We start from the raw sequence: 71,826 nt of genomic DNA, 5'->3' as shown, positions 1-71,826 counted from the left end.
TGTTAGCAGCGTAGCTGACTTCATAAAATCATAGAATGGTTTGGAAGGGACCTCAAAGATCATCCAGTTCCATCCCCTCTGCCATGGGCAGAGATAGCAGCCTTCCACTAGACCAGGTTGCTCAGGGCCTCACCCAACCTGGCTTTGAACACTTCCATGGATGGGGCACCCACAGCTTCTCTGGGCAAGCTGTTCCAGTGCCTCACCACCCTCACAGTAAAGATTTTCTCTCAAATATCTAATTTAAACCTCTTTTTACCTCTTTCAGGCTAAAAAGCCATCACCCCTTGTTCTATCACGACATGTCCTTGTAAAAAGTCTGTCTTCATCTCTCTTGTAGGCTCCCTTTAGGTATTTCTGGGTAATGTGTAGAGAAGTTAAATCCAAATACACCCCAAAATTCTTCCTGGAGTGTATTCTGAAGTCCTTATAAGGTGAAAAAAGTTCAGCTTAGGTAATCCAGGAGTCTGTGCTGCCAGTTTTTTATTATTGTTGTCCCTGGTGACTCTTCCAATTACAGGATTGCTGTTGCTACTCTAGCATTGTATTTATCACCATCATAGGGTGCTCTGTAGACATTGCACTAAATAATATAATGGTAGCCAGCAAACAGCTTTCCCCAGAGGGTTAGTGGCTTTGAACAAACAAACAAATTAACTAAAGTGGGAAAAAAATCAGCATATATAAAGATTTATCCAAGGCAAAAGTCCCAAACATAGACCTTTCTCTCCCTTTCTATAGTGCAAACAAGCTATTCACGTCTTCTGAGAAGATGCAGGGTACAGGTAATCATATATTTTGTGTATGAGATAACAATTACTATTAATGAACCATTCAAAGGAAGTGGCTGTGAGAACTTTCTCTGTGCTGGTGTGCCTGATTTAGGAAGCTGTGGGTGGCAGAATGAGAGGCTTCTTTTAGGTTTCATTTAATTTGAGAAAAGTTTTGGATGCTTGTTGTTCCTGGTACCCTTAAGTAGTAGTCAAAGTATGAATATAGACCATTATTTTCTTTAGTTTTCCTATGAAGGAAGCGTGGGATTTTTTGCTTGAACCTGGAGCTGCACAGGAAGGGTCCTCAGAAGTTAAAAATGTTAGAAGCGGAGAAACAATAAAAGTTGGGGGCTGCCACACCTCACTTTTCCCCTGTGCAGATCACTCACTGCAGAGAGCACAGTTCAGTGTGGCTGTATGGAGCTGTGACTATGCCAGACGTCACTGCCAGCCCTACCCTGTGGGGCTCACTTTGGACTGAGTCACTGCTGAAATTACAGTGGCCTCTGGACTGCCGGAGGAAGCACCTGCCTCCCACAGCCCAGACTGGCTCTGCAAAACAGAGCAAACCATGAGGCTGGAGCGCAGGAGTCAAGGGTGAGAAGAGTTCCATGAAATAAGAAAGAGTTTTGAAATCACACAAATTAGGAGAGAAAGCAGAGAATAACACAAGGGAAGAAAAAGTGAAATTGAGATTTTCCCAGAGTTTAGTTCTCAAGTATCTATTTCTTGATTTTTTTTTTTAATGTCATGTGAACTTCTTTATACAAGTTTGTGTTACCTGAATGTTAACTGTATTGATTTGAATGTGCTTATATAAATCATGAAGATACCACCAGGCTGGTTGGTCTGGCTCTCATGGAGGAGTCCACAAGAGAAGAACCACCTCAGCAGGCTGTCATGGTCCGCTAGTACAAGGGGCAGTTGTGATGGTTCCTTAACTGGTCTCAGAGTGCAAAAAAACAGCACAGAGGGGATTTCAGTATTAATCAAAACAAATGCACCTTTATTGAGTGCCCACAGCAAATGCAAGAGGATTTATAAAGGAGATAAAGGATAGAGAGAGAGAGAGAAAGAGGGGAGGGGTATAGCTACCAACAAAGATGAAATCCTCCTGGTCTGGCCAATAGATCCATCTTGTCACGCTGGGGAGAATCTCAAAGTCTTTGTTAACTCAGGGGTCTTTTATAGACTTCTGCTGAGGGGTGAACAGGTAAAAGACAATGGATTGAAACCACCGAGGGGAAACAGGTAAAGGACAGTGAATAGTAAATGTATTTAAAATGGGTACAGTTTCTCAGCAGTGAGTGACACCCATTGTTTTCTTGGTCCAGTGCACACATCTGCAGGCAACACTTGGCAGACATCTCGCTTCAATCCAGCCAGTGCTCCTGTATCAGAATTATTAGGGTCTCAGTCTCAGTTCTTGGAACGGAGCTTCAATCTCCATCCATCATGGTGGTCATGAGGCAGATGAAGGATTTTCTGTGGGGGATCACCAAAGTTGCCCCAGAAAGTTCATGTGGCCAAGAGGTAGGGAAATTCATAGGCTATTGTGATGAGAGGGCATCAAGCCGCCCTTGCCAGGCCCTGCTGGAAGCAGTGTACCACGGCAGCACTGCAAACACAGCTGCAAACAATCGCTTGGCAAGCACCCACCTCAGCCAGGCCAGAACTCCAGTCAGGGTCTTCAGGGTCTTGGTCTCTGTCTTTGCAACAATTGTGAGGCAAATGAGGCAAACTTCAGATCGTCTCTTACACAGGCCCAGAGCAAACAACTTGAGAAGGGTGTAAGCTTGCCTGCCTGATCAGAGGCTCAAGACAGAGGGTGTATACCAAAGGCTGTTGGTTGCAAGACCGTGTGATGAATGTATCTCTTGGCTTTCTCTGTGGAACTTGATGAAGAGACATGTTGTAGCTCTTGATCCAAGAGTTGATAATAGTGAAATTATCCACATCAACTGGCTGCAAACCAGAGGAGGAAGGGAAAGGAAAAGATCTTGTGATGATGTAAAAACCCTGTCTTGGTTTTGACTGGGATAGAGTTAATTTTCTTCCTACTAGACAGTACAGTGCTGTGGCTTGGATTTAGGATGAGAATAATGATAATAACACACTGATTTTTAGTTGTTGGTGAGTAGAATTTTCTCTGAGTCAAGGACTCTTCAGCTTCTCAGCTGACTCACACTGGTCAAAGAGATATTCCACAACATATAGAGTTGGGCTTGCTATATAAGAACAGAGAAAAACTGATACAACATAGACAACAAATGCTGTTTCAGTGGCTTCAAACTAAGATTTCAAATGAATGTGGAGATTTGTTTTTCTTTTTCTGGCTCTCTACAGGAAAGCTCCAGGGGAGCTGTGCAAGAAATGTTTTTCTGATGGAGGTTTATTCAAGAGATTACATTGCCTGGGGTGGGATGAAAGACTCATAAAATCAAGACATTTTAGACCATGGAGAACCAAAGTGAAATTGACTCCATAGACAGAGGGAAGGCTTCTTATGGACTTTGCAGGTTGTCTTGAAACACAGCCCTATTTGGTTGGAGATATGAAGACATATGAAAGAAATGGGGTCCCTGCTGTGGATGAGAAGGCACAGTAGCAAAGAGAGTTTCAGAAGGGCAGTGGGACTATATCAGTGGATGCTGCTTCCTTTTTTGTAAGATTCCTTCCTGCAGTATGATGAATTAGACATAAGAGATGTTTAGAAATCAAACTTTAGTAGAGACCTGAGATTTCCAGGTAACAGATTGCAGCAGAAACAATCTCTGTAAGGGACTGCCAGCACAAGCAAGACATCCACTGAGGTTATCAAGCCAAAGTTTACCCTGGTGTGCACACTGTTCCAGCAGATGCAGGGGAAGTTACACAAAGGCTGTCATTTACCCTGGCACATGCAAAGTCCTCAGTGTGCCTTATTTACTTATTTTAAGTAAACTTAAAATGTCTAAGGGGAGAGGAAAGAAAGGAAATTCCATGCTTTACTTTGCAGGTCAAAGAAATTACCATAGCTTGCCTTAAAGAAACTTGCAGCAAAGGCTTGGCTGCACTGAAAATAGTGGCAAACTCACATGATTTTGTGCTGCTTCACATCTCATGTTTTTTTCTTGGTAATTAACCTCTCTGACTCCTGTCACACCTTGAATCTTGCTCATGATTGCGTGTCTGTTGCCTCCAAACTGGAAAAGTGCTTTTAGTGGGCCAATACATTCATTGCAACCACCTCCTTCCTCTTTCTTACTTATTCTTCTTGCCTCCTGTTATTTCCCTTTTCCCAGAGAGAAATTATAGTTGCACATTGTGCTTTTCCCCTTTTGCAAATATGCATGTATTTTCCAGATGTCAATCCTCAGGCACACATGGTAGCTCTAGGTGGGATCTGAAACTCTAAGAATGTGATCCACCCCTTCTTGGAGTTGGGGTCTGACCTAAAAAAAGCCTTGAGACAGCTCTGGGACCCATTGTACAGTGGCTGTTGCTGTCATGGAAGAATTTTCTGGAAGTTTTTGTAAAAGACGATCTAGAGCCATTTTCAGATTTACTTCTTGGTTTCCAGCTCTGCAGCTCTGTGGCCTTTGTGAGATGGGATGGGGAGCAAAGGCTCACCCTAAAAGCCTGTTAATCTAAACCTCATCTGAAACAAATGCATTCTTTTGAAAAGGCTTGTCATTTTATATCCAGTCACTGGTGCTGGCTCTTCCTTTGCACACAACTGTCTCATCTTGTTATGCATGCCTATGTACATTTAAGAGGTCACCTACTAAGAAGTGGCATAATTTGGTTTTGCATTTGACCTGCAAGGTTACACTCTTTGTTGCTCCCATAGGCATGTATTTCCTGGGATTTGGGAGGAATTTTGCAACAAAGTACTTACTGCAACTACAAACTTTCTGTGTGTCTTGCCATCCTCCTTTCCCAAGTGTCTGTCCCACAGCTGCCTGGCAGATGCTGCCCTTTGCCCTGCAGCAGTTTTCTCTCTGCCCTCACTCAAGGGCAGTGTGTGTCTCACTGCTCCTTTTCTCCCTCCCCTCTTCCATGTTGCCAGGGGTGTCTGATGTGTCCCAAACTGTCCAGTTCTCCCCTGATCCAGTTGGCTTTTTGGGGTGCTTTTAAGGCTTGCCAGGAGACAAGCAGAACTCGGGTAGGTAGGGGAGATGTGGCACACTGGAGCACTAAGGCTCACAGTGTGATCTGCACAACTGCAGAAGTGGCCCAGGCTGCCAAAAAGGTACTGGCCATTCTTTATCTCACTGTCTTGTCGGGAGAGGACATCAAACCCACTCCAACTCACATCAATAGGTGCCTCTGGCTTTTCTTACTGTGTTTGAACTCATCACACTCAGCAGTGATGGGAGTTACAGAGTGCCCAAAAACATCAGCTTGATCATTGGAGAATTGCTTCTGTGAGGCCTTCTGCCTCAATAGCTCTCAGTCAGTCTCCATTACTTAAGGTATCTAGGGCCTTCCCAGACACCCTTTTGGTTTTAAAGGAGCAGTAAAAAACTTAAAGTGTATGGATGATGAGTCTCAAAAGGACATGCTGGATGTATTAGAATAAATGCTGTTAGCAAAGTTTTCACAGAAGGCATTTGCTATTGTCTTCCTCTCGTATCCTACAACTAGACTGTCCTATACACATTTGCAACAGAAGTATAGGATGTACAGGCACTCAATGCCTTTTCCTTGGCTGTGTTAACCTCCCATGTCTTGTTTCTAGGAGTCATCTTTGTCCTACATTGTAAGCCCTGATGCTTGTTGCCATTACTAAATTCACCAAGGCCAGGTTTGCAGCTGATGGGTTTGCATCTCTGCAGCTTGCAGAACTTCCCAAAAGCAGTAGGCCCATATACAGCAGTACAAAGGGATCTTTCTTAATTCTCTTCTTTGTTCCAATTCCCAAAACTATACACCAGCAAGCCCAGTGCACATTGCCTGGTATTTCCTAATAAAAAACAGCTTAGGCTTATAACTGCAAATGGTCTTTACATGATGGTATAGTCATGGTGTCCCCTTACATGATGGTACAGTGATAATGTCTCCTACTATGAGCCTTAGACTTTCAGAAGAGCTGACCTGTAAATAAGCTCTTTTTGGATGAAGTGCTCAGTGCTGAAAGCTAAGTCTGCCACTGTTGTAAGCCACAGAGCACCAAGTGTCTTTGGTGGCAGGAAGCTCAAGTTGAAATACTAAAAGGTTGTTCTTAAAATCTCCAAACTTTCTGCATTATTTTATTATTATGTTGGTTTAAATTGTATGTTATGTGATGGCTGGCTAGGAATTATCTGAGTTGTGAGTATGAGCTTGTCAAAATGCATCAATTCATCTTTTGCTAGACAAGAAGGAAGTGACATAGCAGCCATCAAAAAAACTCCCAAACCTGTCCTTGCAGAGTGTCCTTAAAAGAACCCTTTTCAAAATACAAAAATGTAGTTTCTATACATGCAAAGAATTTCCTTTTCCCTCCCTCCTCACAAAGGTGATCATTATGTTTCAGTGTGCCCAGGTTGATTCTGTGCTGGGCTCCTGTTGTTGCCAGATAAATACCTCTCTTGTCCTCTGTAACAAAGATTCAATTTGAGAATATTTTTATTGATGTACGTGTTCCAAATCCCTTCACCCTACATGGGATGTTAATGCAATTACAGGGATAGATGGCTTTTCTCTGGATTTGCATTCATGAAGGAAAGGCTGAGCCTGACTTTGAAGATATTCCAGATTCATTTCTGATGGCAACCATCACGCTTGGCAAGAGTTAAATTACCACCTTGTTGATGAAGGCAGATATCACCCACTAATCTTGACTGAACACACACCAACCTGTGAAATATGGGTCCTTCAGTTAATTTTCTTGAAGAAAGAAGCAATGGAAAAAATTGAATTTTTCTTTTCTTATGGATCTGCTTCAGAAGAAGGCTACCCCATGACTGAGAATGCCAGGTCTAACTCTTGTGAACAGGAGCTACTTCTCTTAAGGCATTCTGCCAAATAAACTCTTCTAATTCTTTTGCTCTTATAGAATGCTGTCTGAAAATAGAATTAATTTTCTGCAAACATGAATAAAATCATGAAAGGAGTGTATATGTGGGTTAAAGAGACCATTATTTCCTTTTTTATTCTTTTTTTTAATATCTACTACAGTTCATGCTCTTTTCTCTGGAAAATATTTTGGATATGAAATTGAGGAGAAAAACTTTTGTCTAGTTTCAGAACAGCCAACCAAACAGACAAACTTGTTTCTCTGCTTCCTTTTGTAACACATCTTGAAATAAAAATGTAAGCAAATGAAAGCGAGACGAGTTTAAACAAAAATTAATTTTTAAACATTTTCCTTTGGATCTACAAAGAGAGGGGAGGCTGCTTCTTTGTAAGGAAAATGTTGCTTTTATCCTCCTTACAGTTTTTGAAGGGGAAGGTCTTTGTAGCATTTACCACACAGGAGGGATTTATTGCCCAGAGCCGAGCACAACTGAGAAAATAATTTTGACCTGATACATAGAAGTAATGTCTAGACAGAGAGCATTGAAGTGCTCAAGGGGAAACTCAGAGTAGGAGCCAGTTATGACAAATTGAGCTTTTGAAGTGACAAATAGAAGCAAACATGTAAAAACCTGAAGATTTCATAAAGTAAATGTGAGATTTGCTGCTGACCTAAATGAAACTGGAAGACAGGACAAGATAAATGAGAATGTATTTGTTTCTGCTGCCTCCTCTTCCAAACAGGAGCCAGAGCAATTGCTGGTGGGGCCATGCTATGCAACCAGAAAGGTGAAACCACCTTTTTCATTTGGGTTGGGTTTCTAAACTAAGGCAAGATGTCCTTTTACCTGGTCCAGGTGGAAATCTGGATTGATCTCACAAGAATTTTCATTAGGATGACCTAGAGGTTAATGAGCTGCTTTGTGTGGGCAAGTATTGTAATTAACTGGGCTGAGCTCTGTAGGCAGCTGAAGGGAGCTGTATTTGTGAGGTCCTGAATGAGTCATATTTGGGGCCATTTTGCCTTGGCAAAGCTTAATGCTTATTTGATGGTATTATGGGTTGTAAAGACACCAAAGTAAGTGTCACCTGCTTCTTCAGGAATTGAACTGAAGAGTGATTTCAGATTATCAATGCTTCTGAAATGTTAGAAGTGGGAATCTGATATTGGGATGAGAATTTTGATTACAGAATAGAATTATCAAAAAGAAAGACCAATTGTCATTTGCACCCCCAGAAAATATTCTGGGTTCTTGATCTGTATCAAATCATTCCTCCTTTCTCTCTGCTAATCCACTAAAGAGCCTGTGGCATTGAAATTGACCCGAGTCACAAACTAAAGAAAGTTACTTAAATCCTGGAGTTTTCTTGACTAAAGAACATTAAAAAAATGAAGAAAGAGCAGGGGGTTGTTTATATTTAAATAAGCACAGCAAATAGGAACTTGCTTTTCTTTCTTTCTCTAGCCTCTGATGGTTTTGTTGTTTGGTTTTGGGTTTTTTTTTTAACTAGGAAATCTTAATGTTTATCAAGGCAAATAATAAATCCTCACAATCTTAATTAAAATGGCAACAAGAAGCATGCAATAGATGCTGTTCTCAAATTTCTTTGAGACCACATTTTTCCTGCTGCTGTGTGGTACAAAAATGATTTAATTTTGAACAGCAATACATTATTGAAGTTCTTGAGTTTGGATGCATTCTCAGATATCAGCTTTAAGGCTACGTGGATGTATTCTACATGTTGGAATATCTTGCACCAAAGGTTTTTGGCCCCTTTACCTTGGAGGGAACTGGAGCAGCAAAGGAAGAGCATGCGTCTGGAAGTGTTAGGTGATCCAGTGCAACATCCTGTGATAACATCCTATTATGCTTGTCTGAAATTATTTGATCTCTCTTATTTTGTGGGGCTGGGGAGGTGGGGGGAGTGAAATAGATGTCAAGAAATGATCCTCCTTCATTTATTAGGTCAAATGACTCTGGAAGAGTTAGCTTAGTCCAAACCCTGGATTGACTGACACTTAAATGACTGCTATGATGCTCACAGTCAATGACCTCGAGTTACACATCACTTAAAGCATGGCAATAGTTTTAACAGAACCTGTTTCCTGCTCACACTCTCCCATGCTGACTTTCAAGAGAGTGACTCCATCATGTATCACAGGACAGAAGATGACCATAAACATGGCAAAAGAGAAGATGGTATTATTGCAGGCATTTGCATTTCTGGTATGTTTAATTTTCTTTGGCTGTAAAAAGGACACTTTAGGTTTAATCTATGAAAGTAGGTTTGTAGAAAGTAGAAAACGGGGGTATGGGACATGAGAACTACACAAGGGGAATGTCTGAGAATAAATATAAAATGGAAATGTTTGCAATGTTTTGCTTAGGGCACAATCAACATAACCAGAACATGATATTGCCTATTGCAAAAGTATGTAAATTACTTGGCAAGTGCAATGCACTGTATTGATCTATTTGTGTTCTTGGGTTGTAGCTAGAGTCCTGTATCAGAAGTGATGAGAGATAAGAAGGAATGACCTGAGAGACTTTTAAAAAAGCTTTTCTAAAAGTGTGCTACTTTTGGACAGGTCTAGGTAACAATCCATGGCAGCTGATCTGATCCAACCAGAATTACAGGGTTACAAACATGATAAAAACACAATTTGCAAGCAAGATATGAATGCCTAACAAAATATATGTGATAAGAATTGATAGCAATAGCCTTAAAGTATTCCTTGCTTCCTTTTGAACCGAGTGGTAAATGTTTATCATGTCTGAGCTGCCTCACTGATCTTTAGTGTATGACAGAGCATGCCCACACAGCCACATGATGCTGCGTAGGCACAGCAATCCGTTGTCAGGAGGCATTGCTTGGGAAAGTGTTCACTTCAAGCATAATGAAAGTGAAATTGCTCCTAAATGCAGTTGTGAGCTGCTATTACTCTTTGGACTGTATGCCAGGAGTTGCCAGCAAATACACTGTAGGTTTTCTGCTTTCCACCAGGACAAGAAAATAATCTCCCTTTTTTTTTATTTCCTTTGTCTTCCTTTATATGTAATATGTTATTTTTTTTTTTCAGTGAAAGACATTTTCACTTTTAAAATGTTTTTTGGTTTTTTTGAGTTTTTTTCTGTTGTTGATTGTTAGTAGGACCACCATAAATTCACACTGGAAATATTACAAGAAAGGCAAAAAATTAAATCCTTCAAGTGCTAATAGTTCCTTCTTACATATGTGAGGATTTATACAATGTGAAAATACTGGTTTTAACTTTTGTCTTAGACAGTTGTTTGATAATTTGCCTTCTTTCCCATTATAACACTAGATTTGTTTCTGGCACATCTTTATTTCTGGCACATCTTTCGCTGTCTAGAAGGATATGTTGGAGACACACAGCACTCTCCTGAGAAGTATGCAGTCTGTATATGTAATAAATTCTTCATCAGCCCCATTTATAACTTTGGTTATAGTGAATAATATCACATTTTCTCTGAAGTAAAATGTTTAATTATCCTTCTGTTTTACAAGGAAAGCTTTGTAAACCTCTTGTAATTACAGGCTGCTAAATATTTTCTAGCATTGAAATTTATTCTACTTGAACATACAAAAATTATTTTCGTCTTTATTAAAAATTCCTGAATGATTTACTTAACTAAAGACTTGAATGCTTAAGTAGTAAAGCAAAGGAAAAGAAGACTTTTTCACTCAAACATTTTCCTTTTAAATATGGGAATTGTGTATAATTTCACACTAACATTAAAACAAGGCCTACCTAGTATAAAGCCAGGTTCAAGCCCATGGAGTAGAATTCTAAGTGTGAAACCTTATAGTAGAGCCTTTGACAAATTCAGCAAAACTGGAATTTTATCCTGAGGCTTTACCATCTCTTTCATGGTCATGACCATTTCAACTTTAAAACTCATAGAAGCTTGAGCTTTTTATTCCCTTTTATTTTGAATGATGGAGCATAATTACAGTCCCTGTGCTCCACATTCAATTTTTTCTATTTTGCAGAAGTGCTAAGACTTCAAAGCAGAGAAGACTCATGGGCAGGACTTTTTACCACAGAACTGCTCAAGAAAATGCCAATTTTTGAAAAGCTGGTTTCTGAAAAGGCATTATAATACTTCAATATTTTATTCTGCAGTTTGTAGTTAAAGCTCTAATCCTCCTACAAATTCCCCAAAGCATTTTTCTTGCAGAGTGGAGGGGAATCATTCTGGAATGCTTTTTAAAATACAGATGTGTATGAAGGAGTATTTAAACTTGCATGACCCAAGCAGGAATGGGAGTTAATTTGAAAACAGAGTGTAGCATTTCAAAGCATGGAATGAGGTAAGTTTTCAGCACTGAACTTACTCACCAACCCTGTAAGTTGCCATATAGATGATCTTTCCAGATCCAAAACCTTTCAATGAGCCCAGGGTCCAGTTAAAAACTCTTCTTAATGTGGAAGCTGATCCTGCACATCTTTCACGTGTTGGTCATCAGCAATCTACGCCGTTATGAAGAATAAAGCCAGGCCCATGGGTGTGGATGTTAAAGGAGCTCATGGAGCAGGATAAGCAGGATAAGCATGTGGTTTCCGAGTCCATTTGTTTAGGTGGGAAGGTGGCACCGTGTTTGGCTCTTTGAAGGGACTCACAGTAAGCACTCTAGACATCTAATGCACAACCCCATGCAGCTGAGAGGACTTCACAAGTCCTGGTGCAGGTGGTGGAAAGCAGCCTTTCCTGCTCAGGTTTCACAGCCCCTTTGGCCACCTTATGGGACATATAAATCTAGGAGCTGAGAGTGTTATGGAGCTTCCTATATATGGCAACAAAGGGTGATATGCACTACCTGTTTTCTTTTGCTGCCTTTTCATTCTTCTTAAGCATACATAAATTGATTGCTTGTTTTCCTTGTACAGTTGTTTATGCTGAGATCCAGCTATTCAACCTATAGTGTAGATTCAGAAAAATTTCTTTCTTGGGGAGTTGTTCAAACTTGGGCCAGTGTAAACAGGGTAAGAATCTCCTTGGACAACACTAGTGGATTTAGTCTGGTTTTATATTTGTAGAGCAGATGTTTTCTTGGAAGAAACGGGCAGAAGTTCTATTTCAAAAGCTTCAACAGCAGTTAAGCTTTGATAATACACTCCCTTCTTTGGTTTGTTATGAATACCTGCGGGAAGAAAGGAAAAGGTTTCTTTTTTCTGAATCCCAAGTACATTAATCTCTGAAGTGACTGGTCAGGACAAAGTTGAAGTGTCAGATCATGATATCTGAAGTAGATTTTAGCATAATTGCTCAATATTACACATGGTTGAGGAAGATGGGGGAGGGTTGATTTTGTTTTTGCACATTGCATCTGAAAATCCTGCTTCCTAAAGCTTTTCAGCTCTTTTGTGGCAAGGGGTGAGTTGTTTTATTTTAAACTTTTCTGGGTACATACCTTGCAAATGTTCTTGATTGTTAATTTGTGGCAAAAATCATTTAGGTTACAAGGGACCTCAGAATGTCTGTAGTTCAACCCCCTGCCCAAAGCAGGATTAGCAATGAGATCAGCCCACATTGCTCAGGGCCTTATGCAGCCAGGTCCTGAAATCCCCCAAGGACTGAGATTGCATAACCTTTTGGAAATTGAGCCGCTGCCTGACTGCCCCAATGGGGAGTTTCCCCCTTCTATCCCTGTTTCAATTTGTGGTCACCATCTCTCTGCTATGTACCTCCCTTCTTATCTCTTCTCAAAAGTGCAGGATGTCCACTCTCAGGTACCCAAAGTTACCCCTTCTGGAGCCTAAACAAGTCATGGTCCACCAGTGTCTCCTCACAGACCTGTGTGACAACTTCTGGCCCTCCTGGACTTGTTCTGTCTGACTCTACATGTTTTCACCCCTGGGGCCAGAACTGGATGCCATATTCTAGGTGTAGTCTCATGAATGCCAAGTAAAAGGAAATAATTGGTGATCTGTTGCCCATCATGCTGCTGGCCACCTTGGCTATCAGGCAGGCTGTGGCTGGTGCCCAGGTCACTATTCATCACCACCCTGAGCTCCTTCTCAGCAGCACTGCTCCCCAGCCAACACCGAAATCAGGGATTTTTAATCAGACTATTCCTCCCTGGAGCAGAAACAAGCCCTTGACCTTTCTGAAGACCATCTCTTAGTGAGTCAAAAGCTTAGGGACCCTTTCTGAGCGCAAGAAACCTGCAACCTAATAACTGTGACGAATTCCTTTCAGGGGCCCTTCCTTTCCTTGGGAACAGAAAGTTGGTAATGATGTGTCTGTTAAAAACAAGCACCCAGGTAATGATCTCTGTGTGAGACAGATATGCACAACAGGGCTTTCTACACCACACTGTTACTTGAATCCTACTAGGGAAAGCAAAGCAAAGCATTGCTTCTCTATTTCTAAAATTATCATTAGTTGTTAAAGCCACTGCTACTTTTCAGAAATACCATGGTGCTATTAAAAAGGCAAAAAGTATGGAAAAAATGCCCTTTAATTAATTATTCAGAGATGAACTCTTAATTCTGTAACTGCTGTCTGTGCTTTATTTTGAAGGAGAAGGAAGGCTGCCTGAAAAGGAATAAAGAAGAATGAAAGTCTGAATTCTGAGCTCTGTTATGCCAGCTAGTATGCAGTGCAGCTTGGATCCAAATCTGTTTTAGGAAGGACTTTAAGATTTAGCTTGTTAAATCTGTACAAAATGAATTACTGCAACAAAGGAAGAAAGCAAGCCTTGTGGTAGTAGGACAAAAAGGGTTTTATTCCTGTTTCTTCACAGAATTTCCTTGGTGATCTTGACATTTTTAGGCTGTGCAATTTGGTCAAGCTTGAGCACCCGTGGGTGGGCACCAGATGTGCATATGCAGGGATGCTTCCAGTAAGCAACCTGATTTTGAGAGAGTTTGATCATCAAACCTTCTAGTTTGATGTGCTCTGCTTGGCCTCCCAATTTATCTGATGTGCTTACTGGATGTCCCCAAGTAAGCAGCTGATGCTTGCACAACCACATCTGTGCTTCATGCTTTCTTGCAGGAAAGAGGGACTGATTCAGTGCATGGTTCTGCCTTAAAGCCAGGCAAATAGGATTTGGCCCTCCAGTCCTGTTTGCTGTTTTCCAAATTGATTTTTTCAGTTTCTGAATCAGTGGACAAGGCTGATATTTTGGATTATCTGAGTCCTGAGTGGGAGACTCAACTGAGTGTCAGCAATCTGAGAGAAAAATAAAAGATGGCACTTTATATTCTCAATGAGTTCAGCCTCAGATCTACTAATTTTTTTTTATATCCCTTGGCATCTAAGGAAATTGAGCATGATTTGAAGAGGAAAACCTTTTCAGGAAAGTCTCATCACATGAAAAGGACCAATCCGGGAAGCATTATATATTTTTAATAGTTTTGTACTGAAAATGGTGGGAAGGGAGCAGGATGCAATGGCAACTTTGTATGTTTTATATATTGTTATGTTTATTTCCCTCAGTCACGTGCTGGGGTCTCTTGTCTGGTAGTGGCAACCATGTGCAGGGGTAGCTACTCGGGCTCAGTCTTTCTTGCTGGACAACTTTGTCATTGCTCCTGTAGGCAAAGAGTGGTTGCTTTTTCTGGGAAAATTAAGCCAAGCCATTTGAGTACCAAATATTTGGCTTTGGAAAACTACTACGGGATAGATAACTTTTGGCCTTACACTGGAAGAAACTGCTTATCAGTTTTGAAGGTTGTAATATAGCATTGAGAGTGATGTTAAGAAGAATTACTCTAAGGCCAGCCAGTTTTGCCCTCTTGGGTGTTATGGCATCACCAACCCTTGGAACTAAATGGAGAATAAAAAATGCACTGTTGGAGAAAAATGAGCTCTTCTGTTTTAAAACACACTGTACTTGAGTTGTACTGTGGTAAATTTCTCTGCAGACCTTCTATCCATCTGGTTTGCTTTTTAGAGGAAGATAAGTCCTGCTAGCAATTGCTAGAGAAGATAGAAGATAAATGAGTGTGTGATTTTCAGCACTTAGCACTACTAATACTTCTCTGCTGCAACAGTTATGTGTGCTGTGACATACTGGCACTTCTCAGTAGAAGACAGCAATGCAAACACACATTTTAACAAGTCTCTGCTGCAGCACCACTGATTGTAGCCAGCTATTGTTCTCCTGAATCCTGCCTAAGACAAGGAGTGAGAAGCTTCCTGGGATTTTAGGCCCAGACCTTTTTGACAGGAAGTCAGGGAACAATTAAGAGGCATTGAATCTCTTCCCCAACAAACATACACTTTTTAAAATTGCAAACTGTGGAGAAGAGGAAAAAGTCAGAAGAATTTCCCTTGCTTTACTCAGGTGCTGTGCAAGGGGCTGGCTGTATGTAACATAGTTATGTTCTGAGCTGCTTTGTAGACAGGGCTTTTTCTGGCATGGGGTGATATCAAGCCATCTAAAGGGAGAAGTTGCTCAGCTTCTCACTCAAAAGAAGGTGACATTTGTGAGCTGTGGCAAGGCAGGAACAAAAGCTTGCTGCTGCCCCACCTGCCAGGACAGGCTTGCATCCGTCCATCACCTATTGGAAAGCACAGGAGCGGCAGCTCCCCACAAGCAGATGGCTGATGCTTATGCTGTTTCTCCTTTGTGCTCTTTTCTTCCTTTCAGGACTGGAGGATACAAGGCCCCAGTATTGATTTTCCTGTGCAGCTAAAAAGACATGAAAGCTGCTGTGCTTTTCAGGGCTTAGTCTGTCAGTTTTCTTATTCCCTGTAGGTCTTCCCAAGGTCTCTCATCTCTTTTTCATCTCTGCAGATGCCTCTGTCTTCACTAGATCCTTCCTGGTGACTGCTTTTAGAGAGGAATAAAAAACCTGAAATTCTGGTCCCATTGAAACATTTTGCTGTAAAGCTCCAATTCTGTGCCTAATTCTGCATGGGCTTCATTGGCTTCTGTGTTTAATTGTGCTGACACATGCCTGTACATGGGAGTGATTAGAGCGCTCTGCTGCTTTGCACCAGTGAATCTGTGCTGGTGGAGCTACATCAATACAAAATTTTCAGAAAAACTTCCAAGTTTATGGGGAATAATTTTGGGGATGAGTGAAAAGGTGTCCCTCACTGTGTTTAGTCGTAACAAAGACTGTTACCCCTCTATTCCCATCCAGCCCCCCAAGCTGAATTATTAGAAATTTCTTGGAACATCCAAGAAATGTTGCTTTGCATTTGGGACCCTGTCAACAAACAGTATCCTTAAATTACTTATAGTGCCTTTAATTACAGGTCTCTTTGTTCATTGCACAAGCAGCATTATGAGGTTTTGATCACAAACATTAAAAGAAAACAATTTAAAAGCAAAAAAAATCCCCAACAGTTCCTCACAGAACCATTACCTGTCCTAGTTGAGACAGAGATGGTACAAAGCTGCACACTCCATTTTTAGAAGGCTTCAAACTTGCTATATTATTTCATGCATGCTTTTTATATATCCTTACAAAACTCATAAGTTTACACTTTACTCATTGGTCACAAAGACAAACAAAGTGCTTATTGGAATAGGCAGTTGCAGGTTTCACTTATTTAGCCTTCTTTCTTTCTTGGTTACTATGTCAACGATCTTGGTAGGAAATTCTTTCAGGGGTAAACAGGCATCCTCTCAACAAACTTCTCTCTGGCTCACAGATGTCACTGTAAAACCTCTTCCACAATCACCTGTTTTATTTTTTTAATAAACAGAAGATGCACTGGCAATATACATTAGCAAATGAGTTTCCAAAAGCAAATAAAAGTTAGAGAAAATGGCACATAATAGTGGCACTTAGCTAACTGTGCATACCTCTCATTTAATCCTATTTTTAGTAGCTCTAACTGCAGCAGTCACCACAAGATGACATAGGACTGGGATTTAGGTCAGACCTTTCTGACGGGAAGAATAGGATCCTCATTACAGAGGAAGTTCACCAAAGATTAGGAGGAAAAAAATAGTACTAGTTTTGCAGCTACAAGTAACCATTCTAGGCAGTGTTTGTCACCTCATCTTGAGTTAGAGTAATAGGAAATAACGAAACTGAGACATCTAAGTGGTAGGAGTGGAAAAACAAGCCTTAATATTTGTTAGGCAACAACTGAAGAGAAGCAACTTGATCAACAGGCTAGCTCACAGATGCATATTTTACCATATGTTTAAGATAAGATTGTATTATCCTATCTCTTTGCCTTATATAATAAAATACTGGATGGTAGTGATGGCACTGTTAGGTCTGGCATAAAAGAAGAGTTTGGAACGAAGATAGTGTTCCCACCCAAAGAAACCCTTCTTCATGCAGAGGTTCCCATCTGCAGAGTTTGTGAAAATGTATTTCATAATTAGACACTGAATTGAGTAAAGTAAGGTTTTGAACCGTCATGAGTAAATTCCCTATTAAACTTCTTCAGAAACCTTTTTCTTTTGTGTTTAGATTAAGATTTCTTCTTTTGTTAACTTTTTATTCCAGTCAGACAATATGCATTTTCCATCAGAAATCTGCATTTCATCATTTGTTGCTTTCTCATTGTATTTAATCTTTAATTTATTTAGGTCAAATTGTATTTAACTACTCCCATTAAAACCTAGTTCTCCTCCAGGAGGGCTCCTTGAACTCCTTTCATGCCCACTTAATTTCTGAGATCACTGATTGTGCGTACCACTGTCAACTTCTAATACAATTAATTTCTATTTGCAGAAGTTTCACTGAAGCAGCAGAAGAGATGGTCTTGGACTAAGGGCTGTGTTGGGATCATATAGTGATGACCAGGGGTAAATTTGGCTGGGAAGGCCTAAAGAAAACATGCATTGCATTTACAGTAATCCTGTAGTAGGACATTGCAGCAATTCCTGCTGCACAGCCCTCACTTTCAGCAGAAATTGAGAATTTGTACTTTTGACACTGACAGTGAAGACCCTCCCTCTCACACAAGATGAGTTGGGTTGGTGCCCATGTTGCATTGTCTGTTGGCTCTGACCCATGGGTTATGACAGTGTTGTGTGCTGAAAACTGGATGCTTATGTAGAAGCATCCAGTTTTTAGCTGGTCTAATTTGGAGCTCACTGCACTTGAAAATTAAGTTGGTGTCCAGGGGGATTAGCGCTGGAATACAACAAGCCTTTACCTGCATGGTATGGAAATAAGAACAGGCACTGGCTTTGCATCCCATCTTCTCCCAGATAAAACAAGCAACATGTCATTAATGCTGAACCTGATAGGTTTTTGTACTTGAAACATCTATGCAGTCAAGTCCAGAGTCTTTTTAACATGGGTAGAAGTTGTTTTTCCAGCAATTTACATTACAACCACTGTATGTCTTTTGCTTCATTCTTCATGTTTATCTAAGGCTTCACAGTGGGTTCAGTTGAGAGTCCTTAGTTGATGTTACAGAAGAATTAACACTGTCCTATGCAAACACACAAATTTTCTAGGTTTTTTTATTAATTTCATTATATTGAAAGTGACAAGAGTTGTCCATCAGATCTTGGCTTTATAAGGAGAGGGTGCTCTGCTACCTTTTGTGACCTTTTTCAGTGTGTTTTAAGTGTACATGATCCCAAACCATATGGATATTTAAGATCTCTGGCCTCTATAAGGTGACAAATAATAATAAGGAATTTAGGGAAAATATTTCTCATATCTCTGCTTGGAAGGGGAAAAGACCCAGAAGGCCAACACAGTATTTGATTTAGAATGCTATAAAGGGAAATATTTTTTCTCATAGAGATAAAAAGCCTCGATTCACACATGAACTGCACCAAGTAGAACTGATGAATATAGCACAATAGTCCTAACAGATTCACTACAAGCCCTGTCCTGAATAACAAAAAAAGAAACAAAGAGGAAGGGGGCAGGGAAATGGTTACCTTCTTGCTCTTGGGAAGAGTTAAAAAATAGAGTGCTAGCAATATAAGGAAAAAGGGAAAAATAGTCACATATTATTCATGCTTCACTTGTGTTTGGTACATTCACACAGGCATATTACGCATGAAAAGAACTCTGAAATGTAAATAGAGACATTCATTGTGTGGTTTTACTTTATTTTTAAGAAGGAAGGGAATAGAACAAATGGACTCCCCACTCTGCTCTTTCTCAGAAGAAATCTCTTCTGCAGCCATTCTGATGAAAGCATAATTAACCTTGTTTTCATTAATGGGTCTTTCCTTTGTAGCTCAGATGACAAAAAATGGGAGAGAGCATGGGCCACCCTTGGCGATCAGGGAAACTTCATAAAAAGTGAGGCTGAGGTTGTTGTGCACAAACTGAACTACCAAAGGTATGATGGGCTTGAATTCAATTCCCGTAATTATACTAATGATGCAGAACATAGCCAGGCCAAAATAACTCAGGTAATTACTTAGCATATTGCTCCAGTTTCTGCAGTGGCAGTTATTGTTTACATCTCTAATTATGCTGTGTAGACACATCAAATCACTCACGCTTGTTTTGACTTCACTTATTTGAAGCAGCAAACACCGATGAGCTGTGTCTTACGGATGCTGCTGTGTGAATGAATGCAGTTCAGCAATACTTGTTCCTCAGGGTCCAATCCTGCATGTCTGTCATACTCAGAATTCCTGTTGCTGTGACTCCCTTATGTATTTCTTTCATTGAGAACTTTCCCTTGCCTTAAGCAGAATTTGGAGGGCTCCTTATTCACATAGCTGAGCACTTTGTGTGCCCTTAATTTTAAGAGCATGAATAGCCTATTGCAGGTCAGCAGGATGGCTCAAATGTTTACAAGAGAGTTATTGCTGGTTAAGACACAGAGTTTTCATCTAAAACAAGGACAATTTCTTCTCCTGGGGTAGTGTAGCAAGAGCAAAGAAAGGACTCATTTCAATTGCTAACAACAGCAGCAAAAAAATACCTCGTTTGAAGTTGTTATTCACAGCCTACCATTTTTAAACTGAGTGATTTTTCTTCACAGGAATGAGGGAAAAAAAAAAACAAAACAAAAAAAGGAAGAACATTAGAACAGTTCATCCTTAAAAAAAAAAACCAAAAAAGGATTTGTTAGTATGTGCAAATGACTCTGTTGGACATGTACACCTCCAGTGGTCACACACACTGTGATTGGTTTCCTTCCCCTGCAAAACAGTATGTTCTCTAAGGGCTGTATACAAACTCACATGCCAAATGCTACAAATACTTCAGACTTTAGGGTGACCTCTTTCTGCAGTCCTAAGCAAGCTGCTTTCTCTTCTCTGTGTCTCAGTCTCCCCTTCTGCAGACACAGGATAACAATGCTCATCTATTTTAACACTTTAGGGCTTCCTATTTCAAAATGCAATACAAATTTGCAATGTTAAGCCATCTGAAGGATCGTTACAAACCATAGTGAAGGCCAGCATTGTGGACCTTTTTATTGCCCAGATGGCTGATTGCACTAGGCTAAGAGTCTGAAAACACAGATAAATTTTGTCTTGCATATTTTGATGCCAATGGTTTTCTTAGCAACCTACAGGTACATTTACTTTATTTTGCTCTGCTAGAAACATAGTGAAGACATATTTTCTGTGTTGTCTCCAGGAAAAAGGCTCATAAAGGGTAAATTGTCCCACCAGAAATATTCTCCTATTAGATGAAGTTAGTTTACCCTTTGGCAGGAATATACCTAGCTTTCAACTGCAGTTACAGCTCCTTGAGCATTTATAATACACTTTTTAATGGAAGGAATTTCAGGCTGTTCTATTAAATCTAATTCAATGTCAACTCTAAGGGAGTAGAAGGGGTCTTTCAAGCACTTTTTTACTCAGAAAGCATGTTACAGATTCTAAAAATAGGCTGTGCATACATTAATGCCTATATTATGAGGTAGCCAAAAGTGGAAAGATGTTGAGGACTTTTCAAACTCCCCTTGGCTCCAGGAGGGCTCAGTACTTCACAGAATCTGCCTGAGGGAGAGGGAAGGAGAACAAAGTGAGAATACACAGTCCCAGCAGTGCCCTGGCTATGCATGCAAACATTTTGCAGTCAAAACTCCCCACAGGAGCATGAAAGGATGTTTCAGTCTGTAGCTCATTTAATCAAGGGCTCCCCCTCAACAGAGGTGTTCAGAAGGAATGGATCTTGTCCTATGTACTAGAGGCTAAAACAGGAGAGGCTGCTTTGACTTTGGCTTGTACATCAAAAAAAACCCCTTTTAGCAGAATAGTGCATATTGGGGGAGAACAGAAAAAAACCCTATGCCCACCCACTCCATGTTGTTTGCAGGTATTACAGAGGAGAGGGCTGCTTTTTAAAGCCCATCATTTCCTTCCACTGCTTGAGTAAGTGTATAAAATTTAAATCCCTCTTGCTTTACGAATTATTTTGTTGAGCAATTGATTAAGATTTTTGTTATTCCAGCACTGCACTGGCAACAGAGGCAAATGAGCTAACCGAGTTTCTTTGCAAAGACTTCAGTCTCCTGTTTTACCAAATCTGATAGCTGAGGATGGAAATGTTACCCTTTTCTTCACCGCAGTGTTCAGGCCATCCACGTTCTCTGACAGAAAGATTTTAAAAAGGCAAGCTGACAGATGACTCCAGACCTGGGACTTGTGGTGGCCTTTTGACTTAAATGACTTCAGGTATTGAATAGTAAGTGGCAATTATTAATGGAGCCAGGCAGCTTGGATATAATTTTTGCTTCCCTGTGCAAAGGAGACCTTGCACAACCAGAGAGCCTCTTAGCCCACGGCAGGTATTATCACTCTCCTGCCCCTCCTGGACTCTTTCCAGGGTGATGCACCAGAAGTTATTTAGACTGATTTTTTAGATCAGCATTTTGCAATCTTTGAGTTTTGGTGGCAGCAGCAGCTAAAGGAAATACTCCCTTGTCTTCCCTTGTCTGGTTGTTCCCGCTCTGCACCTCAGTAATGTGGTTTTAAGCATGATCACCTGGCAGGGGTAATCACTGTGGTGCAGAAAACATAACTCTGACAAGGCCAGGCTGCCTGCAGTTCACAGCCTGCCTCCATCCTTGAGTTCCAACTCAGCTTTTCCATGAGAAGCTTCGCCTTTAGGTGTCCCTGTCCCAGAGACCCTCACCTTGGTCTCAGGTGGAAATGCACGTTGGCTGGTTAGTGGCTGCCACTGTTACAGTAATCTGTTTCCTTTAAAGAGGTTAATGATCCAAAGTGAAGTCATGAAACCTGCCAGTTTCACGGGTCAGGTCATGCTCACAAAAGATATGGCTCATTTATTCCTTATGGTGAAAATTTTCTTTATCCCTTGTTTGCAGTTCTCCTATTACTTAATATAAAGCCTGCCAAAATGCCAAAAATGAGGACTTTAATTATGAAAATAGTAGAAAAGCCTCTTCCCCCCCTGAGAAGTATATAGTTCATGGATATGGACAGAAAGAGGGTGAATCATCATGCCTCTGTGCTGAGGGTGTTGAAGCCACAATGGTAAAAAGGAGTTCTAAAATGACTTTGAAACAATGACAGAGAGAGATCTTCTTAGATATTTAGATAAAGTTCCTCCTAAATGTAGGTGCAGTCTGGGAGACAGTAATTTTTGGGGACTATAGTGAGGGCAGAAGAAAGTACTGCAGTGGACTGTAGGCTGTAGGACATGTGAAGAAAAATGTAGATAGTACAGAAATAGCCTTTAGAAGCCTTCATAGCCTACTTTTGTATGACAGAAGTTGAGTATCCCTATAATTTCCACTACACTGATGAAGAAACCTGAAAAAGTAGGGCTGACATGTCACAGCACAAGGTTAGAGCTACAAGCTCATTTGACTTCATTTGTGTTTCTAGCCCCAGTTCATAACCCAATTATAAGAGCCAAGACTTACCTGCCCTTGAGCTTCTTAAGCACCATGATTTTGCCCTGGCATGTTTTCAAATCCAGGCAATTTTGCTGCATCACTTCGATTGTGTTTGCATTGGTTTGGTCAGAGCAACCTTTACAGGGCCTGAGTCCTTTCAGCAAGGTTATTAAGAGTATGTGGAAGGTACCCTGCATGGATTTTAAAAGAATGAAATCCTTTACAAGTTTGTGAAAGTAAAAGGCAAGACCATAAAATTGATAGGTTAAAATCAATCTAATAAATGGCCAAGCAAATGCATGCATTCCCATAACATTTTATGACTCCAGTGAGACAGTAAGATCACAAAAATGCAAGTGGATAAAACATAGGTTGTTAGCTCTTTATTCTCTAAAGTGCAATTGCCAGTAATAGCTTTTGTCTCAAAATTTAAAAATGGAAAATAATAAAACTGCATGTCACACAGAAGGAATAAAATGTATTTTAATAAAGCATATCTTTCTACTTTAAATAAAATCAAATACATTTTCCCATTTTCTGCTGAGGAGCAACCATGGCACAGGGCCTCTGTCCATGCTGCATACATGTAAAAAACTTCTCAAATGTAAAGGCCCAGCCTCTCAGTATTTTTAAAAGCTCACAAGAGATACAAGTTGTACTGACAATAAAAAGAGCTAATAATAAAAGGTACTTTCATCTGGAAGATGTCTATGTCCTTTGGGACTATCAAGCCTTCCTGAACATCCATTTTACATTCCATGAAGCAGATAAGCTTGTGAATTCCACCATCCTCCTCAGCACACTGCTAGCCTAAAGCAAACTTTTCCATATGTAAGCGTGGAAGGAAAAACAAAAGGAAAACATTTCTGGAGCCACAGAGTAATAGATGTTTATTACTAACCCAACTTTCATTAATATCCTTTGTGGTCATATTTAATGTGTGGTCAACATTGCACTGCTGTAATAGGGGCTCTCCTGACCTAGGGGGAAACAAGACATATATATGTGCATGTCCTGCCACCTGAGCTGACAATGAGATTAGATTGTAGTGGGTTACCAACTTGGCCCCAGGCAACAAGCGCCAGAAATTCTCAGTGGCAGGATTAAAGCACAGTTCTATTTTTCACTCCAAAAGGGGATGTTGTACTTCTGGACTTACTGGATTAATGTTTTTCTGAAACAGGATTGTTCTCTTAGGGGAATAACAAACTGACCCTGCATGTTCAGCATTAGGCATAGGAGTACTTCTACCTTTCATACTTGTAAAATTCAGTAGGATCTGGCATCAGGATGACAGTTTCAAGCCCTTTAGGTATAGAATTTTCAGCTTAGGCTCATTTTCCGTGAGCATGCAGTGACAGGTACACAGGGGTTTGCGTGACTTGAATATTTTCAGTAAGTTGGAAGAATAGCATCAGTCAGACGAAAAGAGAAAAACAGAACCAATTAGTTAATGCTTAAACCTACAGAATGGCGCATGCTGACTTTAGCCCAAATTGAGAACCCCCAGCCATGACCTTGTGGAGTCCAGCTGAAGCCAGAGCTCCTACTCAGTGCTGAGAGCCTCAGAGGTTTATTGAGTGACACACAGGTCGTGGGAAGGCCAACAACAGCAAAAATCATTCTATTGCAAATGCAGAAAATATCAGTCAGAAAGAGCAGAAGTCAAGTGCTTTCATTGCTTAAACAGAAGCAGTGCAAGGCTGGTATCTTTAAAAAAAGGGGGGTTACTCTCGTGGTTCTCTTCCTAGGAGTTTCACTTCCTTTGGGTGTGTGGTTATTTCAGGTCAGCACAACAAGTGCCAGAAGAGAAGGCATTTTATTTGCTTGGGTTTTTTTATATTGAAGAACAGGAAAGACCACCATGTAGTTGAACAAGAGGAAGGATTACAAAAGCCTACCCTGAACAAAAGGAGTGGTGTGGAAATCTTTCTACAATACAAAGGTTCACAGTAATTCCTTTCCTGTAAAGCCACACTGAACTCTCTGAACAGCTAATATGTGGTACCTGGGACATGTCTAGCCTGACAGTGATGTGAAAACTCTTTTTGTGGTGATCCAAGGTGATTCTCTGCCACATGTTTTGCCCTGTGAAAGGCTACACACCTCTTTAGGGGAAACAAGTGCCTTCAGATTGTTTGCTTTTTCTGGTTTTGTACAACAGTTCTGGGCCTGGTACTGTGCTCTGTGAAGTCAGTTTACCAGGAATAGGATCTGCTCTGTCATCTTAAGTATCGCCCACCTGTTCTCAAAACCACAGATTTCTCTACAGAAATGTCTGCAGGTGCAATAGAGCAAGGCTGCAGCAAACAGTCACGTGCTTTTCTGTTTGGAGAGATGAGGCTCAGTTGCTTGTTTGCATTCTTTATATATGACTGTGCTTCAGAGAGAGCTAAACCCAGTTTTATTATGTACAGGCAAAACAGAAAATATACAATTGGGACATCATTACAATTGTTAGAGTTGTGTTAACGTAGAGGCATGTGGAACCTGAATGATGCAGGCAGCTTACCTGCAATGCTATCTATTGAAAAGAGTGTGGTTTAGTTATTTAATTATGCATTTTACAAAAACCTATTATCTTTCACCCTTGTGCCATCCCATCATGCTTATTTGTGCTACCCCAAGCTGTTCCAGTCGTGATGCTCTCCAAGCACTGCTTTTTGGCTGATCCTTGTAACAGTGGTCTTTCCTATGGGCTCTGCTGGCTTTTCTGAGAGGTTAAACAGCACCTGAATTTTTACCATGTAAATTCTTGGTCTCCTGAGCCACAGATGTCACTCTGGCAGAAACTGGCTTAAATTTTATAGTAGTGTGAGTGTATCGACCTCTGACCTCCCCAAATTATACAAACAGGAAGGATCTCTCCTGCCCTGGGCCATGGCATGACCCAGGGAAGTTCCTCCCGCCTCTCTTGGCCCTGCCGAGCCCCTCTGTCTCAGAAAGCCTGATGCCGGAGGCCACTGCCTTCCAGCAGAATCCCGTTTTGGATGATGCATCCTATATCACTTCGCTGTCATTTGCTTCACCTTCAGTACGCACATCTTAACCCCGCAGCTCCAAGGCATTTGCAGGCATCCCGGCATCTCCCACACACTTCCTTGCTCTGCAGTGCTGCTCCGGTTTTGCCAGATGCCTGCTGCCGACTGCTGTGAGCCCCGCCAGCTCTCCCCGTCCCCACTCTCTGGGCGCTCTGTGGTCCCGGCGGGAAGGAGGGACTGTATTTGCAGCACAGACCTCCCCATCTCCCCGCCGTACGCGATGCTGCTGGAGGCTCCTTCAGGGATGCCGTCCCGCCAGACTATTATTAAAAGGCCGAAGGAGTCCCAGGCACCAGCTATGTACTCCCTTCCTCCTGTTTTCCCTCTCTGTGCTGGCGCCCCTTCCCGCTGGAGGGGCAGGCTCGGCTGCCGGGGGCTCCACCGAGGGCACGGCGGGGGCGCTGATCCGCCCTGCCGGCTGACAGCCTGGCAGTCTCCCTCTTCCTCCCTCAGCCGGCCGGGACGGAGGCTTAAGGAAAAAAATAAAAACCGAAAAAAAAACTTCTGGGGTCACAGCGAGGAGAAAAAAAATGCCTCGTTATGTCTGCGGTGTCTACGAAAACGTCCCGAGAAGGAAGAGGAGGATCCCGCCCCGCGGGGACCGCAGGGTTCGGGGAAGGGGTGGGCGCTGCCTGCGGGGCCGGGACCGGGCGTCCCCCCCGCCTTTGGACGGGAGGGGCTGTGCCTTCCTGCGGAGCCGAGAAGAAGGGGCCGAGCCACCCTGCTCCCCGCCCCGCAGGGGGTGAGGGCCGTCCCGCTCGGCGCCGTGGGCTCGGCGGGGCAGGGTGCCCGGGCCGCCGTCTATGAGGCACTAGCGAGCCTCCCTCCAGCGCCGGGAGGCGACACAGCCCCGGCGGGCAGGGCCAGGCCGGGGGGGGCGTGTGGCGGGTGGCACCCCCCTTCTCTCTTCCTCCTCCTCCTCTTCCTCCTCCTCCTCCTCTTAACTTGGCCACGGCGGCGCGGGGCGGCGCGCTTCGCCCTGCGCCGGCGGCGGGGGATGTGCGGGCGGCGGCGGGATGGCTTCGGCCGTGTTTGAGGGCACCTCGCTGGTGAACATGTACGTGCGGGGCTGCTGGGTGAACGGCATCCGGCGGCTCATCATCAGCCGGCGGGGCGACGAGGAGGAGTTCTACGAGATCCGCACCGAGTGGTCGGACCGCAACATCCTCTACCTGCACCGCAGCTACTCCGACCTCGGCCGCCTCTTCAAGCGGCTCCTCGACTCCTTCCCCGAGGACCGGCCCGAGCTGTCCCGCTCCCCCTTGCTCCAAGGTCTGAGCGGCTTCCGCGGCCCCGGCGCTCCGTGCTGGGCGGGCGGGCGGGTTTCGGCCGCCGCTTCCCCGGGGTGGCGGCGGTGGCCGGGGAGGACGGGCGGGCGGGCGAGCGGTCCCTCTCGGCGGAAGGAAGGGGGAGAGGAGCTGGAGCCGCTGAGAACCGGACGGGGGGGCAGAAAAACTGCGGGGGCGTTTTGCGGTCGGAAACTCCTCCCGGGATGTTGATTTGTGTTTCTCCTTTTTTTTCTTTTTTTTTTTTTTTTTTTTTTTTTGACTGTACATTTGGAGCCGAGCGCTCCACGCAGGACAGTGACCCCAGTATCGCTGCTGCTGTCTCCAGCTGCGCGGCTCCGGGCTAGGCTGGGCTGGGGGGACAGAGGGATCCCGGTTGGCGCTGCCCCTCTCCGGTGCCTCCGGGCTCCCCGAGGAAGGGTTGGGGGAGGTTGGCAAGGAAAAGGGTGTAGCTGAAAAATCTCCGCATGTTGCTATGTTGTTTGCCACTAGGAGAGGGCAAAAAAAAGGGCTGCGGCGCTTGCCAGGGGACGGAGCAACTCTGGGAGCTGGCCTAATTCCTCGCATAACTTCTGTGAAACGGGAATTGCAACAGCGCTCAGTAGAGACGTCTGTTCTCTTCCAGTTTCTGAAGTGGATTGACCAAATTCGAGGGATGTTGTCCATGCTCAAGCATTGCAGAAGCAGGATGTACCCTAGATGTCTTTGCGGGTTGGGTTTAGTTTGTTTAATCGTTGGGATAATTTTTAGGTAGAGTTACGTGTTCTACTCTGACGTATTTCAAGTCTGTAGAGTGGTGAGGAGCATCCAGTCATCTGAAAATGGGTGTACACCTAGCCCTTCCAGTCCCCCCACTTGTTTGAGTTACGACGTAAATAATTTGGTTGACAGGAATGGGCAAAAGCCGATATTCTGTGCCGGATTTTCTCTGTGAGAGGGTGGGTAAGTTTTCCCAAGCTCTCACCTTGCTAGTGGGACCCCCTTGGAGAGGGTCTGCGTTTTGCTGTTCTCTGAACTGGGTCTCCACCGCTCGTAGAGGTGTGAACCCACCGGACTTCATTCCTGGGCCGTCCCTGTGTGACAGCGAGCTCTGTTCCCTGCCAGTGGCGATCTCTCCCGGGCTGCCTCCCCAAGGATGTTTTCTGACAGGTGTTTATAGTGACACAGGTCTTTTTCCATGTTCCTGCCAGATCCCTAACCTCTGGTGGTGGGCTTGGTTTGGGTTTTTTTATGTGCCGTATGTTAAAACCTTTCCCTGTCCAAGCTTCCCCGTGTGTTGGGAGCCGCAGCCCTCTCCCCGGCCGGTGTCCCCTGGCTCTGCTTTCCCGGCCCCGCTGCCGGGAGGTGGCGGCCCGGCCCCGCCGCCCCGGGCGCTCGGCAGCGCTGGCGGGCCCCGAGTGCCCTCTGCAGACGGCGGCGATGGGCGCAGGGCAGCCGCGGCCCCGCAACCCCGCTCGCTCCGGGCTGCCAGGGGAGATGTCCGCAGCGCTGGGTGCCGGAGGGGTCTGGCTCGTCCCGTTTGGGTGCAGGCTGGGAATGGGGCTGTTCCTGCGGAAGCCAGACCCCACCTCTTAGCCCGGGTGCGATTTTTGCTAGTGCTGAGAGGCAGTAAATTCTCAGTAATATGGCCTTCAAGTGCATGTGGCACCTGGGCCACGGCTTTTGAGGACGCTGGGTCGGTTTGGAGGGAGCCTGCCTGTGGCCTGCAGGGCACAGCGCCTACCGCAGTGACTATGACTAGAAATTGACGTGCCAGGGTGCCCATAGTCCTTCTTGCTGGCTTTATGGGCTCTGAAGAGTGGCTTGGCAGCTGGACTGGGGTGTGTGCTGTGTCTGGCTGTAAATGGACTCGATCCTTGGCCTGCTGCCCCTCCCAGTGCTCCTTCCCCGTTGGTTACTCACGGGAGCTGCTGCTTATCCTAAAGCCCTTCTCATTCCTCAGCGCCTCTCTCAAGCGAGCGTGGTTCCTCTCCCGTCTCAAACCCTGCCTGAGCTTTTGCAAAGTGTTCAACTCGTTTCACTTCTCTCCAAAGCATTATTTGTGCGGTTTGAGCCAGATGGGATTATGGTCCCTTGCACTGGCTTTACTTGACAGTCCCAGGTAGATACACCATTCATGCATGAGCAGCTGGGAAAGATTAACCATCCTCAGCCTTCGTTGCTCAAGCTCTACCTAAAACCTGGAGCCTTGGCTTACCTTTATCTCAGGAACAGGCACACTGCATTCAGTAGAATGGAGAATGAGCAAAGCATCAGTTCAGGATTTGAAAAATCAAGACCTAATATAAGTAGATTATGATCTGTTTAGCTTGTTGAAAGGGTGGGGGTTAACTTTGCAACAGAGGCAGAATAAAAATCAGGAGTAGTTTCTAAGCAATTACAGCGTGCGTCACAATTTCAGCAATTCTCTCTTTAAAATTATGCTGCTCCTGCTCTAAAGAAAATTACTTTGCAGAGTATGCTTCTCTGCCTAAAGAACACTTCATCAAACCAACATTTTAAATTGGCTGGTCACAGCCTCTGATAACTTGACAAAGTTGAAACATAAAAATCTCATTTAACTAAGTGACAGTGATGCAAAGCTTTGCATGTAAAAAGAGATTGCATGAGGCATGTCCAGTCTTTACAAAATTAATGGGGTAAGCATGGTTTCTTAATGCCATGTTTAAAAGCAGATGTCCTGCTGCCTACAGTGAAGCTCAATGTACTTAACCCAACAAAAACACCTGACAAAAGCCCATTCTTGTGTGTGTTAGCATTTAGTCATATACATTTGTGTGTATTTATATATATATATATACAAATGTATTTGCATATGTATGTGAGTTTATGTGTGTGTGTGTGTGTGTGTTTATCTTGGGCTTCCTGAAAGAACGTGAATATCAGCTGTGCCTTTTATCTGGAGGAAGTGATAAAGTGTTGCAAGCCAAATTTGCATTGCATTGAAGGACTCCAAAGTCCCTACAGATTTGCCTAAGGAGCATTAAAAGGACTAGCATTATCCTACAGCTCAGTCAAGCTGCAGTGTGTTACGTTTAAGGGATATGACTGAGAGGGGAAGCTTGAGCTATTTGATGTTATTAACTTTTTAAACGAAGGTTGTAGTTATTTTAAAAACGTCAGCAATTTTAGAAAGAGTTGGTTGTTACCTCTATTGCTGGCTTCAGCAGACAGTTCATGCTGTGCAGGAGTGTGCCCAGCATGAGGAAACCATTCTCTCCATTCCTTCCTTGACCCCTCATCCTCCCGGATGAGCTTCCACAATGCTCTCCCCTTCCTTATTTGCTGGAGCTGCTGAGTGCTTTGAGATTGCAGGGGAGAGGATGGGAGGTGTAGCTGTCTGCAGTGGCTGTTCATCTTACCTTTTCTTGGATATGAGAGGAGGGGAAGTCCCAGGGGGGAGTAGGGTATTCCCACAGTTTTGTCCTGTCTTTGGTAACTTGTAGGAACACATGGCAGAGTGCACTCTCTGGAATGTACACTGATGCTAAAGGCCAAGGACGTTCAGCAGCACAAGGCATCTCACTGGGAAGCTGATAAACAAGGTTAGATATGTGCATACCTGCAGGGTGACTACGTATGATTCACTGTGATGTTGCCAGTAACTTGCTAGTATTTTATTTGTCTTTGAAATCTGCCTGTCCCTTGCTCTAGGCAAATGTACAAAAGAGGATCACAGGAGAACACGGGTTCGTTCACTCCTGCTATGAACACAGCCCAATGTTACTAAACTGTCTGTTTCTCTATGCACAGTCTACTTTTGAATTTAATCAGTTTTCTTGAGAAAGGCAGAGCTATGGACTTAGAAGCTGACTTAAAATTGATGGAAATAGAAATGGTTGCAGCAGACCAAACAGACACCAAAACTGAGGTATACATCTGGAAAAGGACTCTTCCTTTCCCCGTCCCACTCCTTTCCTATTTTCTCTAAATACCATTTGTGAGGAGGTCTCATCTAAGGTTTATTCTTGAACTTGAGCCAGCTTCAATACAGTCAGCAGTCACACACCTCCCTCACCTCTGACTTCAGTGCAGGCAGAATCAACCCCTTAAGGAAGCCAAAAGAGCACATTAGCAGCCTTTCAAACCTGGGATTTGTTTTGCCTTTGGAGTGCCAGCCAGGGTGGTTTCTGGCAATCCTCCTCTGCACTTGTTTGTTGCCTTTGTTACCAGGGCAGAGGCTCAGGTGCTCTTCCAATGTAGCTGTTCATATTGTACCTACCTGTAGTGCCTGGTACTTTGATACTCTGAGCTGCCAAATCAGAAGCCCTCTGACAGATTTATTTTATTACTAGATGGGCCTCTCTTCCCAAAGTTCTTATTTTCTTCCTTTCCATGCCTCCTCTGACTCATTCTTTGTCGTGGTTTTTTTTTTTTTTTTTTTCCCTTGCTCTTCTTTCTGTTATTTTCTCTCTGTTCCTTTTCTTTTCCTCCAGGTTTCCCTCAGCAGTGTGCTGCCATCCATGGTTATTTATGGCTCTGCAGAACTTCTCTCTTCCCTTCCACCTTGCAAGTGTTCAACCTCTGTCCATCCATAGAAGTTTTCTAGTAGTGGTGGAGATTTCCTGTAGAAACCTTGCACCTTTATTTTGCTTCTTAGCGTAGAAGCAGTCACTTTACCTGCAGCAGAGCTGAGCAGTCCCTCACAGAGACTAGGCTGAGCTCTAGCTCCAAGCCCTGTGCCTGCCTCTGGGGTGCCATCCTCCTGCAGGAAGCAGGTGATCAGCTGTTTTCCATGTCCCAATGCCTGTGCAGGGAAGCTCCTGCAGGGCTGCCATGGGAGGGATGTGCCCAACACAGAGTACAGTTCCCAAGGAGCCTGCCCAGGAACATTGTTTGCTTGCAAATGCTGTACTCATAACTTAGTTTTCTATATGCTGCATTTTTGTTGTTGTTGTTTACAAGACCATCTGGGAGTGTGATTTATGAGAAGAGGGAGCTCTACAGAAGCAGCATAGTGGTTTCCACAGACAGCAGCTGTTTCTCGGTGCTGTGACAATACAGATAAATACACTGCATCTATTGTGCTCTTTTCATTGTTGACATTGTCAACAGTTCATTAGTGGAGCTTGCTCAGAGCTTCTGTCTGGCAGACAAAAGATGCAGCTCTTGGTTATCAGGCTCTAGCAGAACTGTATAACCAAAATTAAGTTTGTGGCTTCTGGGTTTGTTTTTTTATCAGCTGAATTTCATGGTTCATTTGTAATAATGGAGATAAATGGAGCTGACTGTGTTGTAATAAAGCTAGACACAAGTTGTCTTTTTGTGGTGAACCAAGGCAATGTGTCAGGGAAGGTTTTGGTGGAAAGGAATGGAAATGAGGTGTGTTTTTCATGACAGCTCTCACCTGATAAGAAATCAGCACTAAAAATGGTTGTAGGAGCTTGCATTTTTCAGCAGGTTTTGACTGCTTTGTTCACTCCTATCTCATGCTTCTTTGACATCTTTTTCTTTCTTGTGGCTCATCAGGCATCAAGACAGGGAATTCTGTGGGGAAAGCCTGTCTGCTGTGTTCTGCCACCAAAACATGCCTTCTCCATTCCAGAGATCCTGGGAGATCCCATAACTAACAATACAATGTGTGGATAACCCATCCTCTTGAGGGTCTGAGGGTTTCTCAGCTTTTAACTTGCCTCCTTTCTTTGCATGGGTATTTGAGTATGCCAGTGTCCTCAGGTCATTGTCACTTTTGCTTTGGGGGATTGCAGTCACAGTTGTTTGGAAGGACTTCTCCCCATCCTGAATCTGCTTCATATGAACTGCAAAAGAAGAAAGGTGTGGGCAGGGTTTCAAAAGCTGTCTCTCTTTCTGCATCAAACAGATTTATCTTAATATCTTCAATATGTTTGCTACTACCTTGTGGAACTTCTGAAAATGTGGAGTGACTCACATGCATTTTGTGTACTGATACCTCTTTTAAAATTTTGGTCCTTGTCATCAAGATTAAGAAGGGCAGCACGATGTGATAAATGTCAAAAGTCCACCTCCGTACACCCACCCTTCTTTTCAGCTCTGCTGTGTCCTTTTAGTTGCTCTCTCAGTAATGCCACCAAGAGGGATCTTGTCAGCGATATTGCATTGATAGCAAATCCTTTGTAAAGGCTGTAGTGACTCCTGTCACATGAGATGGATGAACTCCCCCACAAGGGGAGGGGGCAAATGTGTCTGCCCCAAAAGAGATGGGTTGAAGAATTAGGAGAGAGGCATCAAAGAGGAGTTGCTAGAGCCGCCAGACTTAAGTCAGACCAGTGCTGTAGCTAGCTCTAGGATCCTGTCCCTGGTGATGAGAACCAGATGCTGCAGAAGACAGCATAAATAAAAGGCAGAGAACAAAAAAATGACAGTCCTGGTCTCTAGTAATTGAAGATCTGACATCCCTGATTGCCTGTAATTATCTGCCCTTCTCTGGATCTTATCAAGTCTTTGGACTTAAGGGATTGCTATGGTGTTATTTCTGCAGTTATTGAAGAAAAGTTGTGTGAAACAAGCTTTCCCCTCTGCTGGGATTTTTTTTTCATTTCCTGCCTTTACATACCCCTGAGTATTCCTTTGCCCTTCTATCAATCTTTTATCCTTCTTTCCTTCATCAGAGAGGAGGCAGCCATTAATGGGAGCTGGTTTGGCCTTTTCAGAATCCAGCCAGAGGTGGCTAATGCCATAGTTCCCAGGTGGCAAGGTTGAGGGAACAGTGTTTGGGGTGAGGAGGGATCCTACCTGGCAGCTGCTAGGAGGAGTGAAGTATGGTGGCCATGAAGCAGGAGAAAATGAACGCCTGAAATGGTGTTGAGAAGACCCAGTTAAGCAGATGGAGGAGTTAGGAAGCAGGGCAAAGGAGCAAATCAGCAGAAAAAATGGGGCTGAGTTGTCTGTCATCTTTCAGCCCTGATCCATGTGCCAGCTGATTAGCTTCAGTTTCTGCATGTTTCTGTGGAATATCTGTCTGTGGGTCTGTTCAGAAGTTGTCTAGATGTGGCCCCTAACAGCCTGAGCTCACTTTGAACCTGGCCCTTCTTTGGATAAATCAAATTAGACTCTTTAATTTAACATTATTCTCTAATGACTAGGACCTTCCTTCTATTGCTCCATCTACATCCTGGATTGTGTGTGTGCACAAAGCTTAGAACATATCTGAAGGAAAGGGAATGAGGGGAAAAGGATAAAAAAGTTTTAGCACTGCAGTGGTAATGAATGCTGTAACTGGGGAAAAGGGGCACATCTCCCTTTGAAGCCTGGTCAGGAGAGACAGCAAAGTAGCAGTCTCCCATGCAGGGCAGCTTATATGTTTTCCCTAAAGATTTGAAATCCCTAACTGCTGCTTGGAGTCTTGTGCAAAGAGAGAAGAACGGACTCCTGATTTAAATCTATAAGCCTCAAATCTTTCTTGCAGTGTAGATTAGCAGAACACACTAGAATTTCTCTCTGGATTTATTTGTTATTCATTTTTTTCCCTTTGATACCTACTCTGCAGTCTCCCTATAGAGAATGGAAAGACAATTAAATGAGAGGGGTTCAATGCAACTTTAATCTTCATGAAACACACAGCATTTAGGACTATCGGCATTCTATCTTGCATGTATCTTAGAAAATACACCTTGGCTTCTTGTTCAGCTTCCTGTAGGTATAGAACTGATTTTGAGAAAATAGGGTGTCTCATGGGCATTCTTTACTCCTGTCCTGACCGAAAACATGGGGTGTAGTCCTTCAGACTGGAGAGATGGGGTTTGCCCACAGTTTGGTATCACGTATACATAGTGACTTGTACATCTCCAGAGAAACAGACTTCTGTGTGTTGTCATTGACATGACATTACAGATACATACTTGACTTGGGCATGAACTTACTCTTCCTTGGAGAGCACTAGAGGATTTTTGAGGCAATGCTTATTGTGTATGCTGACTGTCAGGACTGCTCTGTGACTTCATTATGAGCACATGCTGCAATTCCTGTCCTGCTTCCTGTGGTACAAACATGGGGTGCATTATCTGTGGTTTTCAGAATGTCATTAGTTGCAGATTTCGTGGCTCACAGCAGTAATAGGAGAGCCCTACCAAGGCTTGTGTGTTCACATCAGGAGTTGGCTCTCTGTTCATTCTCCCCTGCTGCTGAGCTCGTTTTCTGCCTGTGTGCAGCTCTGGGCCCCTCTCCCACGCTGAGAGCCAGCGTGCCAGGTACACAGCTGCTGGCCTGCTCTCCCAGCCTCCTGCAGCTGCCCCAGCACCAGGGAGCCAGGAGAGGAGGAAAGCTGCAGGCTTCTGGTGCTGCTTGTGCCATACTTTTCCAGACACACGTTGCTCTGTGCAGAGTTGTTACTTATGCTTAGTTTAAAACAGAAAGCAAATCCTTTTCAGTTTTAAGGACTCTGCCCGGGGCTCTTGGTCTGGAAAGGGGCAGAGAAAATGTCAAAATGATTGAATGAGGTCACTGATTATGTAATAAAAATAAAGCAGTCTCCCAGGCACAGGTGAGTGCCACACTGGGTTAGGCAGTGTTATCCCTCCTGTCACCCAGCCTTTGGCTCCCCTGTGTGCAGGGTGAAGGAATCTTACAAGTTTGTGGTATTTGGCAGCAGGGTTTGTGGCAAAAAAAAGAGCCAGCAGGACCCCAGTTTATGTCAAACCCTATAAACATAGGTGTTTATAGCATTTCAATCACTTGGAATAGCAGCTAATTGTCCAAGTACAGTGTAGGTAACAAGACAGCAAAGTTTTCCTGGGAGGAGTTTGTGCATGTTTTCCATTAGCAGTCCAGACAAGGGCCAGAGCTGAGAAAAAGGAATGAGAACAGCCTTTCACCATGACCTCACTAACAAATTTCCCAGCTCTGAGTTCAGCTCTGTTGCATGACTGAACAAGTGAAGAAAGCACAACTGGTTCCAAGATACTGGCTGCTTTACTGGTATCTTATTTTTATTTTATATCAAACAGAGTAAGAGTTCTTGGATAGTAAATTCTATTTCCCAGATGGAAATACAGGCTAGACATGTGTTCATGGCCCATGGGCAGAGACAATAGCCTCGGGACATGTTGTAGCTGCTGTATGGATGCTTCATATGTGGCCAGGGAGTCTCACACACTTCAGATGCATCCACATTTTGGTGCATTTGTGTCAGGGTTAATGAATGGTGGGGGTGCTGGGCTCTGTCTGCAGTGTCAGCTGGCATGTCTGTGTGTCTGTTTATTCAGGCATTTCCAGTGTCTGGAGATCCTACATCAGTCTCTGGCATTTTTTTTCCTCTTTCTTTCTGCCTTGACAAATATTCCAAACAGGAAAAAGAAGACAGGCAAAGGAGAAACCCCCACAAAGTGAAGGATAGGCCTGGAAACTTGGGTGAGGTTGTGTGACCCTTTTTTACACAAATTCTGGCTCCTGCTCAAACCTAATATAGTGCCTGGGTGAGAAAGGAGCTTGGATGAGGCATCTTTGCCTGCAGTCTCTTGCTTCTTCTGTGGAGTCTGGGGTTTCCTGAGGTGAAGCCTCTGACAGGAGTGGTTTGAGGTATTCCCTGCTGCTCACCTAATTGTGCTGGCAAAGCAGAAACAGCTCTGTGTTGTGGTGTGGGAGAGGAAATGAGGTGCAGGAGAGGGTGGGAGTGTCTTAAGCCAGTGTTGACACCAGAGACTTTACCTTGTGAAACCCCAGTGTTCCTCGTGCATGTGGGTGCTGTGGATGATGACAGCAGCCAGTTAGAGAGTGCTGAAAGGGATGGAAAGGAAGGACCAGGACCTCCACTCCTCCTGGCTGCTTGGGCAGGCAGTGCCTCTCTCTGGTCAGCGTGGCTGTGTGGTTGGGAGCAGTCTGTGAGGTTGTGGGATCATGGTCTATGACTAACTGAAAACCACAAAAGCATCTGTTAGCTTTTAAAAACTGAGACTTGTAGAATGAAGATAAATGAGGGCCTTACAAACTTCATGACAATTGCAGAAGAAATTAAAGGCTTAAATATATGTATATGAGGCCAGTCAAGTGGTTTCTGTTTGTTTGGGTTGCAGATGTATGAAAATAAAGGCTTTAGCCTGGCCAAACTGAACTCCCTGTATGGGGAATTCATTTAAGGTCAGCAGCCTTAAGTCCCAAAGCTGCACATCTGCAATCACTGAGCACATATATAGGAAGCTGTCCAGGCAGATGTATCACCCTCCTTCCTACGCTGTCTGCTTTTTGGTTTTGATATTTCTGAAAGCTTCAGTAAGAAACACTTCTATGGTGTCAGATGTTACAAGTTTTCTGTGCCAGTTTCCAGGTTGGAGTGTGGATTTGCATGGCTGGTGTCTTTCCAAGAGGTGGAAGGAGATAATATACCAGGGCTGGAAATTCCTTGTGAATGCAAGAAGCTGTAAAACCTCCCACGGGGCGATCTGTGACAGTGCAACAGGCTGACAGCCTTGTCTGACTTCTTGGTGAAGCATAAAAAGACCATGTGGAGCTGCAGATGCTTTCCCTGATTACTAATGAGAGAAGTCCTGACCGCTTGGCTGCTTTTCCTCATGGGATGAATGCTCAGGGCTGTTGCCGAGGTGGTTTTGGGATTTTTTTCTTTTTCTCCCCTCCCAGTCTGAATATCTTCATTTGTTTAAAAGTGTCCCTTTTCCTGGTAAAATACTAGTTCCAACAGTGCATGCTTATCTGGGAAATGTCTGAGATCGAGGGCAGATTTGGGAGGGAGCAGCTGAAAGCTGAATCCCTGGTGGATTGGTGGTGAGGTGGGAGCCACAGCTGGGCAGTCTCTGCTCTGACTGTATCAGTGTTTATGCAGAATGGATCAAGACCAGCAGGAGAAGGGGAGCAGCACCCCATGGCAGCTGGCACCAGGGTGGCTGGCTCTGTTTTCTCTGTGTTTTTGATATGGACTGCAGCATGGCCAGCAGTGTGTTGCTAACATCATGGATGGGTGTCTGAGGTGTGGGGCCATTGGCAGCTTCTTCTTTCTTTTAGGGAAAATGACAGCCCTTTAATTGAAAAATCTGAACTCAGTCCAAATGTGGGATGGGAACTATTTGTGGAGGGGCCAAGCAAATCCACCCAGCCTGCACCCCATAGTTAGGATGATGAAGGGTGCTGGAATGCAGTTCAGGTCTGTAATGTCAAGCACAGCCCAGCTACTATGCAGTCTGTGGACCCATGCAGATGAGTTTATTCACATTTACAGCCTTTCAGAGAATTTCCAAGGAAAGCTACCCGACTGTAGTGTACACCAGCCAAAGCAAGACACACAGCAACTCCCTTATATGTCTGCTGGTGTGCATTGCTCAGCTGTCAGGAGAGGGCGTGAGTTGTACCTGGGTGAGGGGATGGCCATGCTGAAAAACAGGCAAAATGAAGCACTCTTGAGTAAGAGAAAGGCTTGTACAAACAGGGGATTTTTGTGGGACAACTGTCAAGTAAACCTGGTTGCTTTGGAGACAATCTCTGTTTTATTTAGAGCTGTAACTGGAGGAGAGCTGATAGCTTCCAAGTCACACTTTTGTCTGGAAAGTTTTTGTGGGATTGTATCTCGTTGGTAGCAAACAACAAGGACTGGTGCAGACTGAAACTGTTTGTGGATGCTCTTCCCACACTCTGCAAGTTTGATGGCTCTGTGTTTGTCTTTTGAATAGGAAGATGCAGATACACTTACTTTAACACAATGTAGTATATTGAAGTGCTTTCTCACAGACTGCTTTGCAGATTTTTCATTTTGGTGGTTCTAATTGATTGTGTCTTTTCCTGTTCCAGCTTTTTGTTCCGTTTTTTGTTTGTTTGTTTATTGTGGCTTCTTATGTTTAATAATTTCTCTTAAAGATTTCATTTTCATGGGTACATCCTGCTGCTTGGAAAAGATGCACAAATGTAGAAGTTAAATGGTGATTTTATTAGAAAAAGTAGGTTGCAAATATCAGCAATAAAAGGCTCACTAGAGGGATGTGAGATTTTGGGATTTAATTCTCCTCATATGCCCCATACGTGCATCCAGCCTGTGCTGTGTTTCCTTCAGTCTGCAGGAGGAGGGGAAAGTTAGAGATGTCCTGCAGGTTATACATACAAAATACAGTATCAGTGTTTGAGATCACCATACCATGCAATTCCATATTGCATTGAAATGCATCATTCGGGTTATTGGGCAGTGAAATTTTGGTCGTAATCCCTTCTGCAGCACTGTGATAATTCAGTGACTGAATAGATGAAAAAAAAAAATCCTAACAGTTATCTTGCACTTGAAAAACATGATACTGACAAATTTTCCTTGGGCCACTCACTGGGGCTTACAGTCAGAGAAATGCAAAACTGCTCTCAAAGCCTTTTGTTTAGCTTGTGTTTATTTTTTTCCGTCTTATCTGTAGGAAGTGTCTTTTGGTTTTCTTGGGTTTTCTTTTACTTTTTATTTACAGAAAAAAAGGATGAATAATGGTTCTTGGAAGCAGAAAGTGGGCTGTTTAACTATCACTGCTGGGAATGCTGTGTAGTGAAACTGTGGGTGAGGGAGTAGGTGGTTCTACTTCTGCTTGTCTTGCAATTCCTACATATGGTCATAAACAGCTGAGTTTGTGTCAGGCTTGCAACTCTGCTTGTAAACTACACCCACCTCAGTTTGGGGTGCATGCTTTATCATCAGTTGGTTTAAAAGACATTTCTGGGAGGCATATTTGAGGTTGTTCCACATCTTCCTGAGGGGCCGCTTCTGGCTGCTAAAGTGTGCCAGCTTTTGTTTATGCTTATGATCTGTTTACTTTGTTTCTAGGGCTCATCACAATAAAAGAAGCCCATGATATAGAAGCCAGACTTAATGAAGTGGAAAAGCTTCTGAAGACTATTATAAACATGCCCTGGAAGGTGTGTAAGCCAAGTTCCAATTTAGCCCAGCTTGACTCCTCCTTCATGGTGACATGCACTCTCATGCAGATTAGAATGTGATGGGCTTTGCCAAACTCTGAAAGAAGCAGCAATTTATTGAGTAACTTGGAGGAATGCTGAGTGCCAGAACTGTGTAATGATGCCTCCAAGCTGTCACTTATTATAAGTCTTTTTGTCATACTATGAAGGGGTGGAAATGGAGAAGAGGGACAAAGCAAACTACTGGTTAAAAATGGATGTCTGTTTTTATTTCTCTCTTTTTAAGTATTCAAGATCTGAAGTTGTCCTCACATTCTTTGAGAGATCTCCTTTGGACCAAGTTCTAAAAAATGACAATGTCCATAAAATTCAGCCAAGCTTTCAAAGTCCAGTCAAAATATCAGGTAAGAATTGTTATCTACCCGCAGTTGACACAAGAATTGAAAAATGAAAATTACTTCCTTGCTGTTCCCATTATTATTTCTCTATCAACAATTCAAGATGTCGTTCTCAATAGTGCTTTGTGATACAGAGCATATAATTTTCCTTGTAATACTGTGCAAGGTGCATTCAGACAATAAAGTGGCAGGTGAAATGGGAGGCTGACAAATGCAAAGCAGTGAATGTGAGGAAAATGCAGTCATTACTGCACATCATCACATATGATAGTGCTGTTAGAAAGGAGATTTTGAAGCTATTGATACAGATCTGTGAAAGGGTAAGCTTGGTGCCAAGCAATGGGTGATATCAGCAGTGAGAATATTAGGTATTATTAGGAAAGGAGAGGGAAACAGAGAAGAGAAGCATAGCTCCCTCTTGAATACAATATGCACAATTTTGGTTTCTTTATCTCAGTATATAATAGAATTTAAAATTATACAAATAAACAGAGAGGATTCAAGTTGTTGAACAGCTTGTCTAAGAAAGGGGTTAATTAAAGAAGGACACCTTCACCTGTGAGATGAGATGACAGACTGGTATGATGGAGGTCTACAAAGCTGTGAATAAAGGAGGTCAATTACCCTGTACTTCTTCTGAAACAAGAGCTATAGGTTATCAAATATCATTGACAGACAGCAGGCTTTAAACAAACAAAAGAAAAGTTATAATATTGTTTTGTTTCCATACAAAGCATAGTTAAGGAGTGGAACTCACTGTCATAGGATATGGTGGAACTGAAAGCAGAAGTGACTTCAAAAGGGAATTAGACAGGGAAGGGGAGGACAAGTGCATTGAAACCTGTCACAGGTGGAGACATAGGAAGTTCTAAACCACAGATTGCTAGTGGGTGAAGTGGAGAGCCTATCCTTGCCTATTCTTTCAGCCTTTCCCCTCTTCATCTGCTACTGACCATTGTCAAAAGATCTGTGAGCTTCTGGTGTGCCTGGTTTTGTATTTCTATACTGAAACACTGTTTAAACCTAGTGCCAACTCCTGGTTTTGTGACACCAGAAGAGGTTATTTACAGTTAATTGAAGTTAAATACTACATAGTCCCCCAAGTTTATAATATTGCAAGGAGCTGGTATCAATTTTCTTTGGTACTAACAAAACTATCTCAGCTGAATAATAATAGCATGTTTTAATTCTAAATTATTGTTGGTAGTGACGAGTCATACCTCATTAACTGGAGGAAGATTCTCCTACCTATGCAGCTATCCAGAAGCATCTTGTGGTAATTAATTTCATCATTCAAGTGATTGCTGCAATTAATGCTAAGAACATAGGTGGAAATTTGATGTTAATTGATATTTGCCTCATCTGGATGTTGCACAATGGAAATGTTTCAGTGTCTGGCAGCACGGTCAGTAGATGGCAGTAAATGATAATGGGTAAAGCAGTTCATGCAGCAGTGAAATGCTGTAACTCTTAGGTCAAGTCAAGGACACTAGGAAAATACTGACATTCCTGGTACTCATAGTACAGCTCTCTACCTGGCTTGCAGTCTTGGAAAAGCAGGCAAAAATGTTTTGTATTCTCTGAAAAAACAAACTGTTCCCCAAAAGGTCCTGCTCAGAGTGGTAGGTGGTGGAGAAGAGAGAGAGAAAGGGCTGCCCTCGAAGATGAAAGCTGAATTTGAATTTATGGTAGAAATCTTATTGTACACCATAAATTCACTACCACACAATGATGGCTCAAGATGAGTCATGTGAAATGTGATTCTACTGGGGTTCAATGCTTTCACAACCCCCAAATGTATTCTGCTAAAGGGAGCTGCAGTAAAATACAGAATGAAAGTCAAAGATGAGTCTCGAAGTGAGTATTGGCTTTACCTTAGTGAGGAGCATGTAATGTTAAAAAAAAATTGCCTCCTCTCTCATGCCCCTTCTCCTGTTCATTGCTTGAACTGTATATATAGGTGAAATTTGTTGGTGTGTTTTCTGCCTGCCATATTTTGTACCACAGGCTAATTTTTTTTTATTGTGCTGAAAATGCAAGGCTGTAACACAAGGTCATAGTGTCTTGAGGCAGTTCAAGAGTTATCCTACTTAAGTTAGTGCTCATATTTTTTTTAAAAGTGCATTTATTCGAAAGAAATCCTTGTGATTTGCCTAGTTTGATTTTCCATAGAGCACAGATGTGGATTAACTTCTCATTCACATCAGATACTGTTCTTCAGTTATCAATTCTCCCCATGGTAGTAAGTCAGTGGAATTAGGTGTAAATTTTAGGTGTTCTGTATTGGAGGCTTCTAACACAGTTAGAAACAAATAAGCAGTATCAAGGGCAGTGTAAAACGTGGTGTTTCTTTATATATCTTAGGGGTTAAATTAACTTGTAAGGTCAAGTCTTGACCTTGTTATGTCTTTTTTTATTTTTGCTTAAGCCTAGGACTGTCTAAGAAAAATACAATTATGGTTTGGTAGTGGTAGTTGCTTCAGATGCTGTGTCATTAATTGGTTAGGTGAATAAAGCTACTTGAGCACTGTCAGTTTGCAGATTTAAGAAGCTGTGAAACCAACTCTTCATTCCTGCTTTCCTGTGCAGATTTTCAATGTCATGTGCACATATCAGTTCATTGCCATGTCAATTACATACGATACACAGCTCTTTTCCAGCTTTTTCTTTTAAATCTTGTTTTCTTTCTTCTTTCAACAGAAATCATGCGATCAAATGGATTCTGTTTAGCCAACACTGAAACAATAGTCATTGACCACAGTATACCTAATGGGAAAGAGAAGCACCTGGATGTAGATTCAGCAGAACATTTGTAAGTGGAGTTTGAGCAGGAGCAATGCTGTCACCTTCACTGTAGCTTTCCCACCCCCCTAGCAAAATGTTATTTTCTGCCTAAGAGCAAGACTAATACAGCTGTCATCCTGACTGGTTAAAGGTTACTGGGCCTGATTGCTAACACTTCAGAGGAGTTTCCTGTTAAAGTGGGTAAAATGGGAGAATGATTGACCCCAAAGTGATCAATCCTCTATGTATGAAAAAAGATCTGAGGTTGCCATGGGGGTGCTGTGAAGGGAGAACAGAATTATTTCTTTCTCTCATGACTGTGATGAGAGCTGGTTTGAGCCCAAACTTGGAAACTCAAATAGCCTAACAAATGTCATATCCTGCTACAAAGGACAGTAGAATGTTTGGAAAGCAAAACACTGTTCTCAGAGGAGAACGCATCCCTGAAAGGTCAAAAACTGAACAAAGGTCAACAGCTGGACAGCTGGGACTTGGTGTAGCATGTGTATATCCTTAGGGAAAAGGCAAGTTAGACTGGTTTCATTGGAAAGTTCTACTTCCTAGTGCATATAGGTATTCTGGGGTCAGAAACCTGTGACCAGGAGGGCTTCTATGGCCATAAACTAAAGCACAAGGAGTTCCATCTCAACACGAGGAAGAACTTCTTTACATTGAGGATGGCAGAGCATTGGAACAGACTGGCCAGGGAGGTCTTGAAGTCTCCCTCTCTGGAGGCATTCCAAACCCACCTAGACATCTTCCTGTGTCACCTGCTCTGGGTGACCCTGCCTTGTCAGAGGGTTGGAGTGAATGATCTCCAGAGGTCCATTCTAACCCCAGCCATTCTGTGATACATGCAGGTCTTAAGCCAGTGACTATATCCACAGATGGGTATTGATGGAAATATGCTCTTACAGATTTCTGTTATATCAGGTGATTGATATTTCAATGAGCTTCAGGTAGTGAACCATTTTAATATTTTTGATGAGAAATGTTGACCTACTTTTTCATTAGAGCAGTTGAATGAAAGAAAGAGAATAATGAAAGACTAATGGAGCCTTTATCTTTGAATGTAATGATCTGTCTTCTCATATTTGAAATGCCAATCTGTAATAAGATTTAGAGCTTGGCAACATTTTGTCAGAGGCTGGAGAGTATGTCTGGCTCGCGTGTAATTTCTTGAAGTCTTTTTATTAACTTATCACTTAGTGTTTTGAACCTTGACCTTGCTAACAGCATTTAAGCTTATAAGATTGTAATAATGAGGCTGAAATGGCACACTAGAGGTAATTCTGTAAGGCCAACACCTGGAAATTAAAATTTTTATAATTCACAGTGGATCATTCTTTGTACTGAGAATGACAAATTATAGAGGAAAATTACCAAAGAAAGCATTTTCCTGCCTTACTTTGATTCTTTAAAAAAAATCATTAAAAAATATTTATAGCTAGTTTTGATTTTAAAAATGTGCTCCAGCCCAAGAAAAACTTACCAGCCTGGGATCAGAAACTACAATCATCTAACTGTCATCCCATTGGAGTCAGAGACTGTTAAGGTCAGAAAATACTAATGTGACAAAAACTGAATGGTAGGCATAGTTTCCCATAAACTGTGGTGGAAGAAATGAATCCAGGGTAACAGACTGATTTTGTGCAGCCTGACTTAGTTTAACTTTCCAAAGGATGTGAAGTCAAGAGTCAAGAAGTTAATAAATTTCCAATGTGTGTTTGATACGGTGCCCTAAATTTTCCCATCCTGCAGCTGTATTTTATAGCAAAGACATAATAGCCAGGAGATAATGGAACCAGTGTAGCACAGCTGTTTTGTAAAAATTGAACCTTTTTCAAAAGCAGAGATTTTCTATACTGTTGGTTTAAATGTATGTTATTAGCCCAGAAAGGAAACTTTAAAACCTTTCAAATCCTATGCTGCTCCCTTTCAGTTTCAGTAAAATTGGATTTATGGTGTGTTCTACCCTGAAATTAGAGTTAATTCCTTGTGGACTTGATATCCTCAGATGGGAATTTTTTCCTTTCAGCTGCATTAAACTCTTTATGACTTCTGGGTTTTGGCTGCTGATGGACTTGAATGAGACATTTTGCAGAGCAAACCTGTATTTTTTGGGAAAAACTGCTTGAAGCTTCAGCAGGAAGTGCTCATTCCCTATACTGGTTAGCTGTGTAGCCTGCAGAGCTGCCTGACCAGTGATCCATCAGCTGAGAAGTCTCATACTTGTTGCAAAACAAACCACAGCACTTTTCCAAATTGCAGTTGCTTACTCTGTTGTTCTGAACTAAGTCTTTTCTGCTTCCTTCATTTTCTCTCTGATTTTAGCTGGCAGTACACCACACTGTTGTAAACTATAGTGAAGCCAGTGTGCTCAGCATCCATGTGGCATAACTAAAGGCATAGTCCTTTTGTGTGTGGTTCTTGGACTGTAGTCTAAAGTCCTTTTGAAAGAAAAAGGTGGTAAATAAATGCATTTGAATTCATGGTTTGGTTTTGTTATAGAGGTACCTTTCTCTGCAAAGACTGTTTCCGCTTCTGTCTTCTAGGCCGGCAGCAGAGTCTGTGGCATTGGATAAGCTGCCTTTTTGGCAAATTCACTCCAGTGCCTGAAGGAGGCCTGAAAGAGAGATGTAGAGGGAATTTTCATGGGGGCATGTGATAGGATAAGGGGGGTGGCCTTAAGCTGAAGGAGAGTAGGTTTAGATTAGCTGTTAGGAAGAAAATCTTTAGATAAGAGTTGTGAGATACTGAAACAAGTTCCCAAAGTTGTGGATTCCCCATCCCTGGAGGCATTCAGAATCAGTCTGGATGGGGTCTTAGTAAACTGACCTAGAAGAAGGTATCCCTGCCCATGGCAGGGGCGTTGGAACTAAATGATCTTCAAGGTCCCTTCCAAAATAAACCATTCTATCATTCTGTGATACGTGCATCTTTTAAATACTTCCAGTGGCGGTGACTCAACCCCTTCCCTGGCAGCTTGTTCCAATGCTTGATAACACTTTCAGTCAAGAAATTTTTCCTAATATCTAATCTAAACTTTCCCCAGTAGAACTTGAGGCCCTTCCTTCTTGCCCTGTCACTTGTTACCTGAAGAACAGTCCAACCCCACACCTCGCTACCCTCCTTTCAGGCAGCTGTGGAGAGTGATAAGGTCTCCCCTGAGCCTCCTCTTCTCCAGGCTAAACAGCCCCAGCTCCCTCTGGTATTTCTCATCAGACTTGTGCTGCAGACCCCTCAACAGCTCTGTTGCCCTTCTCTGGATGTGCTCCAGCACCTCAATGTCCTTCTGGCTGTGAGGGGCCCAGAACTGGACACAGCATTCAAAGTGCAGCCTCACCAGTACTGGGTACAGGCAGACAATCCCTGCCCTGCTCCTGATGGCCGCTATTTCTGATACAGGTTAGGATGCCATTGGCATTCTTGGCCACCTGGGCACATGTTGGCTCCTGTTCAGCCACTGCTGACCAGCACACCCAAGTCATTTTTTGCCAGGCAGTTTTACAGCCACTCTGCCCCAAACCTGTAACTCTGCATGGGGTCACTTGTTGCAACACAAGTGCAGGACCCGGCATTTAGTCTTGTTGGAGCTCATACAAGTGGCTTCAGCTGATCAATCCAGCCTGTCCAGATCCCTCTGGGAAAGCCTTTCTATCCTCCAGCACATTGGCACTCCCACTCAGCTTGGTGTCATCTGCAAACTGACAGAGGGTGCACTTGATCACCATGGTCAGACCATTAATAAAGATATTCAACAGGACTGGCCCCAAAACTGAGCCCAGGAAAACACTACTTGTGAAAGACTACCAAATAGATTAAAATGATAAAGAATTTTGTCTTACAACACAAGAAGTAGGCTCTTGCAAAAGACAGTGTGTCCATTAAGGTACTTAAAGGAAAAAAAATAAGGGCAGCAGTTCAGGCATTTAGGAATCTGAAGATCCACAGTAGAGTTGCAGAATTTATTTTGAGAGAAAGAGCTGTTGGTAACAGCACAAAAGCATTTTGACTGTTGATGTCACACACAGCTTCTGACTGTGGTAAACAGTCCTGGTTTATTGAGTTTGGTTTTGTGTGAGCACTCCAGAGCAGTGCTTTGCAGACTGCTGTGCACACACTTCATTTTTGGTGGCAATAAAAGCTTTCTGCTTAACCACAGCATCTGATGTCCACTGCTTTGCTCCTCACATTCTGCTTGTAGTAACCTATTAGTGAGGCTGGAGAACCACAAAATCTGTGGGACCTTTCAGATGTAGTAATGTGGCTTTTTGCTGATAAGAGAAACAGAGCAGAATCTGAATAGCCTTCTTGACTCCTCTTCCACTTTCTTCACTCTATCTGCCCCTCTGGTATTTCATAATCTGTTGTTTCTGGATCACTTACAGTCCATAAGACAGCACAACGTGATCTGTGAAGTATTTTCAAGATACCAAGTCAACTCCCTCGTGCGCTCGTTCCCACACACGCAGGCAAGTAAACAGCCTGGAGGGACTAGAGGAATGAGGGTAATAAACATTGAAAGTTCAGTCTCATTTCATTTAAAGTGAAGAGCAAAGCCACAGCACTGCAGGAGAAAATCCATGAGTTTCTGCTCAAAAAAATGTTCTCTATTTTGGCTCTCATTGTTGGAAAAGAAGAGATGAGAAGGACCAGGAAGGAGTATGAAAAAGACAGAACTGTGGCTATACGTTGCAGGATGTATAGACCAGGCTATCCTATAACCCATGATAGTTCTAAATAAAATTTTGGGAAGAGATGGGAGTGGGAGACTTATCTGTTTGTTTTCCCTGCCACCCTTCTTCACATCCTCTGAAATACTCAGCTCTTAAGTCCCCCTCTAGGATGAGGTTAGAAGGATGTCCACAGTTGTTTCACTTATCTAAAGAGTCTAATTAGTTCATGTATAGTTGAGATGCAGTTTTAAATATTAATTATTTTAAAGCTCATTTGTTTATCTGCCATTCAGAGAGCTTCAGTAGGCCCGCTGGGCTGATAAAGATGTTAGAGACACATGTAAAAGTGAGAGCTAGGTTAGAATTTCTTTTTCCATCTTATACAATTTTTCATTTTCTACTTCCTTTTATTTCTCACTCTGTCATAGTGAATGAAATTCCTTTCAAAATATTAAAGAGAAAGTTTGAGAAAAAGAAACTTTACAGTTCTTCAAACCCCTTTTAGAACTGAGGTAAAATTTAGTTCTTGGCCTGCAGTGACTGCCTTTAACTGTTAGGCTATCTAGGAAGAAGATAATGTTTCTTACCACAGAAATTCAAGCCTTCTTGAAATGGGAATGTGTGTAACTGTGAGAAGTGTAGGTTTTAACAGCTCGATGCCTTCTAGTTGAGAGTTGGTATGAGACAGTAGGTAATTCTTGCAAAAGTGCAGGTTATGAAACAGGTGTTGGGAAGTGGAGAGGAAAATACCAAAACAAGTGAAACTAAATTTGGGAATCTTTTTATATTTGTAGATCCTTGGATTGTCAAAATCTGAACCTTGTACCGTAGGAAGTACGGCTAGACTCTGGAAGAAGGACAATCTAGTCATTTTTTCCTACCTATGTTAGACACTTGGCCTATTAAAAAGCTAGATCCAGACAAGGTGCCTGTGAAGGGAAAGACTGAGAGTCCAAATTCAGATGTGAAACAAAGGCAGTTTCTTTTTCACTTTTATGTGAGAATTGAGGCATCATGTGTTGTTGACACATGCTGTGGGAACAAAATAGAAGGATGTGCACTTCAACTGCATGATTCACTCTTGCAAGACTCACTTGCTGCTTTCTTCCTTCCTTCCTCACTAGTAGCTTTGAAAGTCAGGGGTGACAAGATTAATTGCTTACATTCACCATGGTTCTCACTGGCCCGTGGTTTAGTCATAAACACATGAGTATAGGAGATGAAGGAGGTGTGGATGAAATCAGCTCCAAGTGCTTCTCCCACTCCCTTAGTACTTTTTTCCCCAATTCCTTTGATTTTCTAGATGACTTAATGCCTTTTGGTGGTTTTTTTTTCATCTCTCCTTAGGTTTGAAAGTGTTAGTGACTTTACCTCAGAGCTGGAAGACAGTGATGATCCAACAGCTTATGTCACCAATTTGACATACTACCACCTGGTCCCATTTGAGACTGACATTCTGGACTGAGGCTGCTCAGGGGTGCAGCCAGCCAGCATCCAGCCAACCTCCTCATCCATAGGTTCTGCTATCTCTGGCATTGCATCTCTGTGAATGAGGCTGTGCAGACAACACCAACAGCAGGGATGCTGCAGCAAGAGCACCACAAAGCTGGTTTTGTAAGTGTGGTCCTCTGTTGTGTGTTATGGAGACATCTTGTGAGGAGGTATCTGCTTTGCTGCTGACAACAAACCCACTTTCTGTGAAAGCAAGGCAGCAGAGGCTTCCTGGGGATCAAGGAAATCTCTGCTATGTCTGTGGGAATTGCCACCCTTACACAGCTGTCAGAAACTTGTGCTGAAGCAGGCACAGGTCAACCGTGCTCCTTGTGGTGCAAGTTGAGTTCCCCTTTTAGGATACCACCAGAAACTTCCTCAGATGGCGTGACCACACTTTTTATGCTTTGTAAGCAAGAAGACAAGCAAACCGCTGAACTTTGTCAGTTCCCTCTGCAGTTGCTTAATGGAGGTCTCGTGGGTCACTTTTTGCTCAGCTACCGGATGATTGGTGCCTTACACGAGATGTCAGAAATACCATTGAGTGCCTCCAGGACACAGAACACACGAGCTGACAGCTTTACTTCTTTTAATCATGGGCTTTTGTATAATCACTGGAAGGGCAACTGCTCTTTCCTGGAATAGTAAAGCAGACAGCAAGTGGCAATGCAATGAGCTGTGCATGATGTTTGGGTACCCGGATGATTTCGGAAGTCTGGAAAGCCGATGGGAAAGCTGAGCTGCTCCACTAAGAAGGGTCAAGGCTGCAGCAGGCACTTTGATAATATTTTTTCTTTTCATGTGGACCAGCATATGTGAATGGTGCTTACAGATGTTTACATCAGAGAGATAATTCCCTATGCATATTTCTTCCCAGAGGATGGGAAGGAAGACACTGAGTTTTATGTTGTGTTTGGACTGAAAAAGAATGATAAGCTGCAGTGTGCCTACACTAGTAGGAAAAACAGTCTCTCCACTGCCACCCTGTCTCAAGGAGTTTGTCCAGCTTTCTGAGATCTGCCTAGAGAGGTCACGTGCAGGCCTCTTTGTTGTGTAATGCCATGGATTTCAGCAGAGATAGGACAGTGGGAGCAGGAGTGGGATTGGACCCTGCAGCCTCTTGACTGTTGAGCAGTGCAATGTTAATGTCTCCTTGGGGTGTCCCCCTTGAGAGCACCCTGAATTCCCAGCTCTCACTGTGAGTGCTCAACACTCACCAGCATGACCTTTCATTGAGCTTTTTGCCATCTGTTTGCAAATATTATTTTGAAGAGACTGAAATGGAAAGAAATGCATTTTTGGACATGTTTCTTGGACAAGAGGCTTGCTTGGTCCTGAAGAAGCTGATACAAGTCCCTTCTGCAGACTTTTCATTTCTATCTATAGAATAACAGTCAAGCAGAATTTGTTAATGTAAATAATAAATTATTGAGAATCCTAATTCTTTTACACAGTATGTTTTTAAAATATATTTTAATGAAATAAAATAAAATATAACTCAGCTTCAGTACACTTCTGCAGCTTCAAACAGTGCCTTCTATTTTTTTGTCTTGAGTACACTTTCCCAAATTTTTCACATCCTCTTTCTTTTCCACATCGTTTCTGAAACATGCTGAGTAATAGCAATTTCTGTGCTCCACGTGTTATTTATACACTAGACATGGTGTGTATCCACATGGAACCTCTGCCTAGCTGTTGTTCTTAGGTCTAGGTGTATGTGGTTAAATGCCACTCAGCTTAGTGGAAGATTTCCGTATTTTCACTATCATCAGTGAAATGAAATTTGGACATGATTGTTTTTGAAGATGAAGCAGATTCTTACAAGGTAAATTTCTGTAGTGGAAAGGAATATGTCATTATTTACTCAAAGACTTTCTGAGCAGCCTCTTCAATTAGAATTGGGAAGATTTTTTTTTTTATTTTGTTTGTTTTACTCTCATTTGTGGAGGGATAGAATGTAAGAAAATAAAGATAGTGCAGAAGGTAATCTCACATCTGAAGAGTTACAGCTGTACTAATCACCAAAGATTAGGAACAGGCCTGCCCTTAATAGGCCACAGCTGTGTCCAATAAGAAGCGTGCTACAAAAGAGTGGGGTAGCTGGGTGAGGAGTTTGTTGGCTGTGCTGTGAAGGGGTCAGTACTGTGAGGAGCTGGCCATGAGAAATCACCAAGAAGGTATGAGAGCTTTGCAATATGATGACAATTCTCATTAGTTTTAATTCTTCTGCTAATGTTCTTAGTTAACCATGATAAAGTAGAAATAGCATCTGGTAGCCATGTGTATTGGACTGTATACTGGAATATTTTATTTCAGTTCCTGACCTTGCTGTCAGCCTACCACATTGCTCTGGGTAATTCTAGTTCATCTCCCTTTCACTGAGTTTTCCTTGACTGATATTTTGAAAAGCAGAGTTGTTGGCTTTTGAGGCAATGTTGTCCCCTAATTAATTTGAATTTTCCAATGAATTATTGACCACGTGGTAACTACTTATCTTTTAAAATGCTTTAAATTGCATGAATTAAAAAATAAATAGATAAGTATTGTTAATTTTTAAATGTAAAAAATTAGCATCATTATTCACTAGTTAACCTATTCATGATTCTAAAGGAAGCAAATGGCACAAGGATTTTGTCCCCAAACCCCTCTCCACACCATGCCAAGATACTTCCTGTGTAAGGCTTGTCCTTGAAAAGCTGGTCTATGTTTTCCCTGCAACTTTGGCTTCTGCCCTTGGTACGCTTGATGGGGATCATGTGTACCAGTGCTTGCTATGATCTGCCTGAGCAGGGCTGGAGTGTGCTGGTATCTAGGGATGAGCAGGCGGTATGTGTCTCTTGGCAGGAGCAGCAATGACAAAATCTTTTGGTTTTTATTTTTCAAGTCATGAAACATGCTGACATTATAGTGTTGCCAAATCATAGGAGAATTAGGGAAGACAAAGTGTATCACACTATGCTGTGTTTTGTCCACCAGTCTCTTTTTTTTTGGTTGTATCAACTACTATTTAAAAACTCAGTCTTGGATTCCATGTGCATTCTTCATACTTCATAGCAGCAATAATCTGTAGCTCAGTATCAAACCCTAAAATAAAAAAGTGAGGAAAAAAGAACTTTTTCTAATTGCTTCCTGTAATGTGCATTCCTGCTCTAGTCAGCTATCTCTGAACTCCCTTCCCCACACATACACAAATTATTCAGGCTATTTTACTGATCAGCTTTCATCAATGTAATTGCTTTCTTGTGGAAATATTCGCACCCTGAAGTGCAGTTCTCAAGTTTTATAGCACACAAACTATTCCTGTTTTCAGTGCTGTCAGATAACTACTTCTTGCTCTAAACTCATTCTCATTCTAATTAGCTCTGTTAGTAATACATACATTAGGGGATTTAGCTAAGGGCAAAATACCAAGGTAATAAACATACTATATCTAGACGTAAGAAATGGAGAATTCCTGTTTACCTAAAAGCAGCTGTGAAGATTGGTGGGATGTGTTTATAATTGAGCTGTATGAATCAGACTTTCCAGGGCTTTCTCAAACCCTGTTATCATGCCTCTGTTTCTTACAGTTAATGTATATAACCCCACTGTGCTCTGTTGGGAGAAACCCAAGTTCAAGCTGTTCTATCACAGAAGGGAAGATGGAGCACCAAGAGCTAGTTGAGACAGAATTTTGGAGTGCTTAGGTTTTGTCCAAGCAGGACATCTAGCATGCAGATGCCTTGCACTGCAAGATAGGAGTTGCTGCAGAGGTTTGGGTTGTCGTTCTTTGCAGACTGCTGTTAAGGGAACCTGCTCAGGTAAGGATTTAGAGAAAAGCCCCTTATTTTCTGAAGATGCCTTGTCTAACTTTTCAGAGTAGTGAAGTTAATTTTCTCTTGTCCAGTGAGGCTACCTACATGTCTGAACTGAAGAACTGGCTGGTAGGAAATAATTTCTCAGCTGCACAAATGCCCACTTCTGCCAAAAAGTATTGGATTAGAGCCCAATCCTGGCCTGGGCTGTGGAGATGCCTTTAACCATCCTTCTTTTAGTCCTCAAATTCTGCTAAACAATTTTCAGAAGCTTTTAGATAGAAATGGCATCTGATACACTGGCAAGAAGAAAACCCAAATGTGAACAGGGATTCTTGATTAAAAGTATCCCAGCACCAGCTCTGTGTATGTATTTTCCAGTGAACTTCAAAAATGAGAAGATTCTTCACTAAAATGTTTTACAGCATCTGTTGGCACTCTGTATAAGGCCTTGCATGTACCTCTGGTACAGCTGTTTCTGATGCAACCTGGTAAAAATCAATGCTTGGCCACAGTTGCTGCCAGTGTGTTTGTAAGGTCTGTGAAGTACTGAGCTTCCTTTGGATCCCCTGGCAACTCACAGGAGGCTCTCAATTCCTTGGAGGCACCTGTCAACTCTACAGATCTCTGTGCAGTCACATTAAAGTTCCTCCAGCATTCTGGGGGTTCCAAGCAGCTTTGATAATTTCCATTAGTAAGTTAGCTCCATTTAGCACTGCAGTTTGGAAACCATCTGCAAGTAATCTTGTTCAGCTGTATCACCTTGTACTGGGCAGGCTGGAAATGGAAATAATTACATGTACCAGAAGCCAACTTTGTTATGTAAAATGGGGGAAAAAAAACCCCCACCATCAGCACCACCACCAGTAAAACAACCATTTCCTATTTTCCCTTGAAGCCATTAAAATTAGGTTGAACAGGTTCCATGACTTTTGGATGAACATGGGCGCATTTCAGAAGAGAAATATCCCAAATTTTGCCAAGTTTCCCTTTGTCTTATGGGAGCTGGCTTCAGTGGTTGAGCATGGTAATAGCACATGGTACATCCAGCTATCTCGCAGTGGCCTTCAGAGAGGAAAACAAGCGGTGGGTGTAGGTCAAAGGGAGGGCAGGAGGCACAGGCATGGCTTGGAAGGAGAAGGAATGAGAAATAAATGAAGGATTGTAATGCAAACAGAGAAACAGAGGAGGTCTCCAGGAATAGTTTCAGTCTTGAAGCTGAAGTAATTCATCTTTGTCAGAGAGCTCTGCTCTGGCACTGTCTGGGTGCTGAATCATACTGTTCCTCACCCAGTATCCTGCAAGGAATGTTACAGCCCTGGCTGCTTTTGTTGAGAGGAGATGTCTGTGTCTGATCAGGTGCCTTTGTATAAAGTGAATATGCTGAACTTTCTGGAAACAGGTATTTTGCAGCAACAAAATTGATTGTGGTTGCCACTTCAAAGCACTGCACAGCTCATGTAAATGGTTTAGGAATTCAGCTTCTGTTTTAATTATTCCCACATGCACCTTACTCTGCATGCCTTGTGCCCATGTGTGTAGGATTAAAAATGCAGATAGCTGCAGGTGATGGCCATGGGGGCCCTCACAGGCTTGGATTGCCCTGACCAGCATCAGCTGGGACCTCACTCACACCCTCCAACCAGGGGCTCTTATTCAGCTCCATCCTTTAGGACCTTTAGCATTTTTTAAGTGGACTACAAGTGTGGTTTCTTCTAGTCCTGCTCCTGAGTTGTTGGAGGCATTCCTTGGGCTGCTGTCTGACATTAGGTGTGTCATGCTTGATGCTCACTTGGGTGACTGATGACCACCCTACTTTGTTCACAGTGAGTTCCCCTGTTTTGCTTATTATGAGAAGCCTCATCTTTACAAGCGTTTCCTGATATTAGAATGATTTTTCCTGTTTTAGAGAAATGCTTTCCAAAATGTCTATAGAGACTCTATGCCTGGGGATAACTCACGTGTTACACAAAGAATGTAAGAGTATAGTTAGTTTGTTCTGGAAAGTATAGCTGCTTGATGACTCAGCTGCTAGAAAGCACTGATGTAACATTGGTATTTATGATAAATTAATATTGCCCTGGGTTTTAGAATAAAACAACAACTTCTATTCACGTGTAGTTTCCAAAAATAATAAAGTTACAAGGCTTTGATGGCTGGGGGATTTTCTTGTGTTTCTTCCCTGATTCCAACCATTTTCTGAAGTCAGTGGGCAGTTTACTTGACATTATTTGGCACCTTCCCTCTATAAAGCTAGTAAATATCTAATCCAGTAAACAAGCTGATGTTATTATAACTACAAATTTGAACAGATGTTGGTCATATAACCTGTGGTTCCAGGTGGTAAATATGATCATTGCCAGAGGACTAGTGGGGGTGTTCCCTGGCAGAAGACCCATGGAAGTCAGGGGTTTGATAGGTGTGGCATCACCATGGTGCCTGCACAATCACTGGTGCTGGACATGTTGAATGTGTAAGCAATGAGTTTCCCAGAAAGGAGATAAAAGTATTTCATTCTAATTGATATCATAATATCCTTGGGTTTAGTTGTGGACAGGTTAAGAGGGCGGGCAGTCCCATTCCTCAAGTTGAGGAGACAACAGGGACATTTACCCAATATGCACTGAAATGTGCAGAACTGCAGCTTCTGAGCTGTGAGCAGACTTGTGATTCAATTTGTCTCCTTCAAATGCTTAACAACCTGAGCAATGATGAAGGTGGCAGGCCAGCTGTGGAGGATGGGTGATTGGATGCAAGGCTGGCTGCTAATGGGTGTAAGCAGACACCAGCAGAACAGGAGCAAGAATGCCAGTCAAGGGATACAGTAACAGGTACTGCAGCAATATATTGTGAACCTACAGGGCTTTGGCTTAAGACCTTGCAGGCATTTAAGTGGAAAACAGGCATTATTTTCCATAGGGCTAGAGTTCTGGACAGGATTTTTATGAAGCATGCAACAGAGCTTCAACATTCATGTCTCAGTGAGTCAGAGGAGAGGTGCAGAGCAGTTAAATGGACATAATAAATAGAAAAGATGGAATTACACTTTAGGTGGCTCTGAGATTGCAGATACAGACTTGGTGTTTTAGCCTGATGAGGGAGTATCAAGCACTGTAGTGCCTAGTAGAAGAATAGAGGTTTTTCACCAATAGAGTGGTTCAGGTTAATGAAGGAAGCAGGAGGCTATTAGAATTTAATGTGCAAGTTTATTAGGCATCTAAATGGTGATTCATTAATAGCTGCAAAGGAAGATTAATATCTTTCATTCTATATGCAGTTAGATGCTCTCACTTGGAAGCCTCCCCTAATACACTTAATTAGCCTGAAGAGGGAAATTATGATCCCTGTGTAGTCCTGTTGTCATTCCAGTCACTGAAGCAGCCTCCAACCTAACACACATCCTGTGGGGCTGCTGTGCTAAAAATAGCTGCCCACTGCTTACTACTGCAGCAGAGGGCATGACTGCAGATTAGACACACAGGCTCCTACAGCACTCCTGGATGTGGAATTCCTGGTTAAAGCAGATGTGCACAGCACACAGCTGAAGAAGTGACTCTGAGTAATTAAACCTGTGGTGAGCTGTCTAGAGCATAGGAGTGATTTCCCCAGGTGGGAAAAGCAGCTTCCCACCTGGCTGTTGCCACACTTCAAGAGGTGAAATTGAATTTCTGCTTAGATCAGGGCTTGAGATGGCTTTGCTCTGCATGGTGTTTATATACCAAGCTATTCCCAAGTAACTCACCTCTAAATTAGTGTCAGCACAAGTCCTGTAGCAGGATCTGCTACTCGCCCAATTTAAATGCATTACCTTTCATGCACCAGCCTGCAGATACAAGGTATGGATTTTGTATCTCTCTCTTTAGGTCCAGCACAACAATTTAAACCTTTTGAATGGCAAGGACCTGGGAGAAAGGATATGATGTGCAATGAAAAATACTGACTCCTTAGGCCCTCTTCCTTTGACTGTGGCCTGTATCCTAGGTTTATGTAGTCTGAGGCATTTATGTGGAAAAAGCCCTTTCTGAGAGCCTTTTAGACCAGGATTCCAAGTCCTTATTCCATTAAATATTCAGAGCTGAGGAGTGTCTTGTGATCCATTGTAACTATTATCATCAATAACCTTTCCTATCCTCTGGGTGGACACTATGAAATTCCCTGTTCAGAAGCCAAGTCAGGGCATTCAAATCAGGATTAAGGTTAAAAGCTGAAAGTGAGACAATTATCATGTTTGTTTTCATTCTACCCTGTTAATACCAGTGCTGCCTAATCTTAGAGATGGCACTGGAATCTGATTTCAGATAAATATTTTAGGCAGCTGAGCTAAACATTAGTAGGCATGACAACTTTAGGAGCCACAAGTTATACAGAGTTTAGTTGTATTAATAGGAAATTATATGGATGGGAGGGAGAAAAGGTGAAATTTTAGATACAGTCTTCCTTCATAAGAATTACTATGTTCCTAAAATTATTACCAACATAATTGTTTTAAAACAAAACAAGCCACAAATATTGTCTCAGCCTCCTGGTCTGGTTTTCCATATATTTCTATACATGCCATTATGGCAAGGCTTTTCTTAGGGCAATTTTTACTCTGAACAGTTTCATTATAAGAAGATATATTCTGATTTTTCTTTCCCTGATGTTTGTATGGCTGTTTTTCTCCCTGCTGTTCTCCTGTCACTACCACCAAGAAGGCTGCAGCAAAACGGAGGAAAGAGAGAAGGGGGGAAAAACTAAATTTAAAATGCAGAGCACCATAAAACTGTATTAATTTTCTTAAATAGAATCAGGAGAAACTAGAAGATATTTTAGTATCGGGGTGGGTTTTATACCAATAAAACCTGCTGTTTTGAAAACCTGTCTTTCTGAGGTGCTCCTCCTATTTCTGCTCCCCTTGCTGTTCACTTATACCTTGTTGAGACGTGGCTATAGAGCTTAGATTGACTTTTGGTTTTAACTTTTTGTACCTCTGTATGTATTTCAACGCAGAGTTATCAATACTGCATTAGCATTCTTTTTGAAAGCTATTTAATAGTTAGTATTGTAGAGGAGAATTTTCTAAAGCATAGTCAGTGGAAGACTATATGCCCTCTCCTTTGTAGATTGGCATAGTAAAATTGTTGCCAAAATAGAGATTTTTAAAAAGGAAGATGTGCTAGCTGAGGCTACATTGGCACAATATTATGTATTATATTCATGAGTAAATTTTAGGTTTTTCAGCATGAAAAGCTATTTTCTTCAAGTTTCTGAGTATATCTTGACAAGACTTAGGGATATCTGATGCCCAACCATGTGCTAGTTTACTTACACATGCTGAACACAGAGGAGGACCATTTTTGGTAGATTTTCTACAGAAAAGCTCATCTTTTCCCTGCTCTGTAAATGAAGCCTCTTTCTTGACTTGCTGAAGTTAATGGCAATCTTCCAAGTTTTCCTAGCTGTAGTCAGGGCTGTTGCTGTTGACATTTGTTACAGGGAGGAAGGAAGGAAAGAGCACTTTTTTGTTCTCAGTAGAAAAGTTTAATCCCCTTTAAGAGCAAGAGGAACTGACAGGGAGCAGTTAAACAACCAGTCGGAGGTCACACACAGGGGTTGTGTGTGGTGTATGCAGTGGCTGAGCCTCCTCTGGTAAACCAGAATAAACTGGAGGTCCCTTTTTCCCTTCTCTCCACATCTATTTTCAAAACCACTCCTTAGGTTTGCTCATCATGGGTTTGAAATTTATGATAATAATATAATAAAAATTAGACTCAGGAAAATGACTTGGTCGTCCTTCCATCCTGTCTGCCAAGCAGAAATGGAGCTGAGGCTACTGGACAGGGAGCCAGGAGTGAAGGTGGAGCAAAATAGGTGGGACAGTGCCCTCATGGTGGGTCCCAGGCAGAGAGAGCAGAGTGGGCTGGGTGATGGTGACCAGGGCCAGCCAGGAGTCCAGCTGGATACGCGAGTCTGTTGTGACAGGGAGGTGCAGGGTTGGGAAATTAAATTGTCGGGTCAGATTTGGGTGCTCAGGGCCATCTACAGCACAGCTTGGGCAGGGACCAAGAGCAAGGGCTTGTGCTTAATACACTGGAAAGTGCAGAGAGCCCCAGCAAAGCATCTTCCAGCTCTGCTCCCAGCAGTCAGGTCACACAGTGGGACCATCTCAGAGCCAGCCTTCAGCAGTGGCCCTCTAAGGGGGAGGAGAGGCTGCAGTTTTGTTCTTCTTAACACTGAGAACAAAACTTTCACCAGAAGGTTGGTAGGGCCATCTGTTAACCATGTGGATAAGGCTGCTGCAGAGATAATTATTTGTATCTGCTTACTGTAGGAGAAGCTGGGGAGATTCCCTATTCTGTTTTTAGCAATGATTCAGCAAATCTCCAGCCTGAAATTTGAGGTAATTCTGGAACAGGTTGAGGTACAAATAAACAACATGAAAATTAGCAGATTGCCGGGGCTGGGACTAATCACCCAGGTGTTCTGGAGGAGCTCAAGGGTAGGCTGAAGAATGATCTCCTGAATTTGAGAGATGGATAGTAAAATAGGAAATGAAATTTGGTGCATGTCAATATAACTCTTGGGTAAAATTAATCCTAACTTCACATATAGTATTCTGAGCTAACACTTTGTTATTCTTATGTAAGAGTGAAACTGGATTTGTAATAGTTCCATGAAACCATCAGATAGTACTCAGTAGCAATGGAATAAAAGATTAGATACTATTACTTTGTGGAAAGAGAACAGGCATAAAAGATTCTGACGACCCCCCCCCCATCAATGCAGTTTTGATCCTCTCCTCTCAAATATATCACAGCAGAGGAAGTCGGAAGAAAGGTAATTCATTTGAGCAAAGGTATGAGATGATATCTTACAAGGAGCAGTTAAGTAGGAAATTTACATTGTCCTTCCCCAAGGGTGGGTGGATGGTGTGATAGAGATCTACAAAATCATGAGTGACAGAGGAGACTAGAACTTGATTTCTTGTTATTTCTTCTTGCATGTGAACTGTGGCCCATCAAGTGACACTTGTAGGAGGCAGGCTCAGTGCAAACAGGAGGTGGCTGTTCCTGGGAAGTGAATGAGGCTTGTTGTACTGGCTGCCAAAGGATGGTTTGGACAGGAGCCTGGAAAAGTGTTTGGAATAGAGATTCTTTGAGTCTTACTATCTAGATAAACCACAACGGGCTAAAGTAGTCCCTTAAGGCTGGGGTGAATGTTAGAGTTAAAGTATCTGCCAAGTGGCACTTGTTTTTTACTTCATTTACAGACACTGTTGGAGACGGAAAACTGAACTAGATGGACCAAGGTATACAATGCTACCTTTACTGTGATTTAGCTCCTATCTTTACTTTTTACTTTTGAAGTAAAAAGTCTAAATTACTGTTTTAAATTCAAAGCACATCTGTCCTAGGCATGATGCAAGGTTGTCATATACTGCCCTGAAAATTCACTGTTTTGTCCTTTGATCTCCCAGATCTTCAGAAAAGGTTTGACACTGTGCAAGTCTTCAGAGTATAATAGCAGTGTTAGAGATGAAACAGAGGACTTTGTCTAATGCCAGCTGTCCGGTGAGGAAGGTCACCAATCCAATGGCAAGCCCTCCAGCATGAGAATACTGTGGTTTTATTCTGTCTTGCATCTATGAAGACAGAATGCTGTCTTCCTGTTCATGTGCAGCCTTCTTAAAATATTTGTTCCTTTCCATCCTTCTGCTTTTGCGTTTTGAGGGAATTTGCCATGAGTGGTTTCCATGGTTACGGGGATACGGCTGCTCTTGGAGTGGGAAATCTGCAGAGAGCAAATAGAAAAACCAATTGCATCTGGGACAGGGTAAATGTGCTTTGTATCCTTAATGGTCATTCCACCCCAGTTGGAAGCCGATATGAAATTGGAAAAAGAGATGTTATTCTTAACCCCCTTGTCTTACTGGGAAATGTAGCGCTCTCCTTTACCATTAAGTCTTCTTAGATTGTTGAAAGCCCTCTGATTTCTGTGGTCCCTTGAGTACTAAAGGGCAGGAAACAGGCTATGTTGCAAAATAGCTACTAAACCAAGTTGTGCAATTTTCTTGTGTAAGAAGGAAAATGGGTTTTTCTCTCTTATTAGAGTTGTACACTTCCATTTTGTTTTTCCTCCAAATAAAATGGAGGAAAATGCAGGAGCAATGGTTCTCCCCTTGTCTTTGCACTCTTTGGCAGCATTGTCAAATACTCGTGCCTCTTACCAGCTCTGTAGGGCACTTGGATGAACCCAGGAATAATGCTGGGCACATCTGCAGGGGTGCAGGGCATGCACAAAGATCTTCATATGAAGTAGCTGCATTGAGACAAAGTTTGTGGTAAACTTGAAGCCAGCCTTGTCCCATGGCTGGCACTGAAGAACACGCTGCCTCTGCTATAAAATTGAGGAAGGCTTCCCCAAAAATACAGAAGGTGAATTAGCATGTTTTTCTGAAAAGGTCAGTACAGAGCCTCTGCATATGCTTGTAGCCTGGTGGGAGGAGCTAGGAGATAACTGAGTCACCCTTTAGGAAGACTTTTTATTCTGGAGAGGTAATTGCCAGTCTGGTAACTTTGGTTAAGGCCTTCTTACAAGACCTGACTGTAGGGAAGAGAAAAAGCAATAAACAAAGCAAAATCCTACATTAGAAATTAAACTTGGTGGCTTCTCTTGCTCTCTTCCTCCACAGATTTTAACTGTAGTTCTTTGCCACTTCAATGCAGAATCACTTATCTGAACAAGCATCAACACAATTTTCAAGGTGAGTGCAGCTGCAACTCGTAGATAGAAACACTCAGGGGACAGACTAACTGATGTTCCAGACAAGACTATAAAAGGATTTATTCTAACTTGTTTTATTGTCATTAATTGATAGAAATCCTTCAGTTAACTACATTAGTAAAAAATGAGCCTTTTGGCAAAATACACACCAAAATCCACCCCATTTTTAAAAATGTATTTTTCTTATAATGCCTAAGTTGCAGATGTCTTTTTGTTAGCAACTTCTACAGTAGATTTCTGCAGTACTTAAGAAAAATAAACTGAGTTTTTGATAGAAGAAGCATCTAGCCGTTTAGGGAGGCTTACCAAACAATAGAACATTGCAAAAGGCAATAAATATTCAAATCCGAAAGCAAGATATTTCCAGGCTTCCATATTCCAATAAAATTATTAAAATGAATGCCTTGCTATTTACAGAGGGTGCCAGCTTAACACCATAAGATATTCATATTTATTAGCATGCTCTTGTACTGCTGCCAGTGCTGAAGGGTTGAGGGACGGCTTGCCCTGATGGATGGCTTTCAGCCAGGCAGAGCCTGCTGCTGATGCTCAGCCACCACAACAGCCACCTGCCAGCCACCAGGTTCTTCTGACAGGGCAGCAGCCCCTAGATGGGGAGAATTTGTGGCTGATATTTGCTGGTGTTCTTAATCCCCTGACAGATAAGCCCATGATATAACTTTTTAATGCTGCTGGCAATCATAGGGCACAGCTGTAGCCACACTGAATTTGGAGAGAGTTTTGAGATGTGCAGTAGTAATTGTGTGTGTACTTCTGTCAACTAGCATTTGCCTGGCTCTGTGGTGTTCTATCACTTTTACTTCACAAAAATAACCTCTTGCAGCTTTGCCTTCTTCTTTGATAGTCATGCAGCAGTCTCAGAAAAATGTGGGGCTCTTCTAGTTCCACAAAAATTAAGCTGGATCTTTAGGAACTGATGGTGGAGGGTACAAAAAAACCCCAAACGAGCAAGCCAGAAATGCTTCTGCAAAGCACAGTTTATTGTAGCTGGTTCTTTTTCACCATAGTACTCTGTGAGAAGTTCTGCCAGCTGTGTGTTAAATGAGATGAGTAACATCTGCCTCATGCTCATTAAACATCACATACATGATACCCTCTGCAGAATCTGGTGCTAATTAGGCTGTGTAATGAGAGTTATTCTCCTTTTAATTAATGTGAGCAGGGTAGATTTTCAGTAATATCTAAGTGAGTGAGGAGCTTACATCTGCTTTGCCAAAAGCAGCTTAGAGAAGCATTTCACTGGACTGAAATGTCATGCAAGCAGCAGTAGCTGTTCTTTAAACTGGGCCACAGGCCTGGCTGCACTGGGACTGTTGATTAGCTTAAATCTGTTAATTCTGCTGTAGGGAGTTTAGTTATCAGTGGGGTGATGTGGTGGAATTCCTTTCCCTTTCCTTCCTTTCTTGTGCCTTGCTTTCTCCCCTGAAACACAGGTGACTATTCTGGGGAAGTGTTGCGCTTGAAAACTGAGTCTTGGGCAAAAGCCAAGGTCTTGATCCAGCTCTTAGTGCAGCAAGAGGAAAGATGCCCATTTATATGAGAAAAGCTTCAGATGGCCCATGACAAAAGATTTAATGGAGCCTTTTTTAGTAGTTAGGTTTGCTCTGACTTGTTGGTCTGTGTAATAACTTTGTCTTCTAATGTGTGCAGTTCATAGTCTGACACAGATACCCTTTTTCAGGGGACAGGAAAAAGGTGTTTTTAAAATAAATTCATGTAAGAGGATAGAATATAAGAAAATAAAGACAGTGTAGAAAGTAATCTTACCCTTAAGGAGTTTCAGCTGGGCCCATTATCAAAGATTAGGAACAGGCCACAGCTGTAACCCATGAGAAGAAGAGTGCTATAAAAGAGTGGGGTGGCTGGCTGAGAAGGGAACTGGAGTAGTTGGCTGCTTTGTGAAAAAAGAAAGAGTCAGTGTTCTGAGGAGCTGCCCACCAAGAAGGTGTGAAACTTTTGCAATAAGGAGACAACAGTATGGAACCCCTGCAGTAAGATGACAACAAATCTGGATATATGGAGGTCGAGACATCTGTACAACCCATAAAAATCAGTCTTTAGGAAAAGTAGTGGAGGCAGGCCTTCTAAAGGCAGGTCAAACACAGGCTCAAGGAGCAGTTATTAAATAATGATAAAAAATTGCTCCATTAGAGCCACAAAGGGTCTGTACCATCCATGTGGCAACATTATCAAGAATGCAGCTCAACAGTGGGAGATACAAAGGTCTGTCTTTGCCAGACACAAACTTGTCCCCATTTCCCTGCCAAAACCCATAACTCCATTTCTAATGCACGGCCTCCTTGTCATGGGAGCTGGGGAAAATCCGTGCATTCTTGAAGTTGGGGATCCCCACGAGGCACAATTTAGACCATTTAACCAGGAGCCAGTGAAGTCAAGACAAGCTCTAAGTCATAGCTGAGAGGCAAGATGGCATTTCTTGGGAGAAGTTGGCTTCAGCAGGAAGTAAGATCCCAGCTCCTGCAGAACCCCTGCAAGAAAACATTGTGTTGCCCTACCCTGCTGCAAGCTTCTCCCAGGATCCTGCTGCTGCTGGTGTGAATCAGGCTGCCTCCTCTGCCCCTCACTGCCCCAGGCAGCAGCACCTTGGCCCTGTGCAGGAGGGTTGGAATCTGCTCCTGCAGCTCCCATGGGTGCTCAGCAGCTCTCCTGCAGCGAGGGGCAGCACAGCCCATGGGGCTCACCCCAAAGTGCTCTGATGGGGAGAACTCCTGGTCATCCCAGAGATCACACAGATGGATACACTTTGTGTGGGCTATGGGCTGCTGCTGGGCAATGAAGGTAAGTAATCTTTTGCAATAGGTTAAAGAGTCAAAAGGCTTTGAGCTGAAACCTGGTGCTGAAGCAGAGCTGAGCATGTCTGGTGCTGAGCTGATGGGGAAAATTGCAAAGGCATTCCCTCCCTCTGGCTTCAGCTTTATCACTTAAGTTACTACATTTGGTGAGGCTTCAGAAGCAGCAAGCAAATCCACAGAGGTAGAGCAGTGGTTCAAATGTGTCAAAAATCAGCTCTGCAGTGCTAATCTCATCTGATTTTTATTGAGCATTGTGAAACGTGTGGCTATTGTGTAAGATAGCAATTGAATTACTAGTAGAGGTAGTCCAGCCTGTTTTGAAGAAAAAAAATGAGCTTCTGATGCTGTAATAAGGATAACTAATTTCCAGTTTAAGATAGGCTTAGAAGAGCCTGGCTAAACAGATCTAGCATGTACATTTAGAAATAAATGCCAGAAAAAGCCCTGATGTGTTGTGTTTCAAGTGAAAAGGATGTAACTCTGTTCAAAGGAATCATAGCTACAGTTTTGATTTGATCTACCAGCATTAGCTGAGTATATGTTCTCCAGAAAATAGGTCACCGCAAGAAAGGCAGTTTAAATTTAAAGACAAGAAATATGAGTGGTAGTGACTAGGGAGATTAAGGTGTTCAGTGGTAGAATGGCACTATGTGACAAACAACCCTCTTTCAGCTGGGCATAAATATTAATGCCTTCCACATTCATGCTAGACAGAGCCTTTTATTAAAACCTACTACATAAGAAAATTTTCATCTGCATTTCTTAGGTTGGAGGCTTTGAGCCTACTGTGGCTGCCTAGTAGGAAAAATGTAAAGCTGTTTTTGTAAATGGTCATTCTTTCATCAGTTGTGAGAGTGGGGAATTCCAAATCCAGTTTGACACATGGCTTTTCAGGACAGTAGCTTATTAAATAAATATAAAATAAATACATTGCTTCCTTGCTGCAGGTATCCATTTGCTCAGTAACTGTATTCCCCATTCTAGCTTGCCCTCCAGCTTTGTTTCTGTGCCTATGATGTGAGAATAGCCAGGGCTCTTGCTTGAATGTTCCCCTTTCCTAGCTAATACATTATCTCAGCTGTTTAAGAAATATAGTTTTGAACATTTTAGGTGATGTACTCAATATTGTGATTACACATTGCTCTTGTTTCCAATTATACCATCAATATTACAATGTGGCAGTCTGGGAAGAGTCCACCATGCCATTCTTAGTGGTGTAGTGCTGTTACTAGGGAAAACTTGTTTAGGATTGTCCTTTTCTAGTGTGATAAAAGGAATTAAATACTTCATAAAGTCAGATACAAATATTTGAGATAGATAAACATATGTACACATACATGTATATTGGTGTGTATGTATATATATACAGACATTTATATTTGAATATTCACCAACATTTCCATATGCTGAACAAGGCTTAGACTTTAAATGAAGATTTTGAAAATTTGGATACAGTTTCTGGGCAAGTACCTAAATTGGTTCATTTCATTAACTCTGTCCCTGTTTGTTTCTTGGTTGCTTCTCACTTTTCATTCTTTCCTGTGGAAGGGAGCTTAAGACTCAACCAATACACTTAACATGTTTCTTCAAACATGAGACATATTGAGGCAGGGGCCTGATGGAATTTTTTCAAAGGTATTGCTTTTGCTGAGGTTGTGTTCTCACATGAAGCAATAGCAGTGTGCATGGGGGCACTTAGCTAGCAGGAACTAGCCTGGAATTTAACAGAGAAATTTAGAGAAAAATTGTAACCTTTCATCAAGAAGCAAGGCTGTTTCTGTAGTCTTCTACTGGCTGATGGCTCTTTATTAGATTAGATTGGTAATGTTGTTATTATGGAAGGAATTGGTCTTTGTGATAGCTTTAGGATGCTGTGAATGTAATGGGAGTTGTGGGAGGAAAAGCAATCATCTCATTGATTCAAGTAATCAATTAAATCATCCTATTCATTCCAGCTGCTTCGGTGATAAATGTGACATTATTCTCTCCTCAATCTACCAGAAACAGGTATTTTTGTGAGCATTATTCAGTCAGAGGTTTTGCAGTATGTCATGCTTCTTATGTTGATTACTGGTGCACTCTCAAATTCTGGTGTGCCTGTGCAATAGCTGATTTGGGATGGTCATGAGGAAATGCTTGCAGAAAATGCCTGTTCACTCTGAGTGGGACTAGACCTTTGGTGTTTAGTAATTTGAATAACAGTGAAGATCATTGTCAAATTGAGAGATGTAAAGGGCTTTACAACCTCCAATAAGCAAGATGGCCTGAGGATGATGCAAAAGTGAGCTAAAAAGGAGACCTGTTCTGAGAAGTCCACTTCCAGCTCTCCAGACTGACAAGTCAGTGGCAATCTCTGTATGCTGGAATTTGTGACCAATTGCTTGTCCCCAAAGCAGCTGTCCTGAAGGTGGGGAAAGCAGGCATAGGAATGGTGATCTTGTATTCTGGTTTGCATCCAGCACACAAGCACTTTATAGGGAAGGCATAGGAGTGCTACAAGAAAATGCCATCTTCTTTCCCCTGAAATGCAAAGAAATCCCACTGGATTCCAGAGATAAGCCACTGTCATGGAGATATTTTATGAGAAATCCTTTTGACAGGATTTTTTCTCCTGAGAAACTGAGATGCCTCAGAGGAAAAGAAAAGCAATAATTATCTGTTGCTGTGGAATGCAGCAGGCGCATCTTTGATTGGTCCATGTGAGTTGTTTCTACTTGATGACCAATCACAGGTCTGGCTGTGTTGGGACTCTGGTCAGTCTCAAGATTTTGTTATCATTCCATTCCCTTCCTTGCTAGCCTTCTGATGGCTCCTTTCTTTTTTTATAGTGTAGTTTTAATATATCATTTTCTTTAATATAATATATATAATAAAATAATAAATCAGCCTTCTGAAACATAGAGTCAAGGCTCTCATCTCTTCCCTCATCCTGGCCTGTGAACATCACCACAAGCCACCCTCCTACAGAGGTCCTATATTGGACCAAGCCAGAACTGTTCTTTAGAAACAGTTTTCTCTCTTAATCTTGCCAGCAATTTTAATTCATGCAGGCATAGGAGTTGGTATTTGCTACTAATGTTGACAAAATATTTCTCATTTATTACACTGATTTTCAAAAGCAAAACCAAATAAGTCCCTTTCCCTGTGTTTTGGGTTTTTTGTTGTTGTGGGGTTTATTTTGGTTTTCTTGGTAGCCTGTCTGTTCAATAATTTAATGACTCATTAAACATCTTGGAGGCAGAAACCATCATATTGTACCAAAGCTAATACAAGTCAGTCCTTCCTCTTGGCCGGGACATCATAAAAACTGCAAAATACTGATGTACTATTTGGAATACGAGTTTCCAAAGAACAACTCTGACATTTTCTGTATCCTCAGAATGACTCTTTTGTGCTAAGCAAAATGTTACAAACACACACTGAAACTCTAATTTCTTGATACCCAATTCTGAATGTTCCAAATACTTTCTCAGCTTTCCCTTCCACTTAGCTATTCTCATTTGCTATTCCCTACTGAATGGCAGGTTAACTATAGAAGAAAGGACAGATGAATTGTCATAGGCTGTTGTCTAGAGAGTGTTTTTAAACAAAGCTTAGCTGAGAATTAAAATCCTCATACATCATGTCCACATCTACGGAGACTGAGTCCAGGAGGGTGGCTGCTGCTGCTGCAGTCTGAGATCACCTGGATTGTTTGGCCATAGGTAAAGTTGAAAATCACCTTTCAATCAATAGATCAAGCTGGACTCTTAATGGATATGTTAAACTGCCATTTTTGGGTATCTTATGAGACTATGGAGAGAACCAAAGTAAGATACTTCAAAACTCTAGTGGTTTTGAAGGGATGATCTTCATGGAGAAAGTTAAATCTTGTGGTATCTTCTTCTTTTTCAAATCTAAGATATGTTTACTCTGTGTGGGTTGTGTTTCACTTCTTTGTTGCCTTAAAAAAAGATTTCATCGGTGTATTTAACAATGTTATCTATAGCTCTCATTCAAGGATCAGTGCATAGAGAGAGAGCTGAGCCATAAACTAATGTACTGAGGCAGTCTTTTGCTATTTCAAACATGTTTATAGATTGTGAGGAAGAAAGGTCTTGAGAATAGAAGCTTCTAGGTTTTTATGGCTATAAACAAATGATCATATACCTAGGGTCTGAGTATGATGAAAAGGTTGCTAGTGTTTTAGGGGGAAAATAATTCATATTTGTAAAGAAAAAGCTCCTAAAATTAGTTTGACATTCACCTACAGTTTAATTTACGTGATTGACACAGAACAAAAAAAAAGGATGTAGTGCTGTTCAGGTGAGTTTTCTAGTTGACAGCAGTCTGGGGAGAATTGCTATTGCTTGAGACTTGAAGTAGTTTTATTTGAACTAACTTCTAGCTGTTATAGAAAATCAGTTTGGAAACCCCACTGTCCTTCTGATCACTAACCCTGTATTTTGGGGTTTGGAATGGCTGTGTTTGGAGTACCCTCAGCAAGCACCAGGGTAAGGAGCTAATCTGGATCCAGATGTGAATGGGAAGATAGACTCAGGAGTGGGGAGGGTTCCCAAGACCCCTGCAGCTTGTTCTTCTTGCTGTGTGGAGCAGATTGGACCCACAGGTCTGAAAGGAACACCCTCAAAGTGATCTTTGCTAACAGAGCCCAGTGCCCTGGCCAGAGGATATAGGAGTCATTTTCTTGAGATCCCTCAGTTCTGCTTTGGGATTAAACATTTGTAGCAACAGCCACAGCAGCTGCTGCAGCAACTCTTTCCAGAACACCAAGCTGAACAGGGGGTATCCCCTCATACTGAAGAGACTTGACTCTGTGGAGTTCTTGGGCCAAATGAAACACATATGTGCACTCTGCTGCCTGCATGTGCAGCTGTCTAGTCAGCATGATGGTGTCTTCCCTGTCAAGGCCTGTTTAGAGAGGGGACAAGCCCATCAGCCCAGCTGTGTGTCTTTTATGGCTCCAGATTGAAGGCTGGTGGCAATTTAGCAGCTTGTGTGCCTGGACGTGTTGTCCAGCATTACATGATTGGTTGGCAGAGTATATTCTCTGGATTTAATTTACAGGGAAACCAGAGCAGCAGATGAAATAATAAAGATAGTTGGGTAAATGGGGTTTCTATTTACACAGATTTCTTCCCCCCACACTGAACCTCGGCACTTCCATGGAGTTGCTCTGCTTGGACTTGTCTGTGCCTAGATTTGGCTGCATGAGGCTGCCTGTATCTCAGACCACAGCTCATTCCCTTCATCTTCCTCATCAATATAATTTGGCATCTGATTGGTGAAATCAGTCAGCCACTGGCTTGCACCAGTTGTGGTTTTGATGTAGTGGTGCATGAGGTTAAGTAGTTAGTACCAGGGGAGGCTTGTTGCTGCTGCACATTCCAGTCAGGGATTTTCTTTTTTATGGAAACTGTTTTAAAATTCTCTCACACAGCACTAGAAAGTGTCATTTCTTCCAGTGGTATGATGAAAAGTTAAGTAGGTCATTTTTTATCCTGAAGATACAAAGCTTGAAAACGAAATCTCCTGAAATAGTATCCACTTGGTAAATCTAGCTAGGGGTATTTTTGTCATTGCTTGATGATGCCATCAAATAGATATAATGCTACTGCAGTTTGGGATTACTCTGTGGCACTGGGTCACCGTTGGCTCTTGCTTTGAAGCAGGCTTTCAGTGATGTGAGCCTTCAGCAGCAAAGTGAAAATATTGTGAAACTACAGTTGGTCTTCAGTGACTTTGGAGAGGAGCTGAACATGTGTGTTCACCTCCTGCTCTGTTTGCCTCACTCTTCCTTGTAAAAGGAGTAAAGGCAGAGCAAATTTCAAAGTGGGTTGAAAAGGAAGCCTCTCATTTGACTAGGAATGGCCTGAGTTGCTGGCTGCTGAGCAGTCTCCCCTGGATCCCGCAAATCCCAATGGTCACTTTTTTGTGTTATGTGCTACCAAGGTCTGAATGCCTGGGGATGTGCTGTTCAAATCCAGCTATTTAAGGAGCAACATAAAAGCTTATAGAAAAGTTCTTTTTTTCTTACTTGTGATTATCTTCTGCTGAGTGCTCTTCAGGAGCATGCAGAAGGCACAAAGTGTTCCTCTTCTGAAAAACAGCTTGTTTAAGTGTTTATCCTGACATTGTAATTCAGGTCAGAGAAGGTTGGGCTTCACTTGTGCTTTCAGAATCTCTGTTGCTTGTAAATATGACACTGTTTGTAATCTTTCAACCAACATACAAACATACACATATGCTAAAGTGTATGCATGCATACACTTTGTCTTTAGAAATAAATGTCTCCTCTTTCTGCCACTACCTATTTTTAGGGTACATTTTCCATACATTCTAGGCTATGGCATTTACCAGCTCTTGTTCCTGCTATGACAGCGCTGCAGCTCAGAGTTGTGCCTAGGATGGCAACAAAACATTCCAGCTGTTCCTAATTTTCTTTCACTGAAATAACACATAAAGGCTTAAAACTGATGTTAATTGTGGCTGGACAGATGGGGGATTGTTGGACACCAGGGCTCCCATGAGACCTGATAGGTGTGGTGTGTTCCCTTTGCATATTAAGTGGTCATAGCTTAAAGCAAGGACAATTCCTGTCTGCATTTTTGTTAGGGCTGTGCCTGCCTCTGTGTGGCACTTCCTCTGCATTCCCAGTACCTCTGGCTTTCTGGCTGACCACTTTTTTCCAGGAGCTGCCCTCCAGATGTACAGACAGCTCTGTCTTTCACCTCTACATCCTACCATATGCTGAGGTTTGTGTTGCAGTAATCAGAGCATGCTCTCCTAGAGCGAAAGATAACTCATGACAGCTTGCAAAATCCCTGCAGACATCTCTTAAACCAGACTGCCTGCTCATTTCAGTTTAAGCAAACACACAACACCACAAAGAGAAGGGAACTGGCTTCTTCTATAAGGATTAGAGCAGGATAAGAACAGGATTCTTCTATAAGTGACAGGTGCAATCCCACCTCCAGCCTCCACTGTGTTTTCATCTGTTCTCCCTGCTTGGCACTGTTGCCTCTGCTTCACATCATAAATCCACAGGATCTTCTTTGGATCAGCACCCACCATGTTTAAGGCATTATCATGAAAAACACTGTCTATCCCAAATATAGTTCCTGGCCTGTATTGTGACCAGTAAGATCCCTTGGCTCTTGTGCCTCAGTTTCTCTTGTGAGAAATAGAAATGGTGATGTTTGTCTGAAGCGCTACATGAATCTACGGGCAGGGAACACTGCAGACAAATCAAATCTCATGGTTGGTCACTAAAATTTTGTAGACAAGCGTGAGAGGCAGCAGTAGGAGCCACTGGTATAATGCAGAGATTTCTAATTCCACTGGGTGGCAGCTGAGACTGAGCTTAGGTGAGGAATAATGCTTTCTCCTTTGGGTTGAATGCAGTGACTTTTTGCTAGAAGAAAACAGATCCAGAGCCAAGCCTACTG

The 71,826-nt window shown here is 42.5% G+C and overlaps 1 protein-coding gene across 1 annotated transcript; it reads left to right on the top strand.

Moving 5' to 3' along the window:
* Nucleotides 1-26,383: 26,383 nt before the first annotated feature.
* On the top strand, nucleotides 26,384-50,479 carry PXDC1 (PX domain containing 1). The gene is made up of 5 exons (XM_054284958.1): nucleotides 26,384-26,814; nucleotides 39,544-39,635; nucleotides 39,922-40,039; nucleotides 42,734-42,845; nucleotides 48,844-50,479. Exons 1-5 carry the CDS (start codon nucleotides 26,559-26,561, stop codon nucleotides 48,959-48,961), a joined length of 696 nt encoding a protein of 231 aa, XP_054140933.1. The 5' UTR covers nucleotides 26,384-26,558; the 3' UTR covers nucleotides 48,962-50,479.
* Nucleotides 50,480-71,826: the final 21,347 nt, after the last annotated feature.

Source organism: Melozone crissalis, unplaced genomic scaffold (genome assembly GCF_028551555.1).
Source record: "Melozone crissalis strain CALT ecotype California unplaced genomic scaffold, PUWL_Pcris_2 ptg000042l_1, whole genome shotgun sequence".
Lineage (NCBI taxonomy): Eukaryota > Metazoa > Chordata > Aves > Passeriformes > Passerellidae > Melozone > Melozone crissalis.
Note: the sequence above shows the minus strand (reverse complement) of the source record. Positions and strands in the feature narration are given on the sequence as shown.

Bases quoted from the DNA above. Each gene is read 5' to 3' on its own strand.
- PXDC1 (XM_054284958.1), top strand. From the start codon at position 26,559: ATGGCTTCGGCCGTGTTTGAGGGCACCTCGCTGGTGAACATGTACGTG. The intron at 39,636-39,921 runs GTGTGTAAGCCA...TCTCTTTTTAAG, and splicing joins TTATAAACATGCCCTGGAAG to TATTCAAGATCTGAAGTTGT. The intron at 42,846-48,843 runs GTAAGTGGAGTT...ATCTCTCCTTAG, and splicing joins GTAGATTCAGCAGAACATTT to GTTTGAAAGTGTTAGTGACT.